General features: G+C 37.2%; 2 protein-coding genes and 1 pseudogene across 2 annotated transcripts; 2 read left to right on the top strand and 1 right to left on the bottom strand.

The window, feature by feature from the left end:
- The first annotated feature begins 46829 nt into the window (after nucleotides 1-46829).
- LOC110795001 (probable ethanolamine kinase) lies at nucleotides 46830-53765 on the top strand. Its single transcript, XM_021999972.2, has 11 exons — nucleotides 46830-47088; nucleotides 47560-47651; nucleotides 48036-48142; nucleotides 48904-49009; nucleotides 49590-49712; nucleotides 50205-50296; nucleotides 51343-51427; nucleotides 51512-51617; nucleotides 51726-51792; nucleotides 53077-53169; nucleotides 53275-53765. Exons 1-11 carry the CDS (start codon nucleotides 46952-46954, stop codon nucleotides 53398-53400), a joined length of 1134 nt encoding a protein of 377 aa, XP_021855664.2. The 5' UTR covers nucleotides 46830-46951; the 3' UTR covers nucleotides 53401-53765.
- A 3231-nt stretch (nucleotides 53766-56996) lies between these two features.
- On the bottom strand, nucleotides 56997-60509 carry LOC110794999 (F-box/kelch-repeat protein At1g55270-like; annotated as a pseudogene).
- A 3714-nt stretch (nucleotides 60510-64223) lies between these two features.
- On the top strand, nucleotides 64224-65064 carry LOC110795018 (uncharacterized). Its single transcript, XM_021999987.2, has 2 exons — nucleotides 64224-64228; nucleotides 64347-65064. The coding sequence occupies exons 1-2, from the start codon at nucleotides 64224-64226 to the stop codon at nucleotides 65062-65064; spliced, it is 723 nt and encodes a 240-aa protein (XP_021855679.2).
- The last annotated feature ends 7025 nt before the right edge of the window (nucleotides 65065-72089 follow it).

The raw sequence follows: 72089 nt of genomic DNA, 5'->3' as shown, positions 1-72089 counted from the left end.
GAGTCATTCCATGAGACATGGGTAGGTAGCCTCGCTTGGAGTCCGCCATCTTGAACCTATCAAGCACCTTATTGATATAAGTGCTTTGACTAAGTCCAATCATCCTTTTAGATCTATCTCTGTAAATCTTGATGCCCAATATGTACTGTGCTTCTCCTAGATCCTTCATCGAAAAACATTTCCCAAGCCAAATCTTGACAGAGTTCAACATAGGAATGTCATTTCCGATAAGTAATATGTCGTCGACATATAATACTAGGAAAGCAATTTTGCTCCCACTGACCTTCTTGTATACACAAGATTCGTCTGCGTTCTTGATGAAACCAAAGTCACTGACTGCTTCATCGAAACGTATATTCCAGCTCCTGGATGCCTGCTTCAATCCGTAGATTGACTTCTTTAGCTTGCATACCTTTTTAGCATTCTTTGGATCCTCAAAACCTTCAGGCTGTGTCATAAACACAGTTTCTGTTAAAACGCCGTTTAAGAAAGCAGTTTTGACATCCATCTGCCATATTTCGTAATCGTAATATGCAGCGATTGCTAACATTATCCGAATAGACTTTAGCATTGCAACTGGTGAAAAAGTTTCATCGTAATCCACACCGTGGACTTGCCTGTAACCTTTTGCAACCAATCTAGCTTTGAAAACTTCAAGTTTCCCATCCTTGTCCTTTTTCAGTTTGAAAACCCATTTGCTTCCAATGGCTTGGTAGCCATCTGGCAAATCGACCAAATCCCATACTTGGTTTTCAGACATGGAGTCTAATTCAGATTGAATGGCTTCTTGCCATTGCTTGGAGCTAGGGCTCGTCATAGCTTGTTTGTAAGTCGCAGGTTCATCACTTTCAAGTAATAGAACGTCATAGCTCTCGTTCGTCAAAATACCTAAGTACCTTTCCGGTTGAGATCTATATCTTTGCGATCTACGCGGGGTAACATTTCTAGATTGACCATGATTCTCACCAGATTCTTCTAAAGATCTCTGAGTTTCATCCTGAATGTCATCTTGAGCATTCTCTAGAGTTTGTTGTTCGACTCGAATTTCTTCGAGGTCTACTTTTCTCCCACTTGTCATTTTGGAAATGTGATCTTTCTCCAAAAAGACACCATCTCGAGCAACAAATACCTTGTTCTCAGATGTATTGTAGAAGTAATACCCCTTTGTTTCCTTTGGATAGCCCACAAGGATACATTTGTCAGATTTTGGATGAAGTTTGTCTGAAATTAATCGTTTGACGTATACTTCACATCCCCAAATCTTAAGAAAAGACACATTTGGAGGCTTTCCAAACCATAATTCGTATGGAGTCTTTTCGACAGCTTTAGACGGAGCTCTATTTATAGTGAGTGCAGCTGTATTTAGTGCATGTCCCCAAAATTCTAATGGAAGTTCGGCCTGACCCATCATTGACCTGACCATGTCTAGCAAGGTTCTGTTCCTCCGTTCTGACACACCGTTCCATTGTGGTGTTCCAGGAGGAGTCAATTCTGATAGAATTCCACATTCTTTCAGATGGTCATCAAATTCATAGCTCAGATATTCACCGCCTCTATCAGACCGCAGTGCCTTAATCTTCTTGCCTAATTGATTCTCTACTTCACTCTGAAATTCCTTGAATTTGTCAAAGGATTCAGACTTATGCTTCATTAGGTAGACATAACCATACCTACTGAAGTCATCAGTGAAAGTGATAAAGTAGCTGAAACCACCTCTAGCATTTGTACTCATTGGTCCACATACATCTGTATGGATTAAACCCAATAGTTCATTTTCTCTTTCTCCAACTTTAGAGAAAGGTTGCTTTGTCATTTTGCCAAGTAAACATGATTCGCATTTACCATAATCCTCTAAGTCAAATGGTTCTAGAATTCCTTCCTTTTGAAGTCTTTCTAAGCGTTTCAAGTTTATATGGCTTAATCGACAATGCCACAGATAGGTGAGATCTGAATCATCCTTTTTGGCCTTTTTGGTATTTATGTTATATACTTGTTTGTCGTGATCTAATAAATAAAGTCCATTGACTAATCTAGCAGATCCATAAAACATCTCTTTAAAATAAAACGAACAACTATTGTCTTTTATTAAAAAGGTAAATCCCTTAGCATCTAAGCAAGAAACTGAAATGATGTTTTTAGTAAGACTTGGAACATGGAAACATTCTTCCAGTTCCAAAACTAGCCCAGAGGGCAACGACAAATAATAAGTTCCTACAGCTAATGCAGCAATCCGTGCTCCATTTCCCACTCGTAGGTCGACTTCACCCTTGCTTAACTTTCTACTTCTTCTTAGTCCCTGTGGATTGGAACATAAGTGTGAGCCACAACCTGTATCTAATACCCAAGAAGTTGAATTAGCAAGTATACAGTCTATAACGAAAATACCTGAAGATGGAACGACTGTTCCGTTCTTCTGATCTTCCTTTAGCTTCAAGCAATCTCTCTTCCAATGCCCCTTCTTCTTGCAGTAGAAGCATTCGGATTCAGAAGTGGGTTGACTGACCTTCCTCTTTACAGATTTGGCGCCAGTTTGCTTAGTTGGGCTGGCCTTGTTGCCACCTTTCTTAGCATTCCTCTTCTTTCCAGATTTCTTGAACTTGCCCCCACGCACCATAAGCACATCCTGCTTATCACTTTTGAGCGTCTTTTCAGCGGTCTTCAGCATACCGTGAAGCTCAGTGAGCGTTTTGTCCAGACTATTCATACTGTAGTTCAGTTTGAACTGATCATACCCGCTATGAAGAGAATGGAGGATGGTGTCTATAGCCATTTCCTGAGAAAATTGTTGATCCAGCCGACTCATATTCTCAATGAGTCCAATCATTTTGAGAACATGTGGACTTACGGGCTCGCCTTTCTTAAGCTTGGTCTCAAGAATTTGCCTATGAGTCTCGAATCTTTCGACTCGAGCCAGATCTTGGAACATGTTCTTCAACTCACTGATGATTGTGAAAGCATCTGAGTTGATGAACGTTTTCTGCAGATCCGCACTCATGGTGGCGAGCATTAGACATTTCACATCCTTGTTGGCATCAATCCAACGATTGAGGGCTGCCTGAGTGACCCCGTCGCCTGCAGCTTCGGGCATCGCCTCATCTAGGACATACCCCTTTTCTTCCTGCATAAGAACTATTTGCAAGTTCCTTTGCCAGTCAAGGAAGTTTTTCCCGTTCAACTTCTCCTTTTCGAGAATTGATCGAATGTTGAATGAATTGTTGTTTGCCATATTAAAAACTACAATTGAAAAGAATAAACAAATAAATAACCATTCACAGTTTCTCTTAATAAACTTAAATTCTAGCATACATGCATAATTCAATGTTTATTAAGCATTTTATTCAAGTTATGTGTTCCGGCAGGTGTGAAGAAAATGATTCCAAGATCCTAAAATCATTGAAGAACTAAGCACAGTTTGTCGACTTAATCCTAGAACATCTTAGGTAAGCAAAAGTCTTTTGCTAATAGTCTAGAAACTATTCTTGGTTGATAGGTACGTCTAAGAACTTATTAGGTAAACCTATCGATTTTGCCACGACACAAAAGGACTCCTTAGTTATATCGTTGAGTTTCACCAAAACTAACATGTACTCACAATTGTTTGTTTACCTTGCCCCTTTAGGACCAATAAGTAACACCTCGCTGAGCGAAAACTATTACTAGATTGATGTAAAGGATATCCAAGCAAGTGTATATTTTGGCATGGCACCTTTTAACTCAATTTTTAAGTTTGGAACTTAAGGCTCTTACTATGTTGGTTAGATTTTAAGTGAACTAAAATCCTTAATCATGCAACATAATCAAGCTTTTGATCTCATGCATTTTAAGACATATTTAAAAGCAATAAATAACTTAAAACATGCATAAGATAAATGTGATCTAGTATGGCCCGACTTCATCTTGAAGCTTTGACTTCAAAGTCCGTCTTGAAAATCTCCGTGGGAGGCACCATTTTCTTCAAATACGATAAGCTATAACTAATTACAACTATTTGATGGTTCGCAGACCATATTTGAATTGAAAAATAACTTTGGTACTTTAGACCAATTACATTCAAATTAATGGTACGCAGACCATATTTTCTATCCTATTTGGGCCATACTAGTCACTTCATAACCTGCAAAACAGTACATATACAATATATACCATTCACCCATTCATTATCATGAATGGCCCACATAGCTGGTTAGTAAAACACATTATGCATCACGTAAACATTTGCAGCAATTAATCAAGGGCACCAATAATCTACCAATTATTCAGTCCTTATTAATTCTAATCAAGTTGTTTTAATCTTAAGGATTTGTAGACCTAATCAAGAGTTTATGACAAAAAGCGCTCCCACTTAAACCAATAAATTCATATGCTTTACTAATTTTAAACATAAAAATGTATTTCTAGTCTAACCGGAAACATACAAATTTAATTAAAATTTAAAGCTCATATAAATTTATAATTGAATCCAAAAATTTTAATTTAATTTCAGTCGTTATTTAAATTAATTCATGATTTTAATTTTAGTAAAATAATTAGAATAAATAAAATTTATTATAATTACAATATTCAAAATTAAAATCCAAGAAAATAATTTAAATTATTAATTTTAAAATTAATTAAAATTACGTGAACTGAAATTTTTAAATTAAACATTCAAAACGATCTAATCGTAACGCAAACACCCTACGCATTGCACGCCCATGGGCCGCACGCACACAGCCATCGCTGGCCATGTGCGCGCAGCCCATGCGCTCGTCGCATAGCTGCTGCATCACCATCGCAAGCCATCGCACGATGTGGTGCTTGCTGCGCGCGCGCCAGCGCTGGACGCACGCGAGCCATCGCTTCGCTGTGCGCGCTCGCCAGCGCACGCTGCGCGCGCTCCATAGCTCGCTGTGCGCGCGAGCCATTGCTCGCTGTGCGCGCGAGCCATCGCTCGCTGTGCGCACGACATCGCTCGCTGGGCGCACGACATCGCTCGCTGGGCGCGCGACATCGCTCGCTGGGCGCGCGACATCGCTCGCTGTGCGCGCGAGCAACGCTGGGCGCAGCGCTCGTGGCACGCGAGCTTGCGCTCGCTGCGCGCGAGGCTGCGCACTCTTGCGCGAGGCAGTGCGCGTTGTGGCGCAGCTCGCTTGCTGCCCACACGCGACTGCCTTGGCTTGCGTTTCGCCCATGCCCATTTGTTCATAGCTCGTGGCCCACGACACAAGGCAGGGCTGCTGCCTTGTGCTCGTGCACCACGCCCTTGCTCATTGCATTCGTGCCGCACGGGCGACGAGCTCCCTTGCTCGTCGTCGCATGCCCGCACTATACAACACCCCTTAAGGGTAACACGAAGCGTCCATTGCTTTGTGCGTGCAAGTTATATGAACGAATCGCATAAAAATTTAAAATTTATATTTAAAATTAATGACAAATTAATAAATAATATTAATTTCATAATTTTAGGGCGAAAAATCGAAAATTTATTATTCAATTGATTTCCGATTTACATGGATTCAAGTCTAGGTCATAAAAATTTAAAATTTATCATAAATTTACAATTTTTTTATGATGGTTTTTAATCATAGGTTTCTAATTAAATTATAATTAATTATGAAAATCAAATTAATTCTAAATTATTCTAATTTTCAACAAATTAATCATAATTACAAATTAGATTGCATAATTAACAAGGCTAGGCATTCAAACTTGTTAAACATATACAGTAGGTCAATCAAAAATTCAAGATTTATCAACAAGAATCGCAAATATTTAATTTAACATCTTAAATTTACGAAATTTTGCATTCGAAAAACTAAAACCTTCGAAAAGTCATAGTTAGGCTTCGAATTTGAGAATTTTGGGTTCGGCCAAAAAAGATTTTTTTTGTCAAAATTTTAGAATGCCTTTTACATGCGGAATTGACACAAAAATCACTCGATTTGGATGAGTAACGAAGAAACTGCCGAAAAACTGCGTACGTATAATTAAATAAACGCAATTTGCAATTAATTAACAATTACGAAAATTAATCACCCCTTTTAATTCTTGCAAATTTGTAATATTTAACCATGTTCATGCAAATTAGATTATGAAAATAATAAGGGGCTCGTGATACCACTGTTAGGTTATGATACATATGATATTACATAAATCATGCGGAAACAACCATTAACCCAGGATTACATATTATTTACACATAATCATATAGCATAATTTAGATGCATACTCTTTGTTGAGTGCCCTCCCTAGCTGCGCCCGAACCGAACAAGAACAAGTCTTTAGGACTCCAAGTGTCGTCCCTCCGTAGATAGTCCACAGCACGTCCGGATCCGCCTTAAGATTGACCAACTAGAATCGCCCTTAAGGTACTAGAATTTTCGGCACTTTTGAGCAAGATGTGTGACTGAATTTTTCTCTCAAAAACTCACTTTGAATACTTGAAAACTCGTTATAAATTGTGAACCCATGCCACATATTTATAGGGGTATGGAAAGAGAATTGGAATCCTATTAGGATACGAATTAATTAAACTTAGAATCCTACAAGAACTCTAATTAATTAATTTATCAAATAGAATTAGGAATTTAATCATTAACCGAACTCTGCACGTTTTAGGAATCGTGCATGAACACAAACTCACACACACACACACGGCAGCCACGATGGGCCGCCCATGCGCGTGCGTGCGAGCAGCAGCCCACGCAGCGAGGCCTACGCAGCCGCGGCCTTGGCGCGCGCTGGGCCTGCCTTGCGGTAGGCCTGGGCGCTGCCTTGGCTGGGCTTGTGGCGCGCGTTTGGCTTGCTGGGCGATGGCCTGGCTTCGAGCTGGGCCCTCGTCCGGCAGGCCTCGTCCGATGCTTATTCGTACGATACGCTTCCGATTAAATTTCCGATTCCGGAATTCATTTCCGATACGAACAATATTTAACATTTCCGATTCCGGAATTAATTTCCGTTTCGAACAAATATTTAATATTTCCGTTTCCGGAATTATTTTCCGATTCCGATAATATTTCCGATTCTGACAATATTTCCGTTTCCGGCAATATTTCCGATTCTGGCAATATTTCCATTTCCGATAATATTTTCCGATACGTACCATGTTTCCGTTTCCGGCAACATCTACGACTTGGATAAAATTTATATTTCCGATACGATCCATATTTCCGTTTCCGGCAATATCATCGTTTCCGGAGTATTCATTTCTTGCTTGTGACGATCTCAGCTCCCACTGAAACCAAGATCCGTCGATTCCGAATATCCATAGATAGAGTATCTAATGCCATTAGATACTTGATCCGTTTACGTACTATTTGTGTGACCCTACGGGTTCAGTCAAGAGTAAGCTGTGGATTAATATCATTAATTCCACTTGAACTGAAGCGGCCTCTAGCTAGGCATTCAGCTCAATTGAGCTCACTGAATTATTAACTTGTTAATTAATACTGAACCGCATTTATTAGACTTAACATAGAATGCATACTTGGACCAAGGGCATTATTTCCTTCACGGGTTGGCCTCTTGAGCGAAATTCGTCTGTTGAAGACACTACCTCGATTGGGGCATGTGTTGGATCTACGATAGAAGCGGTACCAAGCCAGGCGCTAATACTACCCATAGAAGCCTATCATAAACTACGTGACATATTTAATTTTCAAATCCATGTTTGTAATGTAGTTATGTGTAGCGAACTATGTGACTATGTTATGATTATGCGTACGAATAATGCTAGACAAATAATGCTAGAAAAACAACGACCTTAAAAATTGCCCAAACATTCATAGACCAATTGGCCAGAGAGTTATACCAAAATACGTGTTCCACAAACCCGAACGATCGCCACAAAAATAAGCGACGCTCGGGATGGCCTGTAACGAATCCCACAAACGCCGCGCAACGCGTAAAGGACGTTATTAGGCAAGCACCCAAAATCGAAGTCGCAAAAATAAAAGTATACGCAAACAGAAAACGAGAACCGGCCAGGGACGCATTTTCAACGCCCCTGGCTGGGCGCCAAAATTTCTCACACCCACTGCTGAGCGCTGAAGTTGCTGCCTGGCCTTTTGGTCAGGCACAGCAGCCTCGGTGCCCGCGAATGAAAAAATATACGTAGCAAAAAAAACTTTTCGAAAAAATTGCTACGAGGGCGTATGAAAAAGCACTCGATTCTAAAAGCGACTTGTAAAAAAATAAAATAACTCTTTGTGTCGTTGTTAGGCCTCCTACGACGACAATGTTCGGCACCAAAAACCGAACATGCTAATTAAATGACCTTGAATGTCACATGGGCAAAGTATTCAAAAAATAATGTTCAAATAGAGTCTTCAAGGAAAAAATGTTCAAATAAAAAATAAATAAATCCGAGTCTAGACTAGGCTATGCCAAAGTACAATCCAAATCCTAAGTATTAGTTGTCTTATCCATAGAATCGGTCCTAATGCTTGGTGTCGTTCTGCAAGTCAAAAGGTTAAACCATATTGAGTCTCCCTTCCTGACATTTAAATCAATAAGCACCCATATGTAATTGTCATCCCTTGCTAAGAGTCTACGGCCTCAAGACTCTCTCTCACCAATAAAAGAATATATTATAGTATTTGCAAAATGGAAACAGTCACATTCTGAAAATCATTCCCACATAGTCGCACAACCCCCAAAGTGAACCTAAGGTATCAACACCATTGGCAAAGAAAAATTAATGGCCTCAAGGCTTATAATCACATTGGGTCACGACTATCATAGTCCTCTCGAGTCATTCGCTCCTTGAAATACTACTAAGTACGGACTAAAAGGTTTTCCATGAATGCAACATGACCAACCATGAAAATACCCAAATCGGCATACCATAAGGCTACCATCGGGGTAAAGCAATACATACTAAGAGAGAAGCCGCAATAATGATTCTAGTCTTGCAAAAATAAAAATTCGATCTCCCCAATTAACTACCTTGCCAACATTAAGCAAAATGGCGCATGACAAATGAACACCCAAGGGTTAAAATCTAAAGAGTCAACCAACGAAAGTTATGGTCCAATTAGCCTAAAGTCTGAGAGTCGTTTGGTCAAGTATTATAGGCTTACGCCATGTCATTATTTTGAGTCTAGGCCACCTCCTTGTATTCATACACGGGTTATAATCAGAAAGATTAATGAAAGTTTGAGTCTAAATCACAACTTCCAATTAAATCCCAGAAACTGGAATCTGAAAAGAAGCAAAAAATTATTTTCGATGTAATTCTTTCGTTAAAATTCAATAAGGTAAAAACAACATTTGAATCTACGCTATTTGCACATTTTAAGAAACGACTAAATACGCTTGCAAAGTAAGACAATTTAAAGGTCCACCCTAGGCCTACTAAAATTAAAGGTCCACTATAGGCCTACCAAACGAGGCTCACTCAGTCTCGCCTCGTGACTCAAAGACCACAACCATCTACCTTTTAGCCCAAATTGATTGAAGGATTTATGTTAGGGGAGAAATCCCAAGCAAAAAGAAATACTTAAAAAGAAAGAGAAAAAGGAGAGCGAAAAGAGCAAGCCATGAAATACTTAGCCCGTACCTCCCAATGTGCGAAATTTACACAAGTAAAGCAAAGGAAAAGAATTGAGTCAACCAATCCAAATCATGCCACAAAAACTACATAAAGTTCTACGATGTCTACCTCTTCCCATCCTTATGTTCTTAGACGCCTTCGCTCTGGGGTCCCTGTTCAGCTCATTTAACCCATCCATGTTCTCATAACCCGAGAAACCATTACCTCAACTCTTGTTTTTGAACTTTGTTATCAACCGCAAACCACGCACGGCCATTGACACGTGCGTCATGCCCATCATTTCCAAAGTCCAAACCTGCTCTTACACCACCATTAGCATAATGACCATATAACTTGTGTGGATACATCCTGTTGATATACCCTTGAACCGTCCCCATGCTACTCATTGGCCTCGGTTGATGTAAACTCATGACACTAGTTTGAGACTGCAAATTATGAATCCTAGCAGATGTAATCCTTATGCTTGACCAATACCTATACAAATCACCCTATCTCATTCAACCCATCTTTCAAACCGTCTTGAATCACAAATAAAAAAAGAGACAAATGAAAAGTGCACAAAAAAAATGTGAATAATAAAAAAGGAAACTTTGCAAAGCGCACAAAAATAAGAAAATAAGCATTTAAAAAAGAAAATGAAGCATTTAGCGCACCAAAAAAGATCCGCCCAGAAATAAATTTCAGCGCCCACAGCTGGGCGCCGAAATCTTTAGCGCCCCAGCCTGGGCGCTGAATCTCTCTGCTTGCTAAAATTTGTCCAGAAGTGCTCGTCATTTTATCCGCACATACACAGAACAATAACGAACACTTGGGGGGGTACAACACGTATTCAGATATACGTACCACCAAAAAAATACATGTACTCAAAAAAAAATATATAAAACAAATTTTTGGCTTACGGCAAAGCAGCAGATTAAAATAATAATAAACTTCACTTATTCTACCATTTCAAATAATATGTTTCAACCTCAGAACGTACTTGTTTAAAATCGGCATTCTAAGAAACCATTTTCTAGGCTAAGAACTACGCAAGACCTGATTCCAAATTAAATCTATTTAAGGCGGATACGTAGGCAATCCATGATTCGGTCCAACCAATTTGCAAAAATGATAAGAGCCTATAGAATAACAAGAATAAGAAATAGAGTCCCTTATTGAAATTTAATTACTCGCAACCCAAGTCGAAAGAAAAATTTAAGTCAAAGGAAGAATCCAAGCCATCAAGATGCCAAAATAAGCACACATCGAAAAATAATAAAGGCACATACCCTTGCCAGGAGGAGCACTCACACTCCTAGGAACTTAGCCAAGACTCAAAAAGATCGCTTTGCCTCAATTGAATGGGGGCTAGCGCAAGCGTCCATGACCTCTAAAATACTCGACTTGACCCTCCCTAAAGCGAACTAACTCACTTAAAGACTTTCTTTCACCACTAGACATGGTCGTTCGCTTAAAGACCTTCTTTCACCACTAGACACAGTCATGATCGCCAACAAGTAGTAAAGGCAGTAAGCTTGCAATAAAGAGAATTGTTCTACGGCATTTCCCCATCGTTCCTTCGAACTCAGGGCACCCGTTCATTCAAATGCTTACGAATCCCCTTTGAAAAAAAAAACAGACATTGTCAATAGGACTTGGCACTTAACCTAGGCTTACCCTACTCAGACTTATGACACGGGCATCTAAAATCGAAATCTAAAAAGCATCATTAATGGGAAGACATAACAGCAACTGGGGGCTAAAAATTGAAATGAAAGAGCTAGGGAAAGAACTAAGTATACCTTGACCTTTTGTGCGGACATACACCAAGTAAATCTAAGTCAATTTGAAAACGGTTTATATTCCCGCAATTCTGGATGGCCCTAAAAGCCTAAAGCATTCGCCAAACGGGCACAAGTATATCTTGACGCCTGCACCCTGGCTTCCAGCAAATCCTTAGACAGCATTCCAAAAATCGTAACAGTATTCACTCATGAAATCCTGTACGAACCCTTCTATAATTCAACCTACTTAGGACACCTCGGATTGTACACAGTAGGACTCGGATTTTAAATAATTTTCAAATGATTTTTAAAGACTTCTTCGAACGTAATAAAGTGTCGTTGGTTTAAGCTAAGTATGCGTTTATCTCAATGATTGCAAGTGAATCAAAAGATTTCTAAATATGGTTATGGGTAAAGAAAGACACCTAACTTTTGGTCAAGGCACGCTTCAACACGTGACTACCTTGACCATAGGCAATGTCGCACAATACGACATCTACAAGAGAAGTAGCAAATCACTACTCGAACGTACCTCGCACTAAACGAGTCTGGTTCAAACTATTCATGATCCATGTCACCATGAATGCATAAAGACGTATGCAAAGCATTATAGCACCAAGTCAATCCCGTAGCTACAATTGGGGGCTTGAGAAAAACACTCTAAAAATGCTCGAAATGACGATTTTATCGCAAATTCTCGACGCTAATGCTATACATATGTCATAGGGGCTCAATCCTAAGCTTTAATCGTGCAAAATGAACCTTAGAATGGCTGCAACCCCTCCCAAATTCTAAGCACTACTTAGAATATATGAAGTCACCCCACTAACAAGGGTAACTGAAAATCGCGAGTCACCAAAACTCCGATCAAACTACTGCACCTAACGCTCGCCCTATAAGCGCCCGTTACACAGTCTACCTCGTTCCAAAGCAAAAGCGAAAAAAAAATCAAGGATAAGAACTGTCAAAATATACTCAGAAATCATTTTCAACGCCCAGAGCTGGGCGCCGATATCTTTAACTCCCCAGCCTGGGCGCTGAATATTTCTGCTAGCCAAGTTTTGCCCAGATATAAAAATAAGAAAGAAACACCTATGAATCCTTGCATCGAACGAAGTAATAAGCCGTGCAAACCCACGCAGAAGGTGCTACACTTGTTCGAGCACCTGAACGAGGCGTGATGAAGTACTCCAATGCAATGATATCCCAACACGTGGAGGAATATTCTGAGACACGCCGTTAGGCCACACAAGCCTACGTCGCACCATAAGCTCAACCGTCCCACGGTACAAGTCTAAAAAAAAGAGAGAATAAGGCATATTTCGCTAATGCGGGCACGACCAAGAACACGTGTAAAAGAGGCAAAGACTACTTATCGCCCAAATTCAAAATGCAAGCCACACGACTTCTACATTAAGGATTGAAAGTAGAAAAATATTACTTACCACGAAAGGGATAGCTCGCACCTACACGAGCGGAACCCCAGGGCATCTGTCTCGAAAGAACCTACAAAAATCGTACGCCAAAAGGAAGTGTCCCAACATGCATACTTGGGGGCTCCAAGCTACGAAACGACCATAGCAAAATAAAAAAAACTCGAAGCAAATGTTTGAACGATCAAGAAGGGCGCGATGTTTGAGCCCACCTCGTGAATGGGCCTGAACCCTATCAAGCTTCTAAGCAAACTATTCACAATCAGTCATTGCTCAAAAAAATGATTCAAGCAAACTGATTAATGGACCGCACACAACGGCCATTCTATGAACGCTCGTTCGCACATACATATCATCATTTTAAGTATCGAACATTCACGAACACGTTCAAAAGGAAAAATATGCAACAACAAGAGCGGTCAAAGTCTTACTCCTCAAGGTATGTTCCTCGGGCCATATAGACTAGCCCAACTATCGCAATAACTGTACGCTTTAAGAGCAACAGTTCCTTAAAATAATCGCCCCAAAGCGACAAGCACCGTAGTCCACCAATCGGCTACGGCTTCTCAAAAAAATCATCACGTTCTAAAAGAAAAAAACAAAAGAGAAGAGAATACATAGAACTTCCAAGTGAAATAAACGAATGAACAAGAGGCCAACTGTGTCATCAAAAGACCAGCCCAAATGTTATTCCAGTAGGAACACGCACAAGAGGAGGGGGGGTGAATTGTAATTAGAACTTTGATAAAGTTTCTTGCGGAACTTAAGAAACAATCAAGGAACTGAGAATAGAGAAGACAATAACAACAATTGTGAAAACTTCTTGACACTAATCAAGAAGAGAATTCTTTTATTATAGTAATGCCTCGATTACAATAATCTCTCTAACACAAGTTCCTCTTAAACTTGTGTTCCTCACAGTAATCTACTCTGATTACAGCTCTTTCACTTCTCTCTCTCAGACTTAAACTCTAAGTCTCAACAAGATAACTCTATCCTTACTAATACCAAATACAATTCGTGTTTGGATAACTCTAGATATTAATGATGCTTTTGTGTATATATGTCACTTAGGAACTTAGGATTAACTAGGACACAAACTGTTTTTAGAAAAATCTTTGACAATGCGTTTTTAGGAAAGCAAGAACTCTTAGAAAGTTTGTGTATTTTTTTTCAGAAAACTTCTTGGCCTTATATAGAGTTTTGTCCTTAGGGTTTGTTCCCTTCAAAAACTCAACTGCCAACAACTGACACTTTGATTTTCACGTCCCTAGACTTGAGGAACAAGGGGAGACCACTTCCCACACAACTTCCTCAACTGCTGGACGTGTTTAAGACTATGTCAATCACTGAAAAATGTTTATTTATTTTGTCAAAATAAATAGGAGAAGTTTTAGGAAGATAAAAACTGTTTTTATTTAAGTAACAGAATGTGATGAAAATCTTATTCTTATTAAATAGGAAAAGATATTTTATTTGAAAGTATTTTCCTTAAAACTGTGTTGCTTGATATTTTTGACAAAAACACACGAGTAATCCAAGTTCCTCTAGTTCCTTATATACTACTTAACATATTAATATATTACATATAATCTAAGCAAGATAAACTACCTAGACATATATGTCTTTCCTTTGGTGAGGCATTCAACTCTGAAGCTTCACTTGTTCCAGCTCAGGAACAATAATGAGTTCCTCTCATGTTTAAATAGGAACTCGTTGCCATGAGTCTGTAATAGTTCTTGTGAATATTCGGAACTCTTGATATGTAACTGTGTTGCTCCTCTTGTGACTTCAAACTGGAACAAATACAACTTCCAGCTCTGGAACTCCAGTGACTGTTCCAAGTGTACATCAGGAACTTCACCATCTTATTCAAGTTCCTATCCTAATAGAAACTTGGGCATTTACCTGTTCAAAGTCATTTAGCAACCATAATCAGGAAGTTTGCAATATGTGTGTGTCATCAACCAAAACTTAGGAACAACAATATTCCCCCTTTTTGGTGATGACAACACTTGCAAACTTTTTACAAAGAGAGTAAGTACAAACAGGAACTTATACAGACTATTGTGAAACAGAACATAAAAATTGAAAAACAAAAGAGAAAGATTAAAGAGAAGAAAGAAAGAAAGAAAAATAAACTTACAGAGAGATTCAGAGAGATTGATGCAGGAACTGGGATTGAGTGTGCCTTGGAAGTTTGCACCCTTGACTTCCCCCTGTTGACATCAACAAAAAGCATAGCACGAAATATAGCCATTCCAAACACAGTGCCCCACGATCAACGTTTGGCAAGTTAAGCTAGCCTCAAAGTATTAAGCCAACTCATACAATAAATTGAAAGCAAGCAGTAATGATCAAAACTAGAAAGCACAGATAAGTGTAACCAAGCAAGTCAAGATAAGATGGAACAAATACCCAAGTTTGAAAATTATACAAACCAAAAGCAAATTAAAAAGATTGTTCCATGGCAAAAGATAAAAGAAACATGGGATAGGGTGATTTAGGCTTGGGATGGAGAACCAGAACCAGCAGTTTCTTCTATCACAGTCTCCTCAAAAGATTCCAGATTGTTGATCTTGGTGAGGATTGTGGCACGAGTTGCATTGGCTTGTTCTGAGTAGTGGTGAAGATTGTTTTGGAGAGTCTTGACACTTGTAACCAATGCACCTATGTGGGCCTGCATTGAGCTAATCCTGTGATCTGTTCCCTCCTGTAGTTCCACCAGACGAGCAACTGTTGCCTTCAGCTCCAATATCTGATCATCCTTTGTGTTCCAGGCACCCCCATGATCTTGAACATGATCCTGTTCAGATGGAACACGACGAGCTTTGGACTTTTTGGAGGATCTGGGTGTCCTTTTTCTTGGCCCAACAGTTTCAAGCAGTTCCTCTTGATTCAGTGGAACAGCATCCTCCTCTATGGGCATCTCCTTGACATCCCCTTCCTCATTTATTTCCATGAAGACAGGCCCTCTTTTCTTGTTCTCCTTCATTGCCACCCTCAAGCTCTTTCTTTTTCCTACACTCTTCCTGTTCCCTCGAGATAAAGGGACCTCTATTTGTTCGAGTTCCTCCTCCTCCTCCACTTCTTCTTTAACTACAGTTCCTTCCTGATCTTCCTCATTTTGTTTCTCTTCCTTTCCAGCCCTAATGACTTTACCCTGAACCACTTTAAGATTTAATAGATGGAGCATTTCAAGTTGAAGGATTTGGGTGGATTTTAAGGGAATCACAAAGTATGGGCTAAGGTCAACTGAGAAGCTTTTGAAGATTTCTGTAAGAAGGGAGGAGTATGGAATTTTGAATTTGGGGATACAGGTGGATAAGTGTTTGATCATGATTGCAGGAAAGTTTATGGGAATTTTCCTTTCAAGACAATACATGAGACATGCATCAAACAGACTTGCTATGTTCCTTTTCTGAGTTCGAGGAACTACACCTCTCCACACAATATTAAACAGTAATTTTTGAAGAGGTGAAAAGCAGTTGTGTGAGGTGGAGGTGGATACTTTAGAATCTCCTCCAATGGAACCAACTATATCTTTCTCATCTACATTATCTATGGTTACTGTGATTTGACCTTTGAGCCACATATCAAAACCCCTATTGGGTGTACCAAACAGCTGTTCCAGATAAGAGGCATCAAATTCGATGCGAGTTCCATTCACTTTGCTTGAACATACATTATCAACACATGCAAAGTTCTTGCAGAATTCTTTCATAGCTTCAGGAATTAAGGGGGATTTGGCATAGGTACTCAACAGACTTACCCATTTTTGTTGTTCAAGGATTTCCATCAACTCTTTAAATTTCGTGGCTTCACACCATGTTGAGTTGATTGCGAACCCCTCGACCAGGTTGTTTTCCTTTGCAGTGAGTTTCTTGGACCCTTTTGCTTCCCCCTGAGTTTGAGCATTCTCCTCTGTTTCCTCGATGTTTTCACCAGAAGCTTCCACTCGTCGTTTTTTGGATTTTCTTGTGGAGGATCTAGGGTTTGAGATTGGGGATTTCATTTCGATGTCAGTGTCGGTTTGTTCCCCCTGAGTGATTGCGAGCATTGGATTGTGGGATCGAAGAGGAATTGGCGATTGAATGGGTGAGGTATCCATGGGAACTGGAGATGAAGGGTTTCTCTTTCGTTTGAGGGATGTGAGATCAGTGTTGTTGCTTGTGAGAACCATGGTGGAGGTTTTTATAGGTGAAAGGAGAGGTGATGTCAGTGGAGAAGGCGTGTGGGAGAGAGAGAAAGGGGGTTGCATGGATTGAATGTGGAAAGGGAAGAGTTTCTCCTATTTATTGCCAATGGAACCGTTCCAAACATTCTTTGAATATGGGTATTCGGTTTTGAATTTTAAAAAATAAATAGATAAAAATAAAAGGAAAATGTAGAAAAAAAATTGTGTTTGACTTTGACTTGCTTAATTTCGTATCTCTGACTTAACTAGTTTGAAAGGAACTGCTTACCTTGCTCATTTGGAGTGTGAGTGAATTTGCCACGATGGTAAGCTTCAACTATGTTTGCACACAAGATTTTGTGTTTGTAATAGTCTATATGTACCATGATTTTTGCTTTTGCCTTAGAGGAACTTCAATTTGGCAATTACCTTAGCTTGATCATTCCGAGTTCCATTCTCATTTTCTCATGTTTCTCTCTGTTCAAAGGCTTAGTTAAAATATCAGCAATTTGGTGATCAGTTTGGCAAAAATCTAATTTGATCAAACCTTTCTCAACATTATCTTTAAGGAAATGGTGTCTAATGTGGATGTGTTTGACTCGGGAATGATGAACCGGATCTTTTGAAATACAAATAGCACTAGTGTTATCACAATAGATAGGAACACAATCATAGATAATACCAAAATCTCTTAGCTGTTGTTTTATCCATAGAATTTGTGAGCAACAAGCTGCAGCAGCTACATACTCAGCTTCAGTTGTGGATAGAGCAACAGTGTTCTGTTTCTTGGAACCCCAAGAAACCATGCATGGACCTAGGAACTGTACCATACCTGATGTGCTTTTTCTATTCACTAAGTCACCTGCATAATCAGCATCCGCATATCCTCTTAGCCCGAAAGATCCACTTCTTGGATAGTATAGGCATAGGTCATCAGTTCCTTTGAGATATCTTAGTATTCTTTTCACCGCAGTTAGATGGGACTCCTTTGGATTCGATTGAAATCTTGCACATAGTCCTACACTAAAAGAAATGTCAGGTCTACTGGCTGTTAAATATAATAGTGATCCAATCATACCTCTGTATTTCGTTTGATTCACACTTTTCCCATTTGGATCAGTGTCTAATCTGGTAGCAGTTCCCATGGGAGTGTGATTTACTTTGGCTGATTCTAGCTCATATTTCTTTAGGAGTTCCTTCACATACTTTTGTTGGTGTATCATGATTCCCTCCTCGGTTTGCTTGATTTGTAAACCAAGGAAGAAATTGAGTTCCCCCATCATACTCATTTCAAATTCACTGCTCATCAAGCTTGCAAAATCCTTGCACAAATTTTCATTAGTTGCTCCAAATAATATATCATCAACATAAATTTGAACTACTAACAAGTCAGTTCCTCTAGATTTTAAGAATAAGGTTTTGTCTATTCTACCTCTTTTAAAATCATTTTGAAGGAGGAACTTTGATAATCTCTCGTACCAAGATCTAGGGGCTTGTTTTAGTCCATAGAGAGCCTTATCTAATTTGTAAATATGATTTGGAAATTCGGGATTTTCAAATCCAGGGGGCTGTTCCACATAAACATCTTCCTCTAAGAAACCGTTTAAGAAAGCACATTTAACATCCATTTGATAAAGTTTAAAACCCATGAAAGCAGCAAAAGCAATTAAGATTCTAATGGCTTCTAATCTAGCAACAGGTGCAAATGTTTCTTCAAAGTCAATACCTTCCTGTTGGTTATAACCTTTGACCACTAACCTTGCTTTGTTCCTTATGATTGTTGCATGTTCATCTTTCTTGTTCCGGAACACCCATTTCAGCCCTATCACCTTCTGGTGCTTTGGTTTGGGTTCCAAGTGCCATACCTTGTTTCTTTTGAATTCATTTAATACTTCTTGCATGGCAATGATCCAGTCAGCGTCTTCTAGAGCCTCAGTGTGATTTCTTGGCTCAAATATGGAGAGGAACGCGTGGAATGCGCAAAAGTTCCTTAGTTGTGACCTTGTCTGAGTTCCTTTTCTGATGTCACTCACAATGAGTTCCATTGGGTGGGACTTTTGATGCTTCCAAGGTTTAGGTTGAAATTGAGCTGCTGGTGTTGTGGCATTTTCGTCAGTTCCTTCTATGACCTGAGTTCCCTGTTGGTCATTGTGGGGTTCCTCTGGTGTTGTTTCTGGATCTTCTTGGTTTTCTGCTTGTTCCTCTAGTACGGGAACTTCTTGATTTTGTTGAGCAGTTCCTCTGGCTGTGTGTTTGCTTGGTTGGAACTCCTCATCATTTTCTGCAGCACGAGATAAACCAATCTCGAAAAATTCTTGTTCCTGTACTATGTCAGTTTTGTTAGATTCATCAAATATTATATGTACACTTTCCTCAACACACATAGATCTTTTGTTATAAACTCTATAAGCCTTGCTATTTAAGGCATATCCTAGGAACACTGACTCATCGCTTCTTTCATCAAACTTCCCCAAGTTCCTTTTTCCATTGTTGTGGACAAAACATTTGCTGCCAAAGGCTCTAAAGTAAGAGATGTTGGGTTTTATACCTTTTAGTAGCTCATAGGGGGTTTTGTTTAGGATTGCTCGAATCATAACTCTATTTATAATGTAACAAGCAGTATTGACTGCTTCAGCCCAGAAGTTCCTAGGCAGGGAACTGGCTATTAGCATGGTTCTTGCCATATCCTCTAAGGTTCTATTTTTCCTCTCAACAACTCCATTTTGTTGTGGAGTTCTGGGAGCTGAGAAATTGTGATCCATACCTTGTTCCTTGCAGTATTCATCGAATTTGTAATTTTCAAATTCTGTTCCATGATCTGATCTTATATGGATCAGTTGGTGACCTGTGGTTTTCTGGATTTTCTTTGAAAATGTAACAAACTCATCAAACGTTTCATCCTTGCTTGTTAGAAATATGACCCAAGTAAAGCGAGAGTAATCATCAACAATAACTAATACATATTTTTTCCCACTTCTGCTTTGAATTCTCATTGGTCCACATAAGTCCATATGGATGAGTTCCAATGGTTTTGTGGTGCTTACCAATTTCTTAGATTTAAAGGAACTTCGGACATGCTTGCCTTTTGCACATGCATCACACACTTTATCAGTTAGGAACTTGATTGAGGGGAGTCCTCGAACCAGTTCCTTTGATCTTAGTTTGTCAAGCAGAGAGAAACTAGCATGTCCAAACCTCCTGTGCCATAGTAGGGAATTTTCTTCAAGGGCACTGAGGCAGGTTAGATTGTTCCTGGGAACTGTATTGAGATCCACAGAATATGTGTTCCCTTTACGAGTTCCTTCCAAAATAACCTTCCCAGTGTTATTGTTTATGATTTGACAGTTTTCAGAAGTAAAACTTACAGAGTTTCCTTTGTCACAGAATTGAGAGATGCTTAGTAGACTGTGCATCAAACCCTCGACTAAAAATACATTTTCAATGGCGTAGGAACTTGACCTTCCAACTTTTCCAATTCCAACAATTTCTCCTTTCATGTTGTCTCCAAAGGTCACAGTTCCTCCATTGTAGGCTTCTAGTGAGAGGAATTTAGATTTGTCTCCTGTCATGTGTTTGGAACACCCGCTGTCGAGATACCACGAGCTGTTCCCCTTCACTAGAATCTGTAAAGAGATCAAAGGTTAGTTACAGGAACTCGGGTTTCCTCGAGTTCCTTTTCAACTATAACTTCAGACTTCTTGACCCATTTTTGCTTTACATAATTTATGTTTCTTTGATCCTGTTCCTTCATCTTGGAACACTCAGTACTTATATGACTTCCACTTCCACATGAGAAACAGACTTTTACGCTAGGAAGATCCACATACTTTTTCTTATGACTAGTTTTATGGTTAAAGCCCAATCCTTCTGTTCTCTTAGATTGAGCATTCTCAATCCATTTGGGAGGAACTTTAGGTGGTTGTCTCTGTGCCCTGGCCATGGATAGTTCCCTTTCCAGTTTCTCTTTTTGTTCCTTTGTGGTGATTAGATCTTTGTTTAAATTTTCTAAGTCGATGTTAAAAACTCCCATGTTGATCTCCAAGGATTTTGTAGGATCTAAACTTAGATTAAACATCTTATATTGACTGAGTTGAACTTGTAGAAGGATGTTTTCATTTCTAATTTTTTCGAATGACTCATTAATAGAGGTACTTCTATCTAGTAATTCAAAGAACCTGCCTTGGACATCAGATCTAATATTGTTCAGATAATTTATGTGGTCTTTACTGAGTTCCAAGGCTCTATCACTTTGTGCTTTTAATATACTTAGCTTTTTGTAATCATCTAGAGTTTCTAGCAACAGTTCAATTAGTTTTGACTTTGAGAGACACTGAAGAGTGGAGGAACTTACTTCTTCTGATGGAACTTGATCAGTTCCTTCTGTTCTAGCCATAAGGCAGAGATTTGCAGTTTCTTCATTTGGTTGTTCCTCATCGTCTTCTGAGTCTGTTGCTTCGCCCCATGCAGCTATCATGGCCTTCTTGAAGTTTGGTCTGTTGAAGGTAGACTTGTTAAAGCGATCTTTGACCTGTTCCTTCCCTTTTCCTCTGGTCTTGTCGTTCTCCCACAGAGGGCATTCACGAATTTGATGATTAGTTTCTCCACATTTGAAGCAACCTTGCTCAGTTTTGGAACTAGTGATTTTCTTGGCAGAGTTCCTTCCTTTCTGGTTTCCTGGTTTGAAGTTCCTATAGAGCTTTCTCATTCTTCTGACCAGCATGGCAGCCTCTTCTTCATCTGGTTCAGATTCATCGAGTTCCTCAGCCTTTAGAGCAAGTCCTCGACTTCTTGAGCTCTCAGGAACAGCAGCTCCAAGATGCAATTCGTGTGTCATCAAGGAACCAGCAAGTTGTTCAATGTTGAACTTGGTGAAGTCCTTGGTCTCAAACAGTGCAGTGACCTTTGTTCTCCAACGATCATCTTGTGGCATGCTTCTTAGTATTTTTCTTACCTGTTCATCTGTGGGAATGATTCTACCAAGAGAAACTCGTTTTCAGCATTGGTCTTTGTTACTTCGAAGTCTCCAACTTCAATTACACGCCAAACTTGGTAATTTTCAGCTTTGATGAATATCTCCATTCTATTCTTCCAGTATGAGTAGAACTTGCCATTGAACATAGGTGGCCTTTGTGTCGAGTAACCTTCTTCCAGTTTCTCTTGTGAGTTCATACTTTCAGGAACTTGACTCAAACAGGGTTTCCTGTGTTTTAGTGAGTACTGGCTCTGATACCAACTGTTATTCCAGTAGGAACACGCACAAGAGGGGGGGTGAATTGTAATTAGAACTTTGATAAAGTTTCTTGCGGAACTTAAGAAACAATCAAGGAACTGAGAATAGAGAAGACAATAACAACAATTGTGAAAACTTCTTGACACTAATCAAGAAGAGAATTCTTTTATTATAGTAATGCCTCGATTACAATAATCTCTCTAACACAAGTTCCTCTTAAACTTGTGTTCCTCACAGTAATCTACTCTGATTACAGCTCTTTCACTTCTCTCTCTCAGACTTAAACTCTAAGTCTCAACAAGATAACTCTATCCTTACTAATACCAAATACAATTCGTGTTTGGATAACTCTAGATATTAATGATGCTTTTGTGTATATATGTCACTTAGGAACTTAGGATTAACTAGGACACAAACTGTTTTTAGAAAAATCTTTGACAATGCGTTTTTAGGAAAGCAAGAACTCTTAGAAAGTTTGTGTATTTTTTTTCAGAAAACTTCTTGGCCTTATATAGAGTTTTGTCCTTAGGGTTTGTTCCCTTCAAAAACTCAACTGCCAACAACTGACACTTTGATTTTCACGTCCCTAGACTTGAGGAACAAGGGGAGACCACTTCCCACACAACTTCCTCAACTGCTGGACGTGTTTAAGACTATGTCAATCACTGAAAAATGTTTATTTATTTTGTCAAAATAAATAGGAGAAGTTTTAGGAAGATAAAAACTGTTTTTATTTAAGTAACAGAATGTGATGAAAATCTTATTCTTATTAAATAGGAAAAGATATTTTATTTGTAAGTATTTTCCTTAAAACTGTGTTGCTTGATATTTTTGACAAAAACACACGAGTAATCCAAGTTCCTCTAGTTCCTTATATACTACTTAACATATTAATATATTACATATAATCTAAGCAAGATAAACTACCTAGACATATATGTCTTTCCTTTGGTGAGGCATTCAACTCTGAAGCTTCACTTGTTCCAGCTCAGGAACAATAATGAGTTCCTCTCATGTTTAAATAGGAACTCGTTGCCATGAGTCTGTAATAGTTCTTGTGAATATTCGGAACTCTTGATATGTAACTGTGTTGCTCCTCTTGTGACTTCAAACTGGAACAAATACAACTTCCAGCTCTGGAACTCCAGTGACTGTTCCAAGTGTACATCAGGAACTTCACCATCTTATTCAAGTTCCTATCCTAATAGAAACTTGGGCATTTACCTGTTCAAAGTCATTTAGCAACCATAATCAGGAAGTTTGCAATATGTGTGTGTCATCAACCAAAACTTAGGAACAACACCAAACAACACTTTCAACGCCCCACCTGGGCGTGAATTATTTCAATGCCCAGGCCTGGGCGCCGAAAAGGAACCCAGCCTCAAAAAAGGCCCTAACTTCTGTTGGGCCCTGCCGCATCCATTCGACTCAAAAATTACCGATTTCCTTACTGAAAGTCGCACCTCACGACTTTGTCAAGAATAGCACACCACTACAAAGATCGCTCGCACTTACGAGCACGATCCCAAAACACGATCAAGGACATTACAAAATGCGTATCCCCAAGGAACCTCTTTGACAAGAAATGACCGTCAAGCACGAATGCTTGGGGGCTCAAAAGAAAATATATATTTCAAAAAAAAAAGTATGCAAAGTTAAAACAAAATTCCCAGACTACGCTGTGCAAAGTCCCGTGTTTGGATAATCTCAAAAGAAAAAAGAACCGGTTTACGACCTCAAGACAAAGGTCGTCGTTGATACTTATACATGGTCCCCCAATCAAGGACTCAGGTAATGGCAAAATTGAGCCATAAAGACTAGCTCAAAACCATGAAAGAAGATGACCACGAGACAATGGTCCGTCTAAGCACGTTGTCAACCCACATTCAGGTTGCAACTAAATCCGAGCATCCCTCGAAAGAATTCGCTCCTGCAAGAATGAATGAAAAGAAATTCTCAAGAGAAATCACAAGAAAAAAAATGAAATAGGGACTTGTCCACCTCAATCAGGCAAGACCGTGGCACGCATCAAAAAGACGAATTCAGGTTCGCTCACCTCCAGCGAGCGGGGCGTCCACCCTTAGCGGACAGGGCTCGCCCACCTTCAGCGGGCGGGGTCTGCGTCACTAGCCGCCCAGGTCCTCAGTTTTCGAAAAATAAAGTCTTCAAATTCAAAATAGGATCGCCATCTTCAGCCGGCGGGGTCTACGTCACAAACCGCGTAGGTCCTTTTTTTCAAAAAAAAAACAAACGAACTTCAAAACAGACTCGTCCACTTCTATCGGACGGGGTGTCCACCCTTAGCGGACAGGCTCGCCATCTTTAGCCGGCGGGGTCTACGTCATAAACCGCGTAGGTCCTTATTTTCAAAAAAGCACAAACAAATTTCAAAATAGATTCATCCACTTCTATCGGACGGGGTGTCCACCCTTAGCGGACAGGTTCGCCATCTTCAGTCGGCGGGGTCTACGTCACAAACCGCGTAGGTCCTTATTTTCAAATTTCAAAAACAGATTCGTCCACTTCTATCGGACGGGGTGTCCACCCTTAGCGGACAGGCTGGCCATCTTTAGCCGGCGGGGTCTGCGTCACTAACCGCGCAGGTCCTTAGTCGCCGCAGCGATAACTTTTTCTGGTTTTCCCTTTTCCAAAAATTAAAAGGATTGGTTTTTTCGTTTTTCCAAAAAAGAGCGATGTGCTGGATTTTCCTTCGTTTTACGTCCCATAAAAACAAGGGGGTTTTCTCGTTTAGCTAACCCTAAAAATGAGAATCTTTAAAAACATTTTTACCTCGTGATTGGGCTTGGCCAGGCCCAATTACACTTTATAGCTTTGATTTCGAAAAACTCTGTAGCTACTCCCAATGACAAAGTGAGGGAGTTTCTGCGCACCTTTAGATCCTTCCAATGACAAAGTGAGGAAGTTTCTATACTATTCATTGACAAATCCCAATGACACGTGAGGGATATGTCGACACTTCAAGTGATGACCCTTAAGTCAAATGTTATCACTCGGGGGCTCGTGAGACCCTCGCCAAAACAGGTCACCATGGCTTGTGCGACGCACTCCGTCTAATACTTTGACCATCGTCTTATTCCGACACCTACTTTTGTCCCCATTCCCGAAAGGGAAGGTTCGATGATGAAAACGTAAATCTCCACTTGACAACGCATCTCCTATAAAATAACGAATCTCAATTCCCCTTTTCATTTCACCCGAAACATGCTATTTATGGAAACCTGCTAAAAAATAGTAACTGCCGTAAAGGGTAGTTGCTAAAAGTAGTAAGAATAAAAAGATAGAAACCTGTCAGAATTAGGTGTTGCACTCCAACATAAATCCTAAAAGAGATAGAAATTGTAAAAGGAATTCTATTCCTATCGCAGTTCGATAAAAGAGTTAACGTATTAATTAAACTCATAACGAACCTAGAGTTTTTAAAGGGCCCAGACGCATTCCATCGTAAATTTATACGCACCAAATAACTCGGAATAAGTCTCTTAATAAACTCCGTACTCTAGAGTCCAATCTGACAAAGAATTCTGCCAGACCCTATTTTCAACGCCCAGCCCTGGGCGCCGAAATCTTTGACGCCCAGAGCTGGGCGCCGAAAATACCTGGGACGGATTCTTTTCCTAATCAGTTAAGTATTCAAATTCCTGAAAAACTATCTTTCTACGCCACTTTTTCCTATAAATAGACCCCTAAGTTCGACGTGAAAAAAGGACACACACAACACAATTATATTCTGAGTATTGACTCCAACCCTTAGCCTAAGCCTCACGCTGCAAAACTGTTCACGCGTTCTGTCGCAATCGATCCATAAATCGAACAGAACGTATCCTGTCCCATAATTGAGATTCGTTAAATAAAAAGGAGAAATAGCAAAGTCAAAGTGGTTAGTTTTCTGAGAACCGTGACGCACCTCTCAAGGGTGCGTCATAATGTGTCCCTTCTCGATGATTTAATTGCTTTCCTCACCCTTTTTATGAACTGTTAAACTAACTAAATCTGATTGTTCTATCACGCCTAACAAATATAATATTTTTGGGAAATTGGATTATCATGCTAGGTCCCTTAATGCAATCTAAATCAGATAATCGCGATCGATCTAGTATTGTATGTTGCATATTGCTAAAATCAACTCAGATTAGTTTAATAGTTAACGCATGTCCCTTCAATTATTTATGCTGAGCTAGTAAGGATATCCTGCCTCTGGAGTTATCGACGAGCGAAGTACTCCTCTCGGTAGTTACAGTCCCCTGAACCCTCAATCTCTACCTTGCGGGTGTATGTTGAGAGATCCCCACACCAGGGATCACAAGGGAACCTACGGCCGTCGTGGTCAAACATAATTGCACTCCCTTTATGTCACGATAACCGGGTTTTGTCAGTTTTTCTCATTGTTGTTAAAAACTGAATGGCGACTCCTATATTACTAGTCAATTGGGTGTAAACTCACAGGAAATCCAATTACACTTGATTGAATAAAAAGAATCGTCACACCCACGAGGGACGAGGTCGCGCATTAGCCTCGTGCTTTTTCGACCCCCTCACAGCGATAACTTTAATCATAACATAAACAAAGAAAATAATCATCTCATAAAGATAATTTATAGATCTTGTTATAAAATTGTATGGCTCAAATAATAGTTCAAGAAAACAAAAAGTACAAAAGAAATATATCTCTCATGTATGGTTCAACTGATAGTTGTTGCTAAACATTATTAATCCCAAACACAAGTCAATATATATGAGTCACTCATAATTTTCTAATCATGTACTCCGTAGCTTATTTCAAAATTTGTCACACCAAATTAAGCATGAATACTTAGGAAGATTCCTTAACAACATTTATCAAACATACCAACAATGTAATTACACTAGCATAGGCTTGCCCATAGCTTGCCATAATGCAAGAGACTAATATATTTACAATCCATATTATTCTTATATAGGCATAACTATTTTCAACAAAATCTTGCACCGATCATATACCAAGACACACAATCACTTTTCACAAATCTTACAATCAAGCTTTCACAAGTCACACATTCAAATCAATCATAGTTTTTCAGATTCGAAAACAACATAGGAAGTTCATTGAAATGCTAAAATAAATGTAAATTTCATACTTTATTTCCGAAATATCAAATTCCAAATCACAGCAACATAGTACTTGAACTTAAATAATTTATTTTTTCTTAAGTGAAAACCAAACAATTCTTAAAATCTAGGAAACACAAGCCATAAGTTTTAGAAAATTGGATGGACAATGTGTACCTTCAATCGTCACACCTAACCTCCTAGAATCTCATTTCTCGATCACCATCGATCGCTTTAATCTGAATTCAATCTTCCAGAACACATCCCATACTTTATTCTCCAATGATAATTCATAATATTGACCATCAATTTTATCTTGAACTTCATAAATTAATCACCAACAATTTACCTTTCCCTTTAGAAACCAACAACAAAATTAAGAAGTTGGGGAAGTGAGAAGTAACAAGGAAGAGGAGCAACAACAACAACACGTTGGCAACAACAACTGTCAACTTTGGAAGACCGTATCTCCTAGCTCAGGGTTCCGATTTTAGTAATTCTTGAGCCTAAGTTCATCAGGTCGAAGAGATATACAATTCCTTTTCAGAGAAAAAAATCTCAAAATGATCAGAAGATCGTTGAAATAAGAGAAACAAAATATGGTGCTGACATCACAACAACAGCAGCAACACTTAGTTTCATAAGGGATTATCTCCTAGAATACGACTCCAAATTGAGTGATTCTTGAGCCTAAATTGATTAGCACAAAGATTTCTACAACTTTTATGAAGAAACCATTTGTTAAAAATTAACGAAATATAGACATGTTGAGGAAAACAAGAGCGACAATAGTAGAGGGGAGAATATTAGTGAGAGTAAGATGAGTTTTTCCCATTTGACTAGTTTGACATATTATTTTATCTGTATATGGAGAGATGAAGTGATGATGAAAGTAATGGACTACCAATTGCTTAGAATTGGACAACAATGCAAGTGTGGTGGCAATTCTTCTATTGGACACGAATCAAAGAAGAGAAAAGAAAAGAGGAGATGGCTTTCTCATTTTTAGAGTTATAAGGGTAATTTCGTAATTTAGGTTAAAAAATTAATATAAGATTGCTTCTGACAAAAATTAACTTGTTTAATAACATGTAAGTAAGTCAGAAATTGAAAATTAATCTTAAAATCGTTTTAAGACTTCAATTTAGCTAATGAAATAGAATTAGCATTTACTTAAAAGCTGCTTAAAAATCAGGCTTTTACAAACACAGCTACAAAGTAATTTCTCGCCATTTGAGTGAACAAAGAATAATCAGTTTTAGATTGTACAAAACTAAATTATTTTAGGGCTGATGACAGTTTTGCAAACCACTGTCTGAGGGCTTGTTTTAACCCATAGAGTGACCTTTTGAGGTTGCAGACTTGTGTTGGTTTGGTGTGATCTTTCTAAGACTTTTACTGTTCCACTTTGTGTACCCTGCAGGAAGAGTCATGCACACTTCTTCCTCTAATTTCTCATGTAAGAAAGCATTCTTTAAATCCATTTGCACCACTATCCAATCCTCCATCGCAACCAAAGCTAGGAGAGCTCCCACTATGGTCATTTTTGCCACAGGAGCAAATGTCTCCCCATAGTCAACCCCGTATTTCTGTCTGCATCCCAACACTACTAGACTTGCTTTGTATCTGTCTAAGGAACCATCTCTGTCTCTCTTGATTTTATACAACCATTTGTTACCTATAGCTTTCTTCCTTGGTGAAAGATCAGTTATTTCCCATTTTCCACTACTTTCTAAGGCTTCTATCTCCTCATTCATGGCCTTTCTCCCCTTTTCCAACTTAACTTCTTCTTTTAATTGTATAGGATCATCAATAACAATGAGTGCAGCAAGAAAACTAGCAAAGATAGGTTGCATTGTGGTGAACACCATGTTGGCTAGCTAAATAGTTGGCGCTGAAGGAAATAATTCCCTTGGTCCAAGTATGCATTCAATTCTAAGTCTAATAAATGCGGTTCAGTATTAATTAATTATGCAAGCTAATAATTCAGTGAGATCAAGTGAGCTGAATGCCTAGCTAGAGGCCGCTTCAGTTCGATTGAAATTAATAATATTAATCCACAGCTTACTCTTGACTGAACCCGTAGGGTCACACAAATAGTACGTGAACGGATCAAGTATTTAAGTGAATTAAATACTCTATTCATGGATATTCTGAATCGACGGATCTCGGTTCCAGTGGGAGCTGAAATCGTCAAAAGGCAAAATATGAATGCTCCGAAAATGATGATATTGCCGGAAATGGAAATATGGATCATAACGGAAATATAAATATTATCCAAGTCGTAGATGTTGCCGGAAACGGAAACATGGTACGTATCGGAAAATATTATTGGAAATAGAAATATTGTCGGAATCAGAAATATTGCCGGAAACGGAAATATTGCCGGAATCGGAAATATTGCCGGAAACGGAAATATTGCCGGAAACGGAAATATTGCCGGAATCGGAAATATTGCCGGAAACGGAAATATTGCCGGAATCGGAAATATTGTCGGAATCTGAAATAAATTCCGGAATCGGAAATATTAAATATTTGTTCGAATCGGAAATGAATTCCGGAATCGGAAAACAAATCAGAAGCGCGACGTACGAAACGATCGACGAACGAGCTTGCTAGACGCAAGGCCCAGCACGAAGCCAGGCCCGCGCCTAGCGAAGCCCGCGCGCACAACATGCAGCCCAGCACGAAAACAGCGAGCTAGGCAGGCCCAGCCGCAAGCGCGCAAGACTAGGCCTGCAGCAGGGCCCACGGATGGGTCGCGTGCTGCCAGCGCCTGCCTTGGGCCGAGCCGCGCACAACGCCCATGTGGGCTGCGTGTGTGTGTGTGTGCAATGCTACGTACAACCGAATCCTTGGTCGTTTAGGATTGCTCGATTAGTCGTTTTCCTAATTCCACAAGAATTAAATGTTTTTGTGTTTAATTAAACATTAAATTCTAATGGATTAATTTAACTAGAATTCTAATAGAATTAGTTATTTGAATCCTAGTGGAAATCTAAGTCTGATATTTCCTCCCTATAAATACGTGGTTCACAATCACAATTTATATACAACAATCAATAAGTACTCATATAGTTTAAGTTTAAGAACGAATTTAATAATTTGCCTAAAAACTAATAACTAAGCTTTCGAATAAAACATAAAACCTTAGATAATATTCTAGTTAATTGAATCTGGCGGATCCGAACGTGTTGTGGACTATCTAGGGAGGGGCGACATTTGGAGTCCTAAACTTGTTCTTGTTCGGTTCGGGAGCAGCTATGGAAGGCACGCGTCACATGTATGTATCCTAAATTATGCTAATTGACTATGTGGCAATTAATTTGGATTCCCGGCTTTATGGTTTTTCCGCATGAAATATATGTTTTATATTTGTCATAACCTAACAGTGGTATCACGAGCCTCTAATTAATTCCATAATCAATTATAGGTAACATGGTTAAATTTTATAAATTTGCAATGAATTAAAGGGGTGATTAATTTCGTTGTATGTAATTAATTGCAAATTCGTGTGATTATTTGATTATATGTTCGCAGGATTTTTCGGCAGTTTTGTCAATAATGGTCGGAATCGTATATTTTTATAGTGAATTTCGCATGTAAACGACGTTTTAAAATTTTGACAAAAATCATGAATTTGTCGCCGGAATTTCCAAATTCAAAGCCTAACTATGACTTTTCGGAGGTTTTAGTTTTTCGAACGCAAAATTTATAATTTTTATGATGTTAAATTAAATATTTGTGAATCTTGTATGTAAATCTTGGATCTATGATTGACCTACTGTATATGTTTAACAATTTTAAAGCCTAATCTTGTTAATTATACAACCTAATTTGTAATTGTAATTCATTTGTTGAAATTCAAATAATTTAGAATTTGTTTTGATTTTCATAATTAATTAACAATTTAATTAGGATCCTATGATTAAAAAACACCATAAAATTTGTTAAAATTTAAAAGTTTTAAAATTTTATGACCTAGATTTGAATCCCATGAAAATAAATATAATCGAAAATTAATTTGAATAATAAATTTTCGATTTTTCGCCTAAATTTATGAAATTAATATGAGCTATTAATTTGTCAATAAATTTAAATTATAAAAGTTTTGATTTTATGAAAATCGTACACGAATCTTTCACGCACGAAGCAATGGAAGCTAAGTGTTACCCTTAAGGGGTGTTGCATAGTGCGGGCATGCGACGACGAGCAAGGGAACTCGTCGCCCATTCGGTACTAGGCAACGAGCAAGGCACGGTGCACGCGTGCGGGGGGGATTGCCCTCCTGTGCGGTGTGTGTTGTGTGTGTGTGTGAGCGAGAGGCGAGATGAAGGCAACGAGCACACAGGCCGTGCATGCAAGCGATGAGCGCTGGTACGCTCCAGCAAGCACTGGTCCGCCCAGTGCGCGCTGGCTCGTCCCAGCGAGAGATGCTTGCTGCGCGTAGTGCGTGGCTTGCTCGGCTTGCTGTGTGCTAAGCGTGGCCTGCTCGGTGCTTGTGCTACAACCATCGCAGTCGCGGCCGCGCTGCTACTACAAGGCCTCGACGAGGCATGGGCGCAAGCTTATGGATTTGTCTTGGCCCGTTGGTTTGTTTTAATTTTTCGGTTGAAAACGTTTTTAATTAGATTTAAATTCGTAATTTAATATTGATTAATTTAATTATTATAAATTTATTTATACTAATTTTTTTACTAAAATTAAAACCTTGGTAAAATTTAAATTAATTAATTTTAATCAACTGAAAATAAAAATAAAGGATTTAAATAATATTCTATATGAGCTTTAAATTTTAATTAAATTTGTAAGTTTCCGGTTGGACTAGGAAATACAATTTTATGTTTAAAATTTGTAAAGCATATAAATTTTCTTGGTTTTAGTGGGAGCATTTTAGTCATAGCTCTTGATTAGGTCTACATTCCTTTAAGGTTAAAACAACTCGATTAGAATTAATAAGGATTGAATAATTTTTAGATTATTGGAACCCTTGATTAATTGTTGTAAATATTTATGTGATGCATAATATGTTCTACTAACTTGCTATGTGGGTCATTCATTGATAAATGAATGGGTGAATTGAATATTGTAAATGTACTGTTTTGCAGGTTATAGAAAGTGACTAGTATGGCCCAAATAGGATAGAAAATATGGTCTGCGTACCATTAATTTGAATGTAAAATTGGTCAAATGCACCAAAGTTTTTAATTTTAAATATGGTCTGCGTACCATCAAATAGTTGTAATTAGTTTCAATTATAGCTTATCCTATTTGAAGAAAATGGCGCCTCCCATGGTGAAAATCAAGACAGAGTTTCCAATTCATTTTCAAGACGGAGTTTGAAGTTGAAGCTTCAAGATGAAGTCGGGCCATATTAGATCACATTTATATCTTATGCATGCTTTAAGTTATTTATTGCTTTAAATATGTCTTAATTATGAATGAGATTATGGCTTGATTATGTTGCATGATTAAGGATTTTAGTTCACTTAAAATCTAACCAACATAGTAAGAGCCTTAAGTTCGAAACTTTAAAAATTGAGTTAAAAGGTGCCATGCCAAAATAACACTTACTTGGATAACCTTTACATCAATCTTAGTAATAGTTTTCCGCCATAGCGAGGTGTTACTTATTGATCCTAAATGGGTAAGGTACACAAATAATTGTGAGTACATGTTAGTTTTGGTGAAACTCAACGATATAAATAAGGAGTCCTTTTATGTCGTGGCAAATGAGATAGTTTACCTAATAAGTTCTTAGACGTACCTATCAACCAAGAGTAGTTTCTAGACTATTAGCAAAGGATTTGCTTACCTAAAATATTTTAGAATTGAGTCTAAATACATAATGTGCTTAAATCTTCAATGATTTAAGGGTCTTGGAATCATTTTATTCACACCTGCCAGAACACATAACTTGAATGAAATGCTTAATAAATATTGAATTATGCATGAATGCTAGAATTTAAGTTTATTAAGAGAAACTGTGAATGGTTATTTATTTGTTTATTCTTTTCAATTGTAGTTTTAACTATGGCAAACAACAATTTATTCAACATCCGTTCAATTCTCGAAAAGGAGAAGTTGAGCGGGAAAAACTTCCTTGACTGGCAAAGGAACTTGCAAATAGTTCTTATGCAGGAAGAAAAAAGTATGTCCTGGAAGAGGCGATGCCCGAAGCCTCTGGCAACGGGGTCACTCAGGTATCCCTCAATCGTTGGATTGATGCCAACAAGGATGTAAAATGCCTAATGCTTGCAACCATGAGTACAGATCTACAGAAAACGTTCATCAACTCAGATGCTTTCACGATCATCAGTGAGTTAAAGAACATGTTCCAAGATCTGGCTCGAGTCGAAAGATTCGAGACTCCTAGGCAAATTCTTGAGACCAAGCTTAAGAAAGGCGAGCCCGTAAGTCCACATGTTCTCAAAATGATTGGACTCATTGAGAATATGAGTAGGCTGGATCAACAGTTCTCTCATGAAATGGCTGTAGACACCATCCTCCATTCTCTTCATAGCGGGTATGATCAGTTCAAGCTGAACTACAATATTAATAGTCTGGACAAAACTCTCACTGAGCTTCACGGTATGCTGAAGACCACTGAAAAGACGCTCAAAAGTGATAAGCAAGATGTGCTTATGGTGCGTGGGGGCAAGTTCAAGAAATCTGGTAAGAAGAGGAATGCTATAAAAAAGGTGGCAAGAAGGCCAGCCCAACTAAGAAAGCTGGCGGCACCAAGTCTGAAAAGAAGAAGGTGAGCCAACCCACTTCTAAATCTAAATGCTTCTACTGCAAGAAGAAGGGGCATTGGAAGAGAGATTGCTTGAAGCTTAAGGAAGATCAGAAGAACGGAACAGTCGTTCCATCTTCAGGTATTTTCGTTATAGACTGTATACTTGCAAATTCAACTTCTTGGGTATTAGATACAGGTTGTGGCTCACACTTATGTTCCAATTCACAGGGACTAAGAAGAAGTAGAAGATTAAGCGAGGGTGAAGTCGACCTACGAATGGGAAATGGAACACGGATTGCTGCATTAGCTATAGGAACTTATTATTTGTCGTTGCCCTCTGGGCTAGTTTTGGAACTGGAAGAGTGTTTCCATGTTCCAAGTCTTACTAAAAACATCATTTTTGTTTCTTACTTAGATGCTAAGGGATTTTCATTTTTAATGAAAGACAATAGTTTCTCGTTTTATTTTAAATAGATGTTTTATGGATCTGCTAGATTAGTCAATAGACTTTATTTACTAGATCACGACAAACAAGTTTATAACATAAATACGAAAAAGGCCAAAAATAATTATTCAGATCTCACCTATCTGTGGCATTGTCGATTAGGCCATATTAACATGAAGCGCATAGAAAGACTTCAAAAGGAAGGAATTTTAGAAACATTTGACTTAGAGGATTATGGTAAGTGTGTATCATGTTTACTTGGCAAAATGACAAAGCAACCTTTCTTTAAAGTTGGAGAAAGAGAAACTGAACTATTGGGTTTAATCCATACAGATGTATGTGGACCAATGAGTACAAATGCTAGAGGTGGTTTCAGCTACTTTATCACTTTCACTGATGACTTCAGTAGATATGGTTATGTCTACCTAATGAAGTATAAGTCTGAATCCTTTGACAAATTCAAGGAATTTCAGAGTGAAGTAAAGAATCAGTTAGGCAAGAAGATTAAGGCACTGCGGTCTGACAGAGGCGGTGAATATCTGAGCTATGAATTTGATGACCATTTGAAAGAATGTGGAATTCTATTAGAATTGACTCCTCCCGGAACACCTCAATGGAACGGTGTATCAGAACGGAGGAACAAACCTTTCTAGACATGGTTAGATCAATGATGGGTCAGGCCGAACTTCCAATAGAATTTTGGGGGACATGCACTAAACACAGCTGCACTCACACTAAATAGAGCTCCGTCTAAAGCTGTCGAAAAGACTCCATATGAGTTATGGTTTGGAAAGCCTCCAAATGTGTCTTTTCTTAAGATTTGGGGTTGTGAAGTATACGTCAAACGATTAATTTCAGACAAACTTCAACCAAAATCTGACAAATGTATCCTTGTGTTGCTATCCAAAGGAAACAAAGGGGTATTACTTCTACAATACATCTGAAAACAAGGTTTTTGTTGCTCAAGATGGCATCTTTTTGGAAAGAGAGCACATTTCCAAAATGACAAGTGAGAGAAAAGTAGACCTCGAAGAAATTCGAGTCGAACAACAAACTCTAGAGAATGCTCAAGATGACATTCAGGTTGTAACTCAGATGTCTTTAGAAGTATCTGGTCAGAATCAAGAACCAACTAGAAATGTAACCCCGCGTAGATCGCAGAGATATAGGTCTCAACCGGAAAGGTACTTAGGTATTTTGACGAACGAGAGCCATGAAGTTCTATTGCTAGAAAGCGATGAACCTGCGACTTACAAACAAGCTATGACGAGCCCTAGCTCCAAGCAATGGCAAGAAGCCATGCAATCTGAATTAGACTCCATGTCTAAAAACCAAGTTTGGGAATTGGTCGATTTGCCAGATGGCTACCAAGCCATAGGAAGCAAATGGGTTTTCAAACTGAAAAAGGACAACGATGGGAAACTAGAAGTTCTCAAAGCTAGATTGGTTGCGAAAGGTTACAGGCAAGTCCACGATGTGGATTACGATGAAACCTTTTCACCAGTTGCAATGCTAAAGTCTATTCGGATAATGTTAGCAATCGCTGCATATTACGATTACGAAATATGGCAGATGGATGTCAAAACCGCTTTCTTAAACGGCGTTTTAACAGAAACTGTGTTTATGACACAGCCTGAGGGTTTTGAGGATCCAAAGAATGCTTTTTAAGGTATGCAAGCTTAAGAAATCCATTTATGGATTGAAGCAAGCATCAAGGAGCTGGAATATACGTTTTGATGAAGCAGTCAGTGACTTTGGCTTCGTCAAGAACGCAGACGAAACTTGTGTATACAAGAAGGTCAGTGGGAGCAAAATTGCTTTTCTAGTATTATATGTCGACGACATATTACTTATCGGAAATGACATTCCTATGTTGAACTCTGTCAAGATTTGGCTTGGGAAATGTTTTTCGATGAAGGATCTAGGAGAAGCACAATACATACTGGGCATCAAGATTTACAGAGATAGATCTAAAAAGATGATTGGACTTAGTCAAAGCACTTATATCAATAAGGTGCTTGAAAGGTTCAATATGGCAGACTCCAAGCGAGGCTACCTACCCATTTCTCATGGAATGACTCTAAGCAAGACTCAGTGCCCAAAAACACTGGATGAGAGTAGATGAATGAGTGGGATTCCATATGCATCATTGATTGGTTCAATAATGTATGCTATGATATGTACACGCCCGGATGTTACGTACGCACTCAATGCTACGAGCAGATACCAGTCAGACCCATGAGAGGCACATTGGACTGCTGCCAAGAATATTCTGAAGTACCTGAAAAGGCACAAAGATGATTTCCTGGTCTATGGTGGAGATGATGAATTAATTGTTAAAGGCTATATGGATGCAAGTTTCCAAACCGACAATGATGATTTCAGATCACAATCTGGGTTTGTCTTCTGCCTCAACGGAGGTTCAGTAAGCTGGAAAAGTGCTAAACAGAGCACCATTGCGGATTCTACAACTGAAGCGGAGTACATTGATGCACATGAAGCAGCAAAGGAAGCTATTTGGCTAAGGAATTTCATAGGAGAACTTGGTGTAGTTCCCTCCATTAAAGGACCAATAGCTCTATATTGTGACAATAACGGAGCTATTGCACAGGCAAAGGAGCCTAGACACCACCAGAGAGTCAAGCATGTACTTCGTAGAATTCACCTTCTACGAGAGTTTGTGGAAAGAAAAGAAGTCAAGATAAGCAAGATTGGAACTGACGACAATATCTCAGATCCATTAACTAAACCCCTGCCGCAAGCGAAGCACAACTCGCACACTGCAGCTATGGGAATCAAGCATGTTGGAGAATGGCTTTGATGTCCTTAATTAATGTTTTAAAGTTTTAGAGTTTAATACTTTGTAAAACATTTTTTTGTTTACCATTCATATAAATGAATAGAAATTCATTTTCCATTTAATTTGTGGTTTATTAAATGATGAGTCCCTTCAATTTGACGATATATTCAAGATAGACTGTCAGGACCAGTCATGTGACTAAGAAATGTCTATCAAGTGAACTTGAATGTCAAAAGTTGATCGAAAATGGTCCCTGGTCGGAGTTTTTTATAAAGGTGGACGCATAGAAAACGCTAGACGACTAGAATGCAAGATGACTAGTAGTTCTATTTCTTGAACTATGTGGACATGGCAATGTCGCAAATCATTTGCATAGATACTTACTTTGAGAAGACTAGTATCGGATAGACCTATGTAACTTTACTGTAAGAAATAAAAATCTGTCATAAGTAAATTTCATTACATTATTAGACACTAATCCTCAATACATGAGTGATTTGAGATTACTTGTTTGAGAACTGGTTACTTTGACGTTGTCAACCGTCGCACCGTAAAAGGAGACCATAACGGCAACGCTCAAGTAATCACCTATCAAACGAAGTCTAACCTCAAGATCACAAGATTGGGAGTGTCCTCCCATAAATTGGGATGAGATGCTGAAAGTTGTACAAGGCCACTCGGAGAGCTAGAAACTGTAAAATGCATGGACGTGCTCAGATGAATCATAGGCTATGATTATCTGTTCATTTGATCACTTGAACTCTGAAACCGAGAAATACCTCTAGACATAATAAGGATGACTACTCTTACCTTATGTTCATGAGCAAGCATCAAGCGACAAAGGAATTAGGCAATGCACACTTGTCCCTAAGGACAAGTGGGAGACTGAAGGAAATAATGCCCTTGGTCCAAGTATGCTAAGTCTAATTAGGCAATGCTAAGTCTAATAAATGTGGTTCAGTATTAATTAATTATGCAAGTTAATAATTCAGTGAGATCAAGTGAGCTGAATGCCTAGCTAGAGGCCGCTTCAGTTCGAGTGGAATTAATAATATTAATCCACATCTTACTCTTGACTGAACCCATAGGGTCACACAAATAGTAAGTGAATGGATCAAGTATTTAAGTGAATTAAATACTCTATTTATGGATATTCGGAATCGACGGATCTCGGTTCCAGTGGGAACTGAAATCGTCAAAAGGCAAAATATGAATACTCCGGAAATGATGATATTGCCGGAAACGGAAATATGGATCATAACGGAAATATAAATATTATCCAAGTCGTAGATGTTGCCGGAAACGGAAACCTGGTACGTATCGGAAAATATTATTGGAAATAGAAATATTGCCGGAATCGGAAATATTGCTGGAAACGGAAATATTACCGGAATCGGAAATATTGTCGGAATCGGAAATAAATTTCGGAATTGGAAATATTAAATATTTGTTCGAATCGGAATTAAATTCCGGAATCGGAAATATAAGATATTGTTCGAATCGAAAATGAATTCCGGAATCGGAAAACGAATCGGAAGCGGGCGTACGAAACGATCGACGAACGAGCTTGCTAGATGCAAGGCCCAGCACGAAGCCAGGCCCGAGCCTAGCGAATCCCGCGTAAGCAGCGAGCTAGGCAGGCCCAGCCACAAGCGCGCAAGGCTAGGCCCAGCAGCAGTGCCCACGGATGGGCCGCGTGCTGCCAGCGCCTGCCTTGGGCCGAGCAGCGCACAACGCCCATGTGGGCTGCGTGTGTGTGTGTGTGTGCAATGCTACGTACGACCGAATCCTTGGTCGTTTAGGATTTCTCGATTAATCGTTATTGTTTTGGCATTTTTTCGGCTCAGCAAGTGAATATGGGCATGACGGTTCAGATATATCTTCGTTTTAGGAATGAGTGTTATAGTTTCAGGTCAGCATATCCTAGTCCCTAAGATAGCCCCTTTAAGTTATATATTAATACACTTAGAGTTCCATTGCTTAACTAATTGAATTTTACACTTAACTAATTGATTTCATTGCTTAACTAATTGAATTTTAGGTTTAACTAATTAGTTTTATTTCTTAACTAATTTGTTTCATTGCTTTAACTAAATTGTTTCATTGCTTAACTAATTGGTTTCATTGCTTAACTAATTGAATGTCATGCTTAACTAATTGGTTTCATAGCTTAACTAATTTGATTTCAAGCTTAACTAATTGGTTTTATTGCTTAACTAATATTTCTTTAACTAAATCGTTCATTGCTTAACTAATTGTTTCATTGCTAACTAGTTGGTTATTTACTTAACTAATTTAATTTCAGGCTTAACTATTGTTTTTATTGTTTAACTAATTGGTTTCCTCGCTTAACTAATTGGATTCCAGGCTTAACAAATACTTTATTTATATCTGTAAACTTATTAGTTACATTGTTTAACTAATTGGTTTCATTGCTTAACTAATTGGTTTCATTGTTTAACTATTTGGTCTTAGTGCTTGAATAATTGGTTTCATTTCTTAACTATTTGTTTCATTGTTAACTAATTAGTTACCGTGCTTAGAAGATTTTAACTAAACCTCCGAAAACCTTAACTAAAACTCATATAAACTTAACTAAACCACAAAAAATTACTTAAATGCAACAGTATAACTAAAACAAATAATAACGTAAATGCAAAAAAGTTCTAACTAAATCATTATACTCTGTATTTCATAACTCAAAAATACGTAACTAAAACTCACAAAATTTAAACTAAAACTCATCAACATGTAACTAAAACTCAAAAAATTAATCTTAACTAAACCAAATTTATTTTTAACTAAAGCTAAGAAAATTATAACTAAAACTTCTAAATCGTAACTAAAACTCATAAAATGTTAACTAAATATTCTAGAATCTTAACTAAACTAATTGAATTTCAGGCTTAAAATTTATTTTTCGAAATTTATTTTTCGATTCTTTATTTTATTCAATAATTAATTTTTTTAATTTTTTTTGCTAATAACTAAACTAGTGTAAAACATAACTAAAAGTAATAAAATCATAACTAATTGAATAACAAAAACTGTTAAGGTATAAAGACAAATAGTTAAACTAATGAGTCAAATAGTTATTATTCTTAAACAAACTTATTATTAACTAAAACTCATACAATCTTAACCAATTGGTTCCATTGTGTAACTAATTGGTTCAGTTAATGAATTGATTCTTTTGTATAACTAATTGGTTTCGTTGCTTAACTATTAAATTCCAGGCTTAACAAATACGTTCTTTATATATGTAAACTTATTAGTTCTATTGATTAACTAATTGATTATAATGCTTAACTAATTTAATTCACTGCTTAAAATTTTATATCTTAAATAAAACTCTAAAAATTCATCATCTGAAACTCAGAATTACATAACTAAAACTCAAAAAATCCTAACTAAAACCAAGAAAATCGTAACTAAAACTAAAAGAATCTTAACTAAAACTCGAAATATTTTCACTAAAACCTAGAAATTTTTAACTAAAATTCAAAGAAAAACTAGAACTCGAAAACATGTAACTAAAACAAATCTTTTTTTAACTAAAACGAAATTAATCTTAACTAAATCGACATATATTCTTTTTTTGAGGGAAAAAAATGATATATATTCTTAACTAGGATGATAAATAACCAAAACAAAATAAAGCATAAGTAAAACAAACTTATTCAAAGTTAAATCAATAAATAACTAAAATGATTAATTTCTTAACTAAATACAACAAAAATATAACTAAAACAATAATTGAAAAAAAAAACTAACTAAACCATTTTTCATAACTGAATATAACCCAAATATAACTAAAACAATACAATTCCTAACTTAAAACAATGAATAACTAAAACGAATTAAAACACCAACGACAACCAACAACGTCAACACAACTCTGGCAACGAAAACCAGAGGTGGCCACCAGCCACACTAGAAGAACAGCGGCAAAAACGCAGTCGAACAGGGATTGCAACACCTTTGCTCCTCCGCGAACAACAACAACAACAACACCGACCACCAGCCGCACCGAATAGCCACCTCTGCTCCCGGCAACTCTCCTTCTTCCTTCACCGCTCAATCTCTCTCCACCTTAGCGTCCACCGTAGCTTTCCGTCTAGATTTCCCATAGCACATAACAAATCAATCAAATACTTATAAACCTAAATTTTAAAATCAAACAAATTAATCAAAAAAATTGAAAAAGAAAAAACCTAAGTGAATCGAAGAATGGAGAGAAAGGACAGTTACCTTCACATTCGTACCGCCGCATCCACCTTCACCTTCATACCACCGCAGCCACAACTGCATTCATCTATATACCTCCGCCTCCCCCTCGCCTCACCCCGCGCAATGCCACCAACAAGCTCGACATCAAAGCGACCAAAATAATCACTAAAGGAAAAAATCTTGCGGTGGATGCTCCCTCACACCTTCGATCAACAAAATTAATCAAATACAAAAACTAAAATCAACAAAATTAATAAAATCAAAACCTAAAAAATTAAAAACTTGAATTAGAAGAAAGAGTGAGGTGGTTGGAGGCGGCGACACAGCTGTATCACTGACCGTCTGCAGCGCGCAACCTCAGCTCCACCGTCGCCACCTCCTGCCAACCTCGCCTCTCCAGAAACTGGCCTATGTCGTCAAGCTTGTTCTCGAATTCTCCATAAACATCGCCGTGAACCTCGATTCTCCAGAATGGTCGCCGAATTCTTATTCTCGAAGCTTCTCCGGCGGAAACGTAGCCAGATTATTGTTCGGTTCTCGAACCTTCACCGTCGGAGGAGATCCTTTAGCTTATGCAGAGGAGAGAGAGGGGTACGTAGAGCGTTTAGGAGAGAGAGGGGGCATGGTTTAGTAGAGTTAGGAAAATGAAAAGAAATTGGGTATATACATGTCTGACGTCAACAATTATGTTGTATCTTGGATGCCATCAAGGCGGTCTTTTACGTAAGACCATCTTTTACAAAGTTTGTATACAATTATACAACGTGGTTACATTCCAAAACAATATATACAAAGTACTACCTCCGTTTCAAAATCTATACTAATATATTAAAAGGCGTTGAGAAAAATGTCCATGTGGCACATAGTACTCTTCCCTTTGCGCCACATCATCCACTCACCAAATGATATGTCATATCATGGACAACCAAAACTCAATACGTACAATGAGGTTTGAACTCCAGACCTCAAGTGTGGAGGATAACTCTCCTTACCATCTTAACCAACAACCATTTGTGGTATATCTTTTCATATTAATTTATAAATGAATGTTAACATGAAGTTTACAACAACTAAACTTTTATGTGACTTTTTATTTTCTATTGACTATTTTGGAAAAAAAATAATAATTAAAGAATTAGGACAACCATGAATAAACATGATGTCATAAGTCTCATAAGCATCAACTACAGAAATGCCTTGCATGACTGCATATGTCTAGTGTTTGTTAATTTTGAATCACTTATTTCCACTAGAAAACAAATTATAAATTGTAAGATGATGCAATTGAAAAATTATTTCTCATGATAAATGACTTAGTGTGTTTGTGTAATTGACGAACTTGATGAATGCTTTCACTTAACGCTATACATGTATCTTATCAAATATTTTGCTCAAGAAAAATCTAAAATTTTAACTATTCAATGTAGCAATCGGGGAATCGCCCGAGCCACACACTAGTTATCTTTACATTTTCCGTTTTAGTCTATTTCATAATATTCTTTATACTTTACTTTATTCTAATTTTGAACATGAAATTTACTACATTGCCCTTCCGCCCTTCTTACCCACAATATTTACAATTTTGACTTTCTCTTAATTTATTCATTATTTTTCTTAAACTCGTCCACCTTTTTACACATTTCTTTTACTTTATCCAAATTTTATTATATTCAACCAATTTTTCTATTTTTATCTTAATATTTATACAAATAATAACCGTAAAGATCTTTATTAAACGGAGATAATAATTGTTAACTTAATTGATTAAAGTCACAAGTCGGTACCTATCGGCTATTACCTAAGATTGGAATGTTCGAATACATACAGATTACTCTGCATGAGATATCGAAATGTTATTTTTTAATTTACCATAACCAAAAAAATATCAATCATGGATCTCTAATATATGTAATTGTTTCGAATCTTCTAACTATTACTCCGTATTTAATATATTAGCCTACATTTTCCGTAAAAAAAAAAAAGTAAAATATCTATCATGTATTCATGTGCTATGGTAGCAACAAAAAATAATTTCCATGATTACAAATAACTAGATTTTTAGCAATTGTCCCTTTTATTTTTATTTTTGTTTTTTTTGGGGTCCCATTTTTATACATGCCATAAGTGATAAGTCCACAACCATCCAACCATTATCACATATTTTTGCTCTCAAACTTTTTATATAACTTTTTAAATTTTTCAAAAATAAATAAATTTTGGTCTCAATAAATATAAATTTACTAGTCCTACATGCATAATCTTGTCAATTACATAACAATTTAATATTATATCATATTGATAAAGTAATTATTTGACGCTAGGCTTATTTATAAGCTTGCGATATTACTTTATTTACTGAATAGTAATAAGAAAACTCTCAATTTTAACGCTACATTACAAATTTTTATTTAACGATGATGTACAATAAATATTGTAGATCGGAGCAAAAGTTAACTTAAAATGCTTAAAAGTTATCTCGGTATAATATAAAAGTGATCTATTTTTTAGTTATAAAAGTTTCCACTTTGATAAAGCTATTCATTCAAGATCACTAATCTATATCTATATATCTATAGATATTATACTAAAGCACAATTTTTTTCATCCCAAACCTTACATGTTTTTTTTTATATATATTTTTTAATTTAATGTTATTTTAAAAATTAAGTACAACCGCTCATTTATATTTTTTGGAAACAATAATGATTGCAAAATACTTAATGTAGAGTAATCACGAGGAGACTTCCTTTCATTATTGCATCTAAATACAACTTCCTTTTATTTTTGCATCTAAATACAACTCCTTTTTTTTTTGGCATTGAAAATTAAAACTACTTCCTCCGTCTCTTTTTGTTTTTTACGTTTTCCTTTTTGGGTATTTCAAAATGTTCTTTACATTTCTTTTTATATTATCACATAAATAACTTATATTCTATCAAAATTTGTGTACAATTATTATTTTAACCAATTAAATTCATTGTGTCATTTAATCTCTCACACTTTTTCATTGGGACATTAAATTTTTCTCATTTCCCAATTTCAGAATTTTGATAAAAGTGAAAACATTATAAATAAACGTAATTTATCTTGTTTAAATAAAAAAAATTGAGGAATCTCGATGCAAATTAATTATTCGTTAAAACGCGTGAAAAATACAAAACGTAAAAAATAAAAAGAGACGGGGGAGTATTAACTAATGTCCAATTTGAAATTACCCATGTCATTTATGTTCATGCAACACTTGAATATCTATACTAATATATTAAAAGGCGTTCTTAATAACGTATATGTGTCACGTATATCTCTCCTTATTACGCCACATCTCCACTAATCAGCATCATGACATGTCATTGACAACCAAAAAACATTTGAGCAAGGATCAAACACCACTAAAAGTTTAACATCCAACCATCTTAACCAACTACAACTTGTGTTATATATTCTATATAAACATTTATGATCTTTTTACAATAAATAACAAATTGATTAGAAGTGAATGCAAAAATAGGGAATGATTATTCAATTTATAAATGTACAGTTATTACTTTTCTAGATTAAGCCTCAAAAAAAATAAAAAATACTCAGGGTAATAGAACGTAATAACGAGTAAGTGGTTGAACAATTATAGAACATATTAGATGAACTCGGGGTAATAGAGCGTGGAGTTTCAGCTCGGGAAGGTTGTTAATCGGCAGCTAACCTTGTGTGTAACCCCATAATTCTATGACGACCCATCATCTAAATGGACACATATTTACAACAAATAAATCCGAATAAAAGTCAAAACCCGGGGCAACGCCCGGGCCACACACTAGTTGATAACTTATTTAATGAAACAGCATTGCATGGGTGCTAACTGCTCCCAAAATATGGTTTGTGCACAATGCTCACTGTGCACCCTGTTTTTTAATGAGTTCAAATACAAAGAACATATTGTTCATACCCAAAGAACATATAGCCAATGAACATATAGTTTAAATCCATAGAACATGTAGTTTAAACATATTACTAGTACATGTACATTGAAATCATTCTCCATGTTCATTAGATTTTCAATGAATGTTCAACAGGGACACAGGGTGCACAATGAGCACTGTGCACCCCGGTGTATAATCCAAATTGCAAACTGCTCCCTCTGTTCCATAATGTTCCTCATGTTTACTATTCATATAGTCAAAAAATGCAAAATTTTTTACCACAATTAATAGTATAATTAAGAGTAAAAATATTAACTTGTGGGATATTATTGGATTAGTTTCAATATAAATGTTCTAAATATCATTTTTTTATATATATTTTGACTACTGAGAAATTAAAACTATTAACGGTCAAAGTAATGTATTAGAGAGCGCGCATAATGGAAAAGTGATGAACACTATAGAACTTGAGGGAGTAGTAATGTTAAAATTAATCATTTAACCCTTTAAAATAATTATTTTTCAATTGTTTATTTTTCTTAATATAAAAGTAATTGAAATTATTTAAAAGTTATAAAAAAACATATTAAAAATAAAATTAAATATAAATAGTCCAGATAGCAATAAATTTATTATACACTTTATACGAATCATACTTTTTATACTTCCTCCGTTCTTTTTTAAATGACACAATTATTTAGACACGTTTGCCAATGCACGATTTCAAACACTAATATATTCAATTACTAGATTAGATCCCGTGCACGCACGGATTATGATAAAAATTTTTTTACAAAATATTTAACTAAATATCCCCAAACTAAGCATAATTATAAAAGAAATTAAATATACTCATTTATATTTAATCATCTAATATGAATATTATATATGTGTAATATGCTACTTTGACCGACATATATCGAGTGAATATAATTTCCATTATAATTTGACTAAAATATTATAAAAAAATATTTAGCAAAATTATTATTACGTGGTATCTATTATTGCCTCATATTCTAAACTAATATTTTTTCCATACATAGATAGTTTATAAAAAGGGTAGAGAATAAAATAAAATAAAATAAGATTTATATTTTAGGAAAACGTTTTAGGTGGGAAAATTTTACACCAGGAAGTGACACGTGTCATTCCTGGTGTCTGTTTTAGTATATAGTAATAGATGGATAAGAAAAAATTATAAAAAGTTAATATTTAAAAACTATTTATTGAGATGAATCTAATAAGACCACACACGGCTATATTTTTTTCTTAAGTATAAATCACAAAATAAAGTTAAAGACGCTTGTATGAATAGTTTCCATAACTCAATTGTGTCATGTAAACAGAGGAAATAATATAACCAAACAAAATTCAAGTCCAAATCAAATTTATTTTTCCAGGACACGTTTGGCATTCCAAGTAAAAGCAGGCCCACGACCGGTCTATTCGTCCACAGAAAATCCCCACTCTAAAAACCTTTCATATACAATTATTTCCCGGTAACCAAACAGGCCCCAAACAATTTCCGCCATTGTTAATCAATCATCTTCTCTCTCCAATACAATCGGAAAACGGAAGAATGGGAGCAGCAAGTGTTTCGGACTCCATGGCAGTAGTAGCAGGTGAAGCTCAATCTAATGGAAGTTTGGAGGTCCTCTCTTCTTCTCTCTCCGTTGATACTTCTCTCGCTCTTCCCGCCATGAAACCTCGCGTCATGTAATTGTTCTTCCCTCTTTTCTTTACTTCTCAATTTAGGGCTTATTAATTACGAAATCTATGATTATTTCTCTTCAGTGATGAATTGGAGCTAAGCAATGCAATCCGTTACTTATGATAAGTGTGATTCTTGGATTGTAAAAGATTTGGAGTTTAGTTTGCTATACGACTGATTAAGTATTATTTGGTTTAATTTGATTAAAATTAGTGTGCTATATGACTCAATCAGTATGATTTGATTTTCCTGCCCAAAAAAATGAAGAGTATGATTGTAAAAGATGAAATTTAGTATGTTAATCTGTTAATACGACTGATTTGTTCCATTTGATACTGTTAATCTGTTATACGACTGACTAAGTATGATTTGGTTCAATTTGATTAGAATTTGTCTGCCATATGACTGATTAAGTGATTTGACTTTCCTGTCAAAAAAAATTAAGAGTTTGATTTGATTCAATTTGATGGATTCAGAGAATTATGTAAGGATATATTCGAGAAATGGTCACATTTGGATGATTCATGCTTTTCTGTGGAAACTGTAGCTGGAGGGATCACCAATTTATGTGAGTAATTTCATATTTTTGTTCTTGTTGTTTTAGTATATACTATAACTTTTTAGCTGGTAAGTAAGAAAATAAAGCAATGTTATGTTGGATGGATGTTTAGTAGTCCCTCAGCCCGTTCATGGTATTGACATTTATTGTAATTATTTATGATCGGATTTCTCAATACACCCCTAATTAAATCGATAGATAAGGAGAGTATGATAATGATACAACTAGTATAATGAGAAAGTTGTATATGATATATCCTTAATCGTAAGAAGCTTGGACAAGGTTACAATTACTTTTTAGACAGAGGGGGGTGTTGCATTAGATTGGTTCATTCATTGGAGTAGATTTTGGGTTGATTAGTGTAAGTTATCGTTTGTCTGACATTTGTTTTAGTGTTGAAGGTTATGGTCAAGGAGGAGAATGGCAATGAGGTGTCAATTACTGTTAGATTGTATGGGCCAAACACCGACTATGTTGTCAATCGGGCGAGGGAACTGCTGGTAGGTCTTTTACTGTTTTGAATTATTGCTTGTAAAGAAGCTTAATTTTTAATTAGCTTTAGTTGCTGAGCAAATCGCTTGGGAATACTGTATAACATGAAACTATGAACTGAAAAGAAATGTATGTTCACTCATCTAAATTTACTTAATTATACTCCATCTAAATGTCCCTTGTGATGAACTAATGGTTTTGTGGTGCGATACTATAAATGATAGTGTTAAACATGATGTGAAATTAGTCTATTACTTGGGGTGAACGTAGCAGTAAACAAAACGCTGATCAAAAGTTGACAAATGAAATTGTCTTAGTGATTATTGGGATGTTTTCAAAGTTGATTTTTCCTAGAGGCAGGTTTAACTACTTGGGTTATATTTATCATGGGTGTATTACAGCCCTCTCTGCGCGACTGTGCCACTGGTGTCTGTTATGTGTTCTGAAAGACCAACATTTTCTACAGGTCATGTATTTAGTTTGTGTACCTTGGTTTATTTGACCAAAAACATGAGAATATATGGCTGGTAGAATGTGGGAGTTTACGTCCAATAATGTAAAGAAACTCGGGGAACAATTCTACTTGAATGCAGCATCTATTTGAGCTGAAACAATTCTTCTAAGCAGGCATATTATCATACAACTCTTGTTCTTGCTGACAGAGTTCGTTTGGGCTGATATGGCCAGTTCATATTAAAATTGCTTTGTTGTTCTCAGCTGTTGGCTTTGCATGTTTGATAGTTGATTCATTAATGCATATTGGTTATAGGCTATTAGATACCTCTCGGCTGCAGGATTTGGGGCCAAATTGCTTGCGCTTTTTGGGAATGGCATGGTTCAATCTTTCATCAATGCACGGACTCTTACTCCACCTGGTAAGTATCACATTAGTTCAAGTATAGACTCCATCGTCCTCTCTCTTTCTTATTGCTTTTCCTGTATGGGCCTTGGATGGGGATGAAATCTGAGGATCTCCACAATTACGGTTTCTCATCATCTCATGCCCTAACACCTAAGAAACAGGCATAAGTAGCTTGAAAGCTTGCAAAGCTTTCCAACCATATCTTGCTGAATTTTCCATCATCCAGTCCAGTAACAGTTGAACTATTTTGATTAAAAAAGGGAAAGTGTGATTGGGTGAAAAGATTGATATAGGATGTTTGGTTCCTTAAAGAGTGTGGTTATAAAAATCATAACGGAAGGCTACGCTTCTGGGAATCTGGATGCTGCTACAGGTCCTGCGACTATCTAGGACTCTGGGTACACTGGCAAGTTTTTCTGGTTTCTGGGTGGGGCCTTTTCAGATTAGGGTACTGGTGTAGTCTTTCCGCTTACTGGTCCTGTCCTTGGGTATGGGCACTGCTGGAAATGCATAATGTTTAATACTTGCATCATTCATAACAGCTTCTATTCTACTAATCTTTCTCTTTCATTTTCTGTTCAAATATCGAGCAGACATGAGGGAACCAAAGTTGGCAGCTGTAATAGCTAGGGAGCTTAGGAAGTTTCATGAAGTTGAAATTCCTGGTTCTAAAGAGTCCCAGCTGTGGATTGACTTGTCGAAGTTCTTTGAGAAAGGTTTGGTTCTTGACTGGTTTGTTACTGAATCTTTTTACACATATGCAGTTGGTTCGAGGCTTGTTTTGTTGACATTTCTATCCCCAGTCTATTCATCGTCCTAATCACTCTGTTAATCTATCAACACTTAATCTATGTGCAAATCCACGTCTGATTTGTTTTCTTTTATTCCACTTTCAAATATGGCTGTGAGCCTGTGAATCACCTAAAGCTATTGGATGATTTGTAAGAGAATCATTTGGAAAGATTGGGATTGTTTTTCTATATTCTGAAGTCTGGACTGGTTTGTGTATCCCCCCACCCCCCTCCCACCACCCACCCCTACAGCACCCACATTAGAAAGTGAAAGAGAAGTCTTGTAGTCTCTTTGTTGAAGCTGGATAACTAGAGTGTAGATTCATCAACACAGTGCTCGACAATTCTTGTTCACTCATGCATAGTTGTGAAGTTACCTTTAAAACCATATGTTTAATCTTCAGTTATTTGTCGCAGCATCAAAGCTCAAATTTGATGACAAACAGAAACAGGAGAAATATCAAACAATCTCATTTGAAGAACTTCAGAGTGAAGTTAGTGAACTTAAGGTACCCTTATTTCTCTGTAATTCTCAATCATTTGCTTACCCATTTAGAACTATGATGAACCAACCTGCTCAATTTCATACAGTATATGCTCCTAAAAGTTTACATAGGTGTATATTGGTCTACTTTGAGCTACTGAGATGAAAAGGTTTTGATGTAATAGGGTAGTCTTGAAAAGCAAGTTTCCTATTGAAATGCTCATCATAATTGTTAACTTCAACTATGTCGCATGGTTAGGAATTGGGATACCTTTCTTTCCTGCCAGCTCAATGCGTTCATGAAGTTTATGCTATCAGTTTGTGCATCTGATTAATGGATAAATCACTAAGACACTAATTGTGTAATGTTTGGCATGGAACTAGCTTTGTACATATATGAGCTTAGGCATGATCTGCCTGTTTTCTCTCCTAGTTAAATGGGTGAAGCCCATAAAATAGTAGAAAACAAATATGTTAAACTTCATAGAAAATAGTCGACAGCCTGGGAACCGATATATTTTCCCCCCTCAATTATGCATAGAATTTGTCAGACTGGCTTCCTCTTTTCTGCCTATCCTCACTGGATTTTCAGGTGTTAGACTTTGTTCTCCCTGAATTTTAATGGCCTTCATGTTTCATATGAAAGAGGTGTCTATGTTCTATTAAAATTAACTTTGTGCTATCAAAATAGAACTTTGAGCGGAGCCCAAATAAATTCTTGTAAACCTTATTCACGACCGTCCTTTTCTTCCCCTTTATATTTTTTTGGCATTCCTCTACTCTTGGCCGCACAAAAAGGTATTTTTAGAAAGCTACACATTCAAGGGGGTTCCCTCTTTCAATTGACTGACATTGGGATTGGGTGATTAACCTAGTTTCCCTGAAACACGTGACTAAAGGACTTTCAGAAATGACTTCCATTTCGGGATTTGAGAAAACTGGGCTATATTGCAATGTAGCTTGCCTTTTTTGAGGATTCATCATCCTCTGAAGCAGTAACCTTTCTTTATTAACTCGAGTCTCTGTGAATGTGCAAAACATTGCTAGTAACATTTTCTAGCTGTATGATAGGCCCTAACGGACCGTCTAGGTGCTCCGGTGGTATTTTCTCACAATGACCTGCTATCAGGGAACTTAATGCTGAATGAAGAGGAAGGTACAGTTTGTAATGTTTCAAATAAGACCACTCATATGGTGTCCCCTTTTTACTCGTCTTAATATTTTGTTTTCTGAATTGCAGGGAAGCTTTACATAATAGATTTTGAGTATGGATCGTATAACTACAGAGGTTTTGATATTGGTAATCATTTCAATGAATATGCTGGATATGACTGCGATTACAGCCTGTACGTAACATTTTTTTTTTTGTAAAATACCTTTTGAGATATGTAGTAGACTGGTAGTTTAGTACCTAGCAATGCGGACAGCTAATGTTGAATTTGGTGTTCCTGTAGATATCCTAGCAAGGCTGAACAGTACCACTTCTTCAGGCACTACTTGTGCCCTGTGGCTCCACAAGAGGTATGTAAAAGAAAGGACTCTATAGCCTCTATTTTGAAACTAAATGTGCAATTATGATGTCCGTTGGTCACTTCTCCCCTTCGTTTGCATGTCCTAGTGCAGTAATGGTCCGTTACCCTCGTTTTCAGCCTCCTTTCCGGAACCCCAACTTCTCTCTTATTCTCACTTGCATACATACCCCCTTCTCAATTATCCTTGAAATCTTGTCTTTTTGATGTATATGGAAGGCTAGTTTTTATGATTTAAAGGTTTCTGACTTTTGGGATTTTAGTGAAATTTCTTTTACGCATATGCACCTCTAGACATGAAAATGTTGAAGCTGAATCTGTCATACATCATGCAGAAAAGGAAAATTATGATGTTTTCTCTTAACTTTTTGGTTAAAATTACCAAAGGCGATGTCTGCAAAATTCAGCCTTTCTTCCAAGAAGCCTGAATATAAGATTTCCTGCTTCAAGTAGTATGCGGTAGCAAACTAAAACCAACAGTGCAGATAATCATTATTTAGTCATTCCTTCACCCGAATCTTTCTTTCAATCCAGTGTCTTATGTGGTGTGCTTTAGCAGGCCCGGAATTTTCTCTGTAACAGTTTTTTACAAAAGCAAACTTTTTGGTGATGGTTGTGGGAAATGCTTAGGGCTTTAATGTTAGGAAATAAAAGGCAAATTCTTTAGGATCTAGAGCAACACACTGTAGAAGGGATATTTCGGAGATAGCTGGGGAGTAAAGAAGTTACTTAATGGCTGTGAAAATATTTTTCCGATTGTAGGTCACATTGTTTGGTGCTTGGTGTATCATGACAAGATTGGGTGTGTTGATGAGTTTGTTGTGGAAAGTGTAGGTTGGTCATTATTTTTCAGAGTGCTCGTCTGCTCTTTGTTTTCGGGGATGTAAGTTCTCTTCATAAAGTTGCTGAAAAGGGTGGGAGAAATACCTTGATAATTGACACCAGTTGTAGTCAGAATCAGCGAGTTAATATAGAAACAATTTAGTGGCAATTTTGATGCAAAGACATGCTGAACAGTGAACATATGCAGTGCCCTTTTTTCAGAACAAACCTTAACAAACTACTGTCCCTTGTTTTCTCCACCAACTTGCTTATTTCATTGATCCAGCACCATCAATCTATATCCTTTTCTTTGTTGTTTCTTTCCTCTTTTCTTGGTTAAGGGAGGGTGACTTTCTTATTGAACACAAATATTCAATTTTGTATTGCTCTGCAAAAATTAAGAACCACACTTTTAACATGAATAACATTTTTATATGGTTTGTTACTGCAATAGGTACCCAACTGTGATCTGGAAGCACTTTATGTTGAGACAAATTCTTTCATGTTAGCTTCACATTTGCTTTGGGCTTTATGGGCTTTGATTCAGGTATTTTAATTGTGCTCATCTCATGGCAGCAGCCATCAGGAACCTACTGGAAAAGTCCATGGCAACTTATATATTTTTATTTTTCCTTTGTTAATTTATTAACAGGAAAAGATGTCTCCTATCGATTTTGATTATCTGAGTTATTTCTTCATGCGGTTCAATGAATACAAAAGGCAGAAAGAAGGCGTCTTCTCTTCAGCAATATCTTTCCTTAGCAAGTCTCGGGATTAGACTATGTATGGGTGATGTATTTTTAATTTTCTGAGTTGGTATTGACAGCTCTGTTTGTGTTTCAGGGAGAAGTTCCCGATAATTCTGCTTGCAGGTCACTCAGTATTAATGTAGTGCAGCAGCAGAAAGCCTCGAATTCTCAGCTCTTACTGCTTTGTTGGCTATTCTTTTCCAAAGTTGTTTTTTCTTGGTTTCCCCCATCCGCATCTCTCACCCTGTTTGAAGATCTTTTAGCCAAGCAAAGAAACAATGAAGGTATTTTTCAAGCAGTTAGGGTGTATATGAGGCTGTATGCTTTGGTCTTGTTTGTTGTAAAATATTATATTTTGAAGATAAATAATATATTTGTTGGTCTTGTTGTAAAATCGGTTAATCATAGTTAACTAAGGTTCCGTTTGGTTTTGTGTAAGACGTTTTCATTGTAAAATGATTTTCCATAGAAAACATTTCCAAGGGAAAACACAACTCCAAACTAGTTTTGCTTTGTTTGGTTCTTTAAAAGAAAATGGGAGTAGATGGTAGAAGATTGAGGGGAAGAAGGGAGAGGGAGGTAAGGAGGAAATGTGGAAAAGTGGTTTCACCCCCTTTCAAATGGAAAAGGTTTTTCCACCTTTGAGGGAGTTATGGAAAATGATTTTCCATCCCTTACCAAACCAAACAATGTAAAATATTGAAAAAAGAAAAATCATTTTCCATAAAAACGTTTTACACCCTATCAAACGGAGCCTAAATGTATGTCTGGAACTCTGAATTCAATTCTCTCCCTTGAAAGGTTCCCGGGTCTGAATTCAACTCTCTCCCGGTTCTTAGCACAACTTTTGGTAAGGTTGCCCATAAACTGATCTTTGTGCAGCCAATTTCTAAGAATCTCATCATATTTCTGGGCTGTTTCAGCAAACTTTGTCAGATTGATTTCTATGGCTAACTAGTGCAAGTACTAAGAGAAAACGTCTGCAATGCTCTAGATTTGAGCATTCAAGGCTCTGTCTTCTGATAGAATGCCAGCAGAAGTTTAAGATTCTTCGACTACAACAGCTATTTCTTCGCCAAACCTTACAGATAGTTGTGCTCCTAAAATGCTATTGTTCCTTTATAACTAGATGAAGTATAGTGGTTTTTGTAACTAATCATCAATAAAAGGGTAATTAATAACTAACTATAACTGTAAGTGTAAGTGTTCCGGTATGGATTAGGAACGGTTGGAGAGGTCCTGCCGTTTGCCTTGTGGTATGTCTCTTGGTATGATTCTGCACAGGTAAGAACGTAGCATGTCGGGGATGATTCGAGAATCCCCTCCGATGCTTAAGTCAGAGAATATACATATTATGAAATATGTCAAGTGGAATGATTAGGATCACGTACCTTTCGTAATAAATGGGGTTCATATATTTAGGGACGGGTCGGGTATACGGATAGCACGGGCTATATCCATAGGATTGAGACCCGTTGACTCTCCTTATGCGGGTTGATCCTGCCCTACCAATAGGATGCTCGCTGGTAGGACTGATCTTACACCGGCTGATAGGGAAGTTTTGCGGATCTTTCCTGCCCTGCTCTGCAGAAGGGCGCTACTAGCTTGTTGTTGGTAGTACACCCGTACAGTAAGTTTGTTAAAAAGATAGTCCATCCGGGATTAGACAGTGTCACGTATGGGATATGACCTAATTTAGGCCCTGTTCTTTAGAGCTGAAATGAACTGAACTGAACTGAACTGAACTGAACTGAACTGAACTGTAATAAATAATGAATAATGAATAATGAATAATGAATAATGAATAATGAATAATGAATAATGAATAATAAATAATAAATAATAAATAATAAATAATAAATAATAAATAATAAATAATAAAATGTTAACTAATAATTAAAGAATAATTATTAATTAATAACTAAATAACTATATAATACATAATAATAATCTGTAATTGATTACTAAATAATTACAATAAATGATAAATATTAATAATAATAATAATTCATAGTTAATTCGGAGTAACTAATAACTAAATAATTAATAACTAATAATCCGTAACTAATTAAAATAATAATAAATTATATTAATTATTAATAAATAACTAGTTATAAATAATGATAATAAGTAATATAATAATATAAATATAAATAATAAGTAATATAATAATATAAATATAAATAATAAGTAATAAGTAATACAATAATATAAATAATAATAATATAAGTAATATTAATAATAATAATATTATTATTATTATTATTGTTATTGTTATTATTATTATTATTATTATTATTATTATTATTATTATTATTATTAAGTTAAATTGAATTGAATTAAACTGAATTAAACTGAACTGAATTGAACTGAACTGAATGCTCCTGAACTGAACTGAACTGAACTGTCAATAAGTCATGAAACTGAAATTAAGCCAAAAAGAATAGGGCCTTAATCATAACCCTCAGGGGGCGTTTGGTTCAACATATGGTATCAGGTATGGGGTTTGGTTTCAAACCCATGGGTTTGGAATAGGTGATACCTAAAAACCCAATACCAATACCTAATATCACATGTTTGGTTCATTTTACTCTAGTATATTACTCCGTAATAAAAAAAAACTCAAACCTCCATATTTTCACTTTAGTATATTGTTATTGTTATTTATTTTTTAGAAAATGACCCTTATTTTCACTATGGTTGTGGATTTGTGGTGGTTGTTGCGACAATGGTTTTCAGGGAAGGTGTGGGATGATTGAAGAGACAGAAAATTGGAGGCTAAGGAGATGTTATCAACAGAATGAGGGAAGGTTGTACTTGCACTGGTTATTGGTGATGACGATGTATTTATTTATTTTAATAAAATTCGATTCCAGTGGTGGGGGTATCCGGGTATGGATGAAACCCACCTCCCTCTAGGGTATGAGAAACCCATACCTTGGGGGTTTGAAAGGTGGGCTCCACAGTTATTATTTTTAACAAAATTATTTAACCAAACACCAAGTATGGGATTGGATGATTCCAAATCTATACCTGACATCAAAAATCCTTGAACCAAAACGCCCCCGTAGGGACATTCTAATTCTAGAATAGTACTCCGTACAAGTGACTATTAGTTACGAAAGAAAAGTGTCACCCACTCCTAATCTATTCCCTTTTCTTTTAGGGTGCACAAATATGTAGAGATGCCACTGAGTTGAGTTGGCCCGAGGCCTGGCACAGCGCAGAATGATAAAAGCACAGCCCGACACAAATTCATGGGCTACGGGTTGCGTTTTTTTTTAAAGCACGGCAAGACATGGTACACCATGGCTCGGCACGGAAATGCACGTTAAATCGAATGAAATTACGCTTAGGTACGAAGGCACAACCCGGCCCAACACATGGGTTTGAAATGTGTATGAGCAGCCTTTTTGATATTTTTGGCCCAACACAAAACAAGTGTACTTGACTTGAAATGAGTCAGACCCGTGGGGTCGGCACAAAACAAAGGCCCAACCCAGCCCACATCCATCTTTACAAACATGGGCTTATGAAGAATCAACCTCATTTTCCAATTCCCGTCTGTCGTTCCCACAAATCACACGAGCCATTAAAATATAGTTAAGCTTTTTGAAATGTGAAGTTCGTGAACAATAAATTTCATAAGGATATCGGGCATAAACCATGAAGAACATGGTTCGCTAAATAAGCTATATGTGCAATAGATATGAAGATCTATTTTGGTGCATGAGATGCAATGATATATAAAAACAAAACACTAATAGGCTTGTACATTACTCGCTCTAACATAGCAAATTTTAGGCACATCATATGCCGAAAGGTTGCTAGATCAAGAGACGCCAAAAACACAACACAAAATTCCTATTTCCGACTTCTTTTTTTTTTTTGTATACCCTAGTTTCAAGCTTGAAGAACTTGACAATGGACAATATGGCTTTTTAAGCGTTTCCTACCAGCAATACTTGACCAGATATTCGACATCATAGTCTTGAACTGACCTTTCCCTGTTATCGTTTCCCACAGATGATCAGTAGTTACCGCGCTTCCACCATTGTGAGATCTCGAGACATCTACCAAAGAAATACTCATGTTATTACGTACAATACTCAACTTCCCGTTAAGAGGGACAAGGGCTGCTGCCTCCAACGCCTTGGAATTTCCCAGATGAACTCTACTATCAATATGTTTACTCCATGCATCCTCGCCTCGTCATATACCCTAAGTTTACATCCATCTTTACAGTCCAAGGCATAGAGCTTCCCGTTCAAAGAAGCACTGGGATTCCTCCAACCTGCAACCATTCCATCATAAACTGGATACCAACTGTCAGATTCTGGGTGATATACCTCACTTAGAACCTGTCTATGTGTCCCAAGCCCTTTTAAGAACCACTTTCCCTCATAGACAACTCCGATGAATGGCACCATTGCTGTACTCATATCAGAGATTATTGACCACCTGTTCTTGTTCGGGTCATAAACTTCAACTGATCTTAAGGAACGGTGAATACCTTCATTCTCACCACCTGCTACATACAAGCAGTTGTTAATGACACATGCACCAAAGAAATGCCTACGGCGTAGCATATCTGGTGCACGATGCCATTTATTTGTTCGGGCACTGTAAAATATGACACGTCTCATTGAACCTTTAAGGGGATGTCTGCCTCCAAAAAGGTATAAGTGACAGCCACTAAGAACTGCACATCCAAACCCTAAAGCTTCAGAGAACTCTTTGGGAACAGGTGGAAGGGGTTGCCATAGTTGGTGGGTTGGGTCAAATGCATGCCATGATATTTTACCATCTCTATCTCTCTTGATTACATACACCCATTCTTCTGCAATTCTTAGACTCTTCCTTAATGAGTAAAAGAAGTTTCCAAGAAGAAGTCGGTGCCATCTTTTGGAAACTAATCGGAGGTTTCGGTGTTCTACTCTTGGAACCCTAATTAAGCAAGCAATGGCCAGGTCATCAGGGAGACCTGGAAGGAGAGGAGACTGACTGCGACTTCTATCACCACGACAAGGTTTCTGCCGTGTAGGATGAATGGACGGCTTGATGTCAGGTTGCAGACACAACCTTGTCCCAGGGACATATTTCTTTGCTCCAGCTACAGTTTTCAAACCAGCATCTACTCTACACAAACATGTTGTTGTGTCAACCTGCAATAATAGGACAATTTTGATAGTTACAACTTATGATCATCTTCCCTATTTCATTGTTACAATTTGCATATATACACGGATTCCCTAGCATATTCCTAAGCAATCCAGCATGAAAAAGAAAATGATCATCCAATATGAATTTCAAGACTTTAACCTCTTACCTAAGTAATGAATTAAAAAAGTATGACTAGACATTTATGCAAAGGAGATAATTCAACAATAGCAAGAAATTGTACTGCTAAGTGCTGCTAATCATCCAATTGATTGCAAATATATACTGACAAGTCATAGATTAGAAAGACTCGTAATGCAAATAAATTAGCAATCATGCCAACCTGAGCAAGAGTTGTTCTTGATTCTTGTGCCATCATTAGCGTTTAGTAAGAATTGAACATACAACAAAGTACCGCGTGAAACCCTTATTCAGATCCCTTGATGTGTTTCTCCCTCCCTCGTACCAAAATTTAACCAAGAACCACTTCCCTCTTCTAACTTTGCATTTAAAACCTCGGAAAACTATTCCAATATTCAATTACTCTGTGGCTAGATCCTCTAGAATGATTGCAGACTGAACTGCATTAGTACTACCACTGACTGACTGTCTGATTGACTATATTAGTCAACAATTAATTCAATGGTAACAAGGTATCCTTTCCCTCACTCAACTGGCATCAAGTATTGACTTGGTACGAATGTCCAGCTTGACTAGTGTCCTTAATTACAATCAATCTCCGACTTATTGACTTAGTAAGAACTTGGAGTATTACGATGAATGTCCTGTCCCCCTCCCCCAATCCAACCCCCGCGTCAAGTCCAAGTTAATATCCGATATTGATTCATTTTCACACAAATGAACGGCAATCGCTTACGACAGAGACAGAAATGCAGTTGAAGTTGACTTATGACTCCTTTCCCAATACTCCATAGTCTATATCACATCTAAAATAAAAGCATCCAAAATGCAGATCTAATCTATGAAAGATTGAAACTTTATAACATTTGAACAAAAAATACAACTTAAAAGTAACCAGAAAAACAAACAGAAACATACTGAACATTACCAACACACAATTTCTTGTAACATCAGGAAAGCAGAGGACAGAACAACTTACCAGAGGAGGTTGAATCATTTTATCCATTTCTCTCACTCATGACCAAATCCTCCACAAATTGTTCTAATTTCTTCAGCCCCTGCAAACATTTAATTACATCAAAATTACTTATAGCAATGTTCATAGGTTCCTAAATTTAACTGAAACATCAAACTTTGAGCTAATCAAATCATTAAGTCTTTTCTTTCTGAAAAAAAGGCACTAAATTCAAAAGAAAATGGTCTAAATTACCCACCAATTAGGTCATTGAAGCTGACAATTCTTACTTCTTGGAATTCAATTGCAAGGCAAACAAAACTCAACAAAACAATAACCCCTTCAGTTTTTTTACCAAAATTGGTGACAAAATAAGCAAATTCAGCTCATAGTCTCTGAAACCCACCTCGAAAATCAGAACACCAAGTTCTCACTTCAACAGCTTCAATTTGATATAAATTCTGAAATTTCCCAGAAAAAAATAAGTTGGGATTTTTATCTGCCTAAATGCAAGCAATGAAGGTGAAAAAAGGGGTTTTTTAAGAAATTTAACCAATGAGTGGGAAGAAAACCCAGAAGAAGAAAAAATGCAATTACACAAAAGAAAGAGTGTTCATAAGTAACAAAGGAAGGAAGATGATGAAATGAGGCCCCAAAACGGCTAAACCTAAACCACTATGAACTTGTTTCCAAAAATTTTAGGTGGGTGAACTTATCAGAGCAAAACCCCAAGAAGAAATCGGTGGAAAGATTTGTGTAAGCTTTGGAAGTTTGCTGTTGTTTGGAATTGAGAAGATAGAGATGAGTTCTCCCCCCCAAAAAATTGAGAGAGTAAAAAAAATTGAGGTCAAATGGGTGATGGGTTATTTAATTACACCAAGATTAAGAATGGATGAAGATTTCAAGAAAAAGGTTAAAACAAAGTAGAGACCCACATAACTTCAAATCCAACAAGATGCTTTCATTGTTTAGCGTGGGCCATCCCATTATGTTTTGACTTGCCTACTCCACAAGTGGTATGTTGTCATATGAGCAAATTGAGGTTTTGGCAAGTAGTGATTACATATTTTTTGAATTAATTATGGAAGAGAAGGAAAATGTTAAGTACCATTTGAAATGTGAGTAAAAGGTAAAGTGAATATTTAGTTGTAAATATATGAAAATTGTGAAAAAATATCATTAAAAAAAGTGGAGCAACCATTATATAACTTTCCTAGTAAAAAGTATATTTCTTTGTTTCATAAATATCACATTATCTTATTTTTACTCTATTCAATCTTGACTTTTGTTTATTTTTGTGATTCCTACTTAAAAAAAAATTATTATGTACGGTCTTGTTAGATTCCTACCGATATTTTATATATAAAAAATTTATAATTTTTACTTATACGTAATTAAAGATATTAAGAATTAAAATATATGTTAGTGGTACAATATTTAAAAAACGGATAAAATATATTTATTCTGTTATACACACTGTATTTTCTTTCTTACCATTAGCATTGAAGATTCCAATTTCCATATGAGTGTCCTATCATGGTTTTTCATGATTAAAAGGGACCCCTAATTAATGATGATCAAATGTAATAATGTGGGGTCTACGATTAAAGTTTGAGTTTAGCGATAAGTGTTGTTTTAAGTTGCTATTTAAACATAAAACTACTTTAATCTCCTCTCTTTTAAATTTTTGGTTTTTTCTTAGGTTGCGTTAGAGAAATGGTGAGGTCTTTTCATTTTTTTAAACAGTTTAAGATCACAAAAATAATAAGCTACAAACAGGGATGGAAATGAGTGGGATTTGGATCAGTTAGAGCGTCACTCTTAATCTGTTATCGGCATTTATCCGCTCCATTCTTCACCCGCTTAACTCATCATCCATATTCTGTTCATCCATCATCCACAGGTGTACCTGGTGGATCGGGTGATATTCGAGTGAAAACTATTAACCATTAAAAATTCACCACCTAATAATATGTATAATAATAATAATAAACAAAAAACAAAAGTTGTACACCTACATTTACTTCCTAAACATTTTTTTTTCTTGGTGTATTACCCTTAGGTCTAATCCGGATTCGGGGCTAGTTCTGAGTGAACAGGTTACATTCTCCTCCCAATTATATTGTTGTTGCGGGGGATCGAACACGTGGTCTTGCCTACCAAGTTCAACCTCAATCACCACTGAACAAACCGGCAATTGATTACTTCCGGAACATATGGTTGCTTCTCATCGTGCATAACTTATAACCCAAAATAAATAAAACAAACACTAACTTTAATAAATAATGGATTTTTCAACACCTTTTATGTTTAAATAAAATAAAAATAATATATATAAAATAAATGGGTGATGGGTCGGGTGATAAACGGATGATGGATAAAAAAAACATCACGCACATCCGACCTCATCCAGCACCCATTTTTCATCCATTTAATTATAGCGGGTCAACGGATTATTAGATCATGCACTAGATATTTTATCCCTAACTACAACCTTACAAGTTACAACCACTACTAAAAAATCTAAATATTAAAACACATTACGTATATACTTCCTCTGTCCTTTTTTAAATGACACAATTATTTAGGCACGTTTGCCAATGCACGATTTCAAACATAAATATGTTTTGTTATATACAAGAAAAAGTTATAAAAAAGTTGATATTTAAATATTTATTGAGACTATAAATCACAAAAGCAAGTCAAATGAGCTTATTTGAATAGTGTCATAAACTTAATTGTATCATGTAAATAAGAACAGAGAAAGTATATTTATTTTCGGGTATATTGGGAAATTTCTTGTTGCTCATTGGATTATTTTTTGTTCAATACAGTACACCTAGTTCGAGATGTTTTCGAACACAAGATGGGAGTTCTCTTAATTACGGGGCTAAGTACAACATATACAATATAATGCTCAGCAATACTTAACAAGTGCAATAAGCTTAAGGTATAATCGAAAACAAAATGGAGTACATTTTATCAAAACTTAGAACATGAATAAGGGGAGTCTTTTAAGGGGCTCTTAAGGAAAGGGAAAAAAAAAGAGCTAGCTCTTATGTGGAAAACGGGAGGCTCATAATTAGGAAGGCGGAGAGGTCAATATTTGATATTTATTTCAAGATATATATCACCCCACTAAACGACAAAATAGAGATAAGACAAAAATGAAAGCATGTGTCATTTTTTAAAGAATAAATGTCATTTTGATATAGCTCTCCTGACTTTCTCTCCAAGTTTTCTCTCGGCTCATGATAAGCTAACGTGAGCCGTAGCTATGACACGAAAAACTGGTTCGAAATCTCAGGGGAGCAAGCATGGAAATGGTAGAGGGAAGCTCGCAGGACCATCTTCGGATTCTCAGGCACTTCGTACACGATCAATTGGTGAAATTTTGGGGGTGGAGGCACTTGATTTTGGATTGGAAAATGAGGTGTTCACGGCGAAATCGGGGTTGCAGCAGCTTCAACTACGATCCGAAGTTAGGCATTCATTCAATGAATTTATGCAGGTGATTCATGATTCAGCTGCTTTGATGAAAGATCGATCGAACGTCGATATAGGTACGATTACTGTACCCATATTACAGCAGTTTGAGGAGGTTGTTATGAGTGATAATGATGATGATGTGATTATTGCTGAACCTATTCCCGAATCTGTTGTGAATACTACCCCTGTTAGAATAGAATTAGATGATATACAGGAGGAAGTGGAGTTTTGGAACTCATCTGTGGTGTGTTCTGTTGTTGGTGCAAATCCCCCAATTCATGTGATGGAGGGTTTCATTCGAAGAATTTGGAGGAACCTGAAAGTGGACAAAGTTGTGATGGTGAAGAAGGGTGTCTATTTGGTTAGATTTACTACAATGGAATCAAGGGATAAAGTGCTTGCTGGGCGTTTTTTCTTTGATACTAAACCATTAGTTCTGAAACCATGGAGGGTAGACATGGATATGGAGAAGGAAGAGGTGAAAATGGTGCCTATTTGGGTTCAGTTGCAGCTAAACTTTAAATACTGGGGGGAGAAGTCCTTATTCAAAATTGTGAATCAGTTGGGTAAGCCTCTTAAGAGAGACTATGCTACCACATGTAGGGACAAAATTAAGTATGCCAGAGTAATGGTGGAGGTTCATATGGATCATGTTTTACCTGACCAAATCTCTTTCATGGATGAACATGGGGAGATGGTTGTTGTGCCAGTACACTATGAATGGAGACCTACACTGTGTACTATGTGCAAGTTGGTTGGTCATGTGGAAGCAGAGTGTAGACAGACTAAGACTAAGAGAGTTTGGGTTCAGAAGAAAGCAGTGGGCACTCTACCTGTGCCAGCTACTGAAGTGGAACCAGTGGTGGATCAAGAAGGGTTTCAGAGGGCTCTCAGACCTATCAGGGTTAGAACTTCTAGTGTTCAACCAACTCAGGTTGATAATTCCTTCCAGTTATTGTTGTCTCAGCAAGATGGTGAGGGTGTAGTTGAGCATGTTGCAGTTGCAGGACATATTGGTGAATCAGTTGAAAGGGGGGACCCCTATATCCCTAATGGATAGAATTTTGTGTTGGAATGTCAGGGGCATCAATTCCACTCAGAAGCAGAATGAAGTGAGGAAGTTCATTCAAAGGCATGATGTGGGAATTGTTGGCCTCCTGGAGCATAAAGTAAAGCTTGCTAACTTAGGTAAGCCTTACCAGAACATTTTTTGAATTGGTGTTTTACTAGTATTAATGCTAGTTTTCACAATGGTGGAAGAATTTTTGTTGCCTGGAAGCCTGGTTGTTTTACAGTGAACATTGTTGCTGTAACAAGCCAGCTTATTCATTGTCATGTTACCCCAGTTAGTGGCATGACTAGTTTTTTCTGTACTTTTGTTTATGCATTTAATGATAGTTCCCAGAGGAAAGATTTGTGGAAAACTTTGATGGAATTGAATTCTCAAGATCCTTGGATCTTATATGGGGATTTTAACTGTGTGATGGGGGTTGAAGAAAGAATAGGAGCCCCTGCGAGGCATGCTGAAATTACTGATATCAATGCTTGTATGCATGTATGTAGTATGGAGGATATCATGTGTGTTGGCAATCTGTTTACTTGGAACAACAAGCAATATGGGGCAGCTAGAGTTTTTTCTAAGTTGGATAGAGTTCTGTCTAATCCAGCTTGGCAAAGTGCTTATTGCTCTGCAGAAGCTTGTTTCTTGACTGAGGGTGAGTTTGATTATTCACCTGGTTTGATCATTGTGTATCCAAGACACACAGGAGGAAGAAAACCATTTAGATACTTCACTATGTGGAAGTCCTCTCCAGATTTTGCTGGAATTGTGCTACATCAATGGAATCAGCATGTTCATGGAAGTAAGATGTATACTGTTGTTACCAGATTGAAGAAAGTTAAGTTGGCTCTTAGAGAGCTCAATAAAAAGGGGTTCTCAGACATTTAGGCAAGTGATTTAAAAGCTTATCATGCTATGGTAGCTGCTCAGGAAGCCATGCATTTAGATCCTGCTAATCAGGAGCTTGCTGATTTGGAGTTAGTGGCTATTCAGAATTACAGAATACAACATCAAGCTTATTTGGATTTTTTGAAACAAAAAGCCAAGATAGACTGGATTAAAGCTGGTGATGAGAACACTGCTTTGTTTCATCAAAGTATAAGGAGTAGAAATGTTCAAAACCAGGTGTATAGTATTCATGGTATGGATGGTGTTTGGAGGGACACACCTGATTCTGTTTCTGCAACTTTTTTAGATTGTTATTGATAGTTCAGTAGGAACACTTGACAAGAGGGGGGGTGAATTGTTTCTTGGGAACTTGGGTAAGTTTCTTGCGGAATTTAAACAATAAAGAGACTGAGAATAATGAGCGAAGAAAGATATAAAATGGAGGAACCTTCTTGACCCTAATCAAGAAGAACCTCACTACTCTTTTTGTATTAACGCAATAACTTTATTACAAATACACTCTTTAACTCGAGTTCCTGTCGAACACGAGTTCCCCACATCAATCCCCTTTGATTACTGTGCTCCTCTTTCTCTCTCTGACTTAACTCTAAGTCGCTCCTTTTCTCTTTGACTTAACTCTAAGTCGCTCTGTTTCTCTTTGACTTAACTCTAAGTCAATTAAGGATCACTCAACCCTTAAACCCAAAATACAATTTGATATAAAACTCTAGTACATAATAAAGCTCAAAGTAATAAGGAACTCAAGGGACACTCTTTTGAAAACTGATTCTCTTTTAAAACGTTTAAGCTCTTAAGATATATTTTGCAAAGATCAGTTGTGTGTTTTGAAAAGCTAAAACTCTTCTCCTTTTATAGGAGAGTTTTAATTAGGGTTGGGTACCCATGTTCTCCTCAACTACCCACTAACAGTTACTGCTCAGTAACATGGGCATAGTTGGAGAGAAACAAGGGAGACCAAATCAAAACACTAAATGTACGTTAAACAGAAATACGTGGGGAGAGTTTCAAAGAACGTGGAAAAACTTTTACTTGAGAAACAAGGAGAATAAATCAGAATCCTATGTTTCATTTATTAATTAAATTCATTTTATTTATTAAAAAGATTTTCCAAGTTAAAACTCTTTTATAATTACAGTTAACATATTTCATTTAAAACGTACCAAAATACTATGTCCCTTTCATACCAAATTACTTATAAACTTTATTGAATACTTACATAAATCCTAAAACATAAACTCATATGTTGTAGTCTTCATGTCGCACCTTTAGAAGCTTCACTCGAAGACTTCCCAATTTGTTCCTTCTCTGGAACGTCGAGGATCCACATAATATATGAGGATCTCGCCTTAGGAACTCGCCTAAGGATCTCGCCTTGCTTAATGATTATTTCTTCAATGTAGTGTCTGACATGGATCAATTACTTGCTTATATTCCACGTTGCTTAGTTTATCAAACTCAGGATCTCCTTAACTTAGCATTATCCCTCTAAGGATCTCGGAACCTATTATGCAACATAACTTAACCAATTGTCAGGAGTTTGCTTTGTCATCATCAAAACTTTAGGGTCAACAATATTCCCCCTTTTTGGTGATGACAACAAAAGCAAACTTTCACTAAATGCAACAATAATCAATTAGCGTAACTATAAAGCAATAAATTAAATAAAGTATTTTTATGAAAATTAATCTTAAGCTTCCGAAATGAAATTAAGGAAAATTCAAATTAATTTTAATAAACGAACATAAAATTAAAAACGAGAAATAAAATTTTATGAACTTACATCGAGAAGTGAGTAGTGAGACGGATTCAAGTGATCAATTTAAGTTAAGTTTGCATTCATTTCCCCCTGTTGGAATTAACAAAAAGTAGAAATACACAATACTAATATATACCGATTAGAGCGCCCTCCGATCAACGGTTGGTAAACTAAGTTAGCCTCAAAGTTAAGTTCCAACGTACTAGATTTGAATAGAAAACATAATAAATAACTAGTCATGATTTTAGAGATACGTTCATTGATGAGTTCCACTAAAAATAAAGGAAATAAAATAAAGGAAATAAAGGATGTAACTGTATCCCATGAAAGGAGTACAAACCAAAAAAAATAAAGAAAAAGTTCCAAAATAAAAATAAAGCGTAATGTAGCACACACACAAAAAAAAATTTGGGATCTGGGAAATTGGGATGGAACAAGGTTAGATTTTGGCAAAGAGATCCTCAAGTTTGGGAAGGACTTGAATCCATTGGTTGAACCCCAGATAACAAAGTTGTAACCTGATTATGGAGTTGTAGTATCTTAGCATTTGTGGACTCTTGAAGCAGTATCATTCTATCCATATCCTTTCTCAACTTGATAACCTGTTCCTTGAGTTCCTCCTTATTGGGATCATGAGATCCTAAGGAACTTGAAGAACCAAAAGCAGCAAACCCACCAAAGCCAGTAAAGGAAGAAGGAACAGTAGGAGTGGGAGGAACAGGGATGTACCTTGGTTGAGGAACAGGGCTATCCACCTTTGATGTAGGAACAGGGGTGGATGTTTTTTCAATAATAGCAAGTTCCTTTTCCTCCTTTTCAATTTCAACAGTGTCCTCCAATACCTCTACGTTCCCATCATCATCCTTATTGTCACAAGATATGTCAACGAACACCGGAGGAACAATGACCTTAGGAACTCTAGTGGCTACCCTTATGCTCCTACGTTTACCATGAGGAACATCCTTTGGCACCTTAGGAACCACCTTAGGAGCCTTTTCAACCTTCTTAGGAACTACCTTAGGATCACCTTCTTTTTCCCCCTTACTTTTAGGTTCCTTCACTGTAGCCACGGCCCAACATAATCTCCCATTAGCTACTGCTAGATTCATGCTTCTTAATAAATCACTTTGCACAATTTGTTGACTAGTGACCGTCAACTCTCCATAGTCACGCAAATCCACAGAGAAACTCCTAAACACCATAGTCAACAATGAAGCATAACCAACCTTATAATCTGAAGGAACACAGTGGGATAAGTGTTTAATCATTAAGGCAGGAAAGTTGATTGGTATTTTGTGTTCAAGGCAATACATCAAAGAAGCATCATAGAGGTTGGCCAAGGTACGCTTTTGAGTGCGAGGAACAATACCTCTACGAACAAGGTTAAAAAGGAGTTTTTGTAGAGGGGTGGGAAACAAGCTTTGGTTAGTTAAAGAACACACTTTAAGATCTCCTCCTATTGCTTCCACAAGTTGTTCATTAGTCATCACACCAATCTGAATTTTAGCAGTTGCTCCTTTCACATACAAATCAAATCCCTCATTACGAATATTCAATAACTTTGCAATATATTCAGCATTAAATTCAAACGTCGTTCCATTCACACTACTAGAACAAACACCATCCACATATTTAAAATTCGCGCGAAATTCATTCATAGCATCCGGAAATATGGAGGTTTTAGAATAATCACAAAATAAGCTCACCCATCCCTGATGTTGAAGAATTTCCATGAATTCCTCTAGATTTGTTTCGCACCAAGTCTGATTTACGGCAAAAGCCTTAACCAAATTCGCCTCATCCGCCGAAAGGACCCGGTTTGGGGTGATTTCCCCCTTAGAACAATCCATTGACTTTTTCAAACTCACAGCCACCCCACCACCCGACCGCCGCTGCCTCTTTGCGGGTCGGTGGTGGGTCTGCTCTTTCGACAAAACGGAGGGGGAGGGTGGGCTGGGCGGAGCTGTCGCGAAACGGGCGGGTTGTGGGGCAAGATCCGACGCGAGGTGGAGGGGCTTCGCAACCGGGTCGAGGGGAGGGGGAATCGCGACTGGGTCGAGGTGGAGGGGAATCGCAATCGGGTCGACTGGGAGGGGAGGAGGGAGGTCGAGCTCTGGGCTGGCGACGGTGTTGTCGGTCGGTGGGGGGTGCTGGGAGCCGCCGGTGGTGGGTGTGGTATGGTGGAGAAGAGTTTCGATGGTGGGTTGAATTTCGTGGATGAGTTTCGTGGTGGAGGCAAGGGAGGGAGGCACGGTGGCGTCGGTCGGTCGGCGGCCGGTCTGGGTTCGGTCGCCGACTTGCCGCCGCCGTCGGTTGCTTGTAGCCGGCCGCCGTCCATGGTGGTTAGGTTTTCAGATTTTGAATTTTGAAAATCTAGGGTTTTTTGTGATGGAATTTGGGGATTTTTGATTTGTTGGATTTGTTGTGGAATGGGTGAAATATCCATAGGAGTAGGGGATGGAGATTTTCTTTTTCGTTTCAGATTTGTGTTTAAGCTTGTTCTCACCATTGTTGGAGGTGGTGGAGAAGATGAAGGAAGATGGAGAGGAGGAGTATAGATTATCAAGGCTTGTTCCTTTGGTGTTTTCTGTATTTGAGGTGGGCTAGGGTATGATAGATCCATAGGAGTGGGTGTGAGTTCCATTAGCTTTAAAATTTGGAAAAGATAAAATTTGGTGAAATAATAAAAAATTTAAGGATATATTTATAAGAAAAAAAATTAATTTGTGGAAAAATAAAATTTGTGGAAAAATAAAATAAAATGAGTAAATAAAAATTTGTAACAGAAAAAAAAATAACCATGATCCTCCTAGATTAGTGGAACTTTGTGAATTACGTATCTCATATTACTGACTAATTAAATACACATTTTTAATTCGAAATTTTTAGTTGTTCCTTAACGATGGTAAACTTCAGTTATGCTTTACGCACATGTATTTATAATGGTATACAGTAGTAATGCATAAATCTAAAAGAGTCATACCTCATGAGGATCTGTCAGCTTACTTATCTTATTTTGATCATCCCGAGTTCCATTCTCATTTTCTCATGCTTCTCTTTGCTTAAAGGTTTAGTCATAATATCTACAATTTGATTCTCAGTTTGACAAAAGTCCAACTTGATTAAACCTTTTTCAACATTATCCTTAAGAAAGTGATGCCTAATATGAATATGCTTAACTCGGGAATGATGTACCGGATCCTTAGAAATGCAGATTGCACTAGTGTTATCACAATAAATAGGAACACAATCATATATGATCCCAAAATCCCTTAACTGTTGCTTTATCCACAGTATTTGAGAGCAACATGCAGCAGCTGCTACATATTCAGCTTCTGCTGTGGATAAGGCAACGGTATTCTGTTTCTTGGAGCCCCAAGAAACCATGCAAGATCCTAGGAATTGAACCATACCTGATGTGCTCTTTCGGTTCACTAAATCACCTGCATAATCTGCATCCGCATATCCTTTTAAATCGAAAGTTTCACTCCTTGGATAAAACAGACATAGATCGTCTGTTCCTTTGAGGTATCTGAATATCCTCTTCACTGCAGTCATGTGGGACTCCTTTGGGTTTGATTGAAATCTTGCACACAACCCAACACTGAATGATATGTCTGGTCTGCTTGCGGTTAGGTATAGCAGAGATCCAATCATTCCCCTGTACGTCGTTTGATTCACACTTTTTCCTGTGGGATCCTCATCTAGTCTTGTGGCTGTTCCCATGGGAGTGTGATTTGTTTTCACTGAATCTAGCTCGTACTTTTTGAGGAGTTCCTTCACATACTTTTGTTGGTGGATCATAATTCCTTCCTTAGTTTGTTTGATTTGCAAACCAAGAAAGAAATTGAGTTCCCCCATCATACTCATTTCAAACTCACTGCACATTAAATTAGCAAAATCCTTGCACAAATTTTCGTTAGTAGCACCAAATAATATATCATCGACATAAATTTGTACAACTAATAAGTCAGATCCTTTTGATTTTAAAAATAGAGTTTTATCGATTCTTCCTCGTTTAAAATCATTTTGTCAAAGAAACTTTGATAATCTCTCGTACAACGATCTAGGAGCTTGCTTTAACCCGTAAAGAGCTTTATCAAGCTTATAGATGTGGTTCGGAAATTTGGGATTCTCAAAACCAGGGGGTTGTTCCACATAGACGTCTTCCTCAAGAAAACCATTTAAGAAAGCACATTTGACGTCCATCTGATACAACTTGAATCCCATAAAGGCTGCAAAAGCAATTAGAATACGAATAGCTTCTAATCTAGCAACAGGAGCAAAGGTTTCTTCGAAATCAATACCTTCCTGTTGATTGTAGCCCTTGACTACTAACCTTGCCTTGTTCCTGATGATTGTAGTATGTTCATCGAGCTTGTTCCTGAACACCCACTTTAATCCTATGACTTTCTGATTCTTTGGTTTGGGTTCCAGATCCCATACCTTGTTCCTTTGGAACTCATTTAACTCATCTTGCATGGCAGTGATCCAATCAGCATCTTCCAAAGCTTCGGTGTGGTTCCTTGGATCGATTGTGGAGAGGAACGCATGAAAAGCATAGAAGTTCCTTAGTTGAGACCTTGTTTGAGTTCCTTTCCTAATATCACTGATAATCAGATCCATTGGGTGAGAACTTTGATGTTTCCAGGGCTTAGGTTGAAATTGTGCCACTGGAACATCTAAGGTCTCCTCAGTTCCTTCTGTTTCCTGAGATCCTTGTTCCTCTGCTTCAGAGGTCTCTTGATCTTCTTCCGGTTCCTCAGACTCATCATCTTCTGGTTCCTCAGGATTTGCATTTTCTGGTTCCTCATGATCAACATTTTCTGGTTCCTCAGGATCAGGGGTTCTTCTTCCAGGAACTCCTTGGTTAGTAGCAGTTTCTTGTATTTGTGGATCTGCTATTCCATTTTGCTTTCTTCCAGGAGATATTTCCTCATCATAATTTGTAAAACGAGTTAATCCAATTTCGAAATCTTCCTGTTCCTGAATTTCATCAACATTGTTAGCTTCATCAAATATTATATGTACACTCTCTTCAATACACATCGACCTTTTATTATAAACTCTGTATGCTTTACTGTTTAAGGCGTATCCTAGGAACACGGCCTCATCACTTCTTTCATCGAATTTCCCTAAGTTCCTTTTGCCATTGTTGTGAACAAAGCATTTACACCCAAAGGCTCTAAAGTAAGAGATATTGGGTTTGTTTCCTTTTAATAACTCATAGGGAGTCTTGTTTAAAATG

The sequence above is a fragment of the Spinacia oleracea genome, chromosome 2 (assembly GCF_020520425.1).
Source record: "Spinacia oleracea cultivar Varoflay chromosome 2, BTI_SOV_V1, whole genome shotgun sequence".
Classification (NCBI taxonomy): domain Eukaryota; kingdom Viridiplantae; phylum Streptophyta; class Magnoliopsida; order Caryophyllales; family Amaranthaceae; genus Spinacia; species Spinacia oleracea.
The sequence above is the reverse complement of the archived record's forward strand: the minus strand, read 5'-3'. Positions and strand labels throughout refer to the sequence as shown.

Coding starts and splice junctions, on each gene's coding strand:
- LOC110795001 (XM_021999972.2), top strand. CDS start 46,952: ATGGGAGCAGCAAGTGTTTCGGACTCCATGGCAGTAGTAGCAGGTGAA. Junction 47,652..48,035: donor TGGAGGGATCACCAATTTAT/GTGAGTAATTTC, acceptor CATTTGTTTTAG/TGTTGAAGGTTATGGTCAAG. Junction 50,297..51,342: donor GTGAAGTTAGTGAACTTAAG/GTACCCTTATTT, acceptor GCTGTATGATAG/GCCCTAACGGACCGTCTAGG.